The 72,089-nt window shown below is 36.8% G+C and overlaps 1 protein-coding gene across 1 annotated transcript; it reads right to left on the bottom strand.

The window, feature by feature from the left end:
- Positions 1–23,935: 23,935 nt before the first annotated feature.
- Positions 23,936–50,529, bottom strand: EDNRB (endothelin receptor type B). Its single transcript, XM_027844566.1, has 8 exons — positions 50,299–50,529; positions 48,803–49,325; positions 31,786–31,898; positions 31,442–31,646; positions 29,750–29,899; positions 28,535–28,668; positions 27,936–28,044; positions 23,936–26,754 (listed from the first exon to the last, which is right to left on the bottom strand). The coding sequence occupies exons 1-8, from the start codon at positions 50,400–50,402 to the stop codon at positions 26,620–26,622; spliced, it is 1,473 nt and encodes a 490-aa protein (XP_027700367.1). The 5' UTR covers positions 50,403–50,529; the 3' UTR covers positions 23,936–26,619.
- Between the last annotated feature and the right edge of the window lie 21,560 nt (positions 50,530–72,089).

The following is a 72,089-nucleotide window of genomic DNA, read 5'->3' as shown; positions in this document are numbered from 1 at the left end:
ATAAATGCTAAGAACATTGAAAAGGGGATTTTTAAAAACTATGTTGGGGACTACAGAAAGGTGGAAGACAGAATAAGATCATTGCTTAGGACTGAATACAAGGAGGATAAAAGATGACACTGAATAGGTTTAAACTACTCAATTCTTATTTGGCTTCTGTTTTCTTATCCAAGAAGAAGAAGAACCTATGGACTGGATGGCATAGAACAAAACTAGCAGGGATTAGACTCTAAAAACACATCAAGAATCAGTCATGTAGCATCTAGCTGCCCCCAATAACCAGGTGCAGAAAAAAAAAATGCATCCTATACCGTCCAATGGTCTTCAAATTTTTTGCTAATATCTTCCATCAACAATATTTTGAGCATGTACTTCTTATCTATCTATCTACCTATCTATCTACAAATATACATATACATACATATGTATATATTTTAGATATTTGATATTTTTCTACTGACATTTACCATTCATTTTCTTTTTTAAAAATCATTATTTTTAGCATTTAAAAAATTGAGTTCCAAATTTTTCCTTTTCTCTCATCCCTTCCACACCTACTGAGAAAGCAAGCCATATATCAGTTATACATGTGAAATCATGCAAAACATTTTGATATTAACCATGTTGTGCCAAAAAAGCAAGAAAAATAAATAAAGTGAGAAAACTATGTTTCAGTTTGCACTTAGAGTTCATCAGTTCTTTCTCTGGAGGTGGATAGCATTTTTTTTTTAATCATGATTCCTTTGGAATTTTATTAGAAAGCTGAATTGATCAGAGTAGCTAAGTCTTTCACAGTTGATCATCATTACAACATTGCTGTTACTGTGTACAGTGATCTGGTTCTGCTCACTTCACTTTGCATCAGTTCATATAGGGCTTCTAACGTATTTCTGAAACCCTCCCCCCCTCATCATTTCTTGAAACACAATAATTCTCCATCAAGATTATATGCCACAACTTGTTTGGCTATTCCCCAATTGATGAGCATTCCCTCGATTTTCAATTCTTTGCCACCGCAAAAAGAGCTGCTATAAATATATTTGCCCACATAGGTGTGTTTTCCTTTTCTTTTGATTTCTTTGGGATACAGACCTAGTAGTGGTATTGCTGGGTCAAAGGGTATGCACAATTTTATAGTCCTTTGGGCATAATTCCAAATGGTGCTCCAAAATGGTTGGACCAGTTCACTACTCCACTAACAGTTCATTAGTGTACCTATTTGCCTCATCCCTTCCAGCATTTGTCATTTCTTTCAGGTATGAGGTGGTACGTCAGAGTTGTTTTAATTTGCATTTCTTTAATCAACAGTGATTTAGAGAATTTTTATATGACTAAAGATAGCTTTGATATCTTCTGAAAATTGCCTATTGATATCTCTTGACAATTTATCAAGAGGGGAATGACATTTTTTTTTATAAATTTGACTCAGTTCCCTATATTTTTGAGAAAAGAAGGCTTTATAAAATAAAATTGCTATATGATTTTTTAATATTACTTCTTTGTCTATGGTACCTTTTATCAAAATGTAGTTTTCTTCATTATCTCTTTTTATTAGGTCTATTTTTGCTTTTGCTTTGTCTAAGGTCATGACAAAGAATTTTGGTACTGCTACAATAATTATAGCATATATAACACTTATAATGTGCTAAGCACTGTGCTTGACAAATATCATCTCATTTGATCCTCACAACAATCAAGAGAGGTAGGTACTATTATTATACCCATTTTACAGATGAGGAAACTGAGGCAAACAGAGGTTAAGTGATTTACCCAGGATCACACTGCTAGTAAGTATCTGAAGCCAGATTTGATCTCGGGTCTTCCTGGTTCCAGGCCTGGTGGTACTTTTTATTTCAGCTGAAACATAATAGATTCTGCTCCATGTCCTCATTTTGACTTTCTGAACGTGCTTTTCTCAGCCTTGGAACTATAACCAGGGTCTCTATCACAACCAATCACAAGCAGTCCTCTCCATTCTGGAGGTAAGACTCAGAACTGTGGATTGACAATTGAGTTGCCAATCAGGGTTAGTTGTATCCAGGGCCAGCAAAGGGGATCCTCTGTGATTCTTTCTTTCTAGTTGTCTGAGTCTCTGGGCGAAGAGTTCCGGAACCTGCTGCTCCTTTTCCTGCTGCGGTTGCTAATGCTTCTACAGCGGTCAGGGCTGCGGCTGCCACCCTGGGTGCTTCGGCCTTGTATGCTTTGGGCTAGCTCCCATTCTGGTGTTACAGACCTTTCTTCTTGACTTCTTAAGTTGTCTTAGACTGGAAAAAAAAAAAAAAAACATCACCCTGACCTTCTGTTGTTTCTGCCACTCCACAATTTGATTTGACATGTTTGGAGTTGTTTGGAGGAGAATATTGGGAGAGTTTGCCTAGATTGCTGCCTCTAATCTGCCATCTGGACTCTGCTTTTCCATATTTATTTTTTTAAAATAAATTATATCCCTTCACTAGTGTGCTAATATGTGATATGCAATATAATTTATACATGAAATTATAATTAAAGGAAGATGAGCTAAAGATGAAATAAATCAGTAGATAGAGCACTAGACCTAGAACCAGGAAGACCTGAGTTTAAATCTGGCCTCAGATACTTGTTAGCTATGTGACCCTGGGTAAATCACTTAACCGCTGTTTGCCTCAGTTTTCCCACCTGTAAAATGGGTATAATAATTGTACCTACCTCTCAGGGTTGTTGTGAGAATCAAATGAGATAATATTCATAAAGCATGGTGCTTAGCACATAGTAATGGCTATATATATTATTATTATTGTAGTACCAAAATCCTCTTTTGCTCTCACTAAAATATTAATAATAATAGTTTTAGCTATATCAATGTGGTTTATTATACTTTATTTTTAAAAAAAATCCCTATTTATGTCCTGGGGGATAGGGTAGAAGTCTAAACAACAATTATTTGTTAGTAATTTTTTTACTTAATTTGATCAATATGAATAGCGAAGCAAGTAAATTTCTTTTTTAAATGTACTTTTCAGTCTAAAGATATAATGCAATAATCAAACATAGCAGTCAGTGAATATCATAGCATTTTAGCTGTAGGTAATAGATATTCACAATACCCAATGTGAAAACAACTGGCAAAAGTGAATTGTCTCTGACTTAAACTCAGTAGAAAGTTTTCAATATAAATTCATTTCTTTCTGTTTTCATGGTTCTGCTTAATTCCTAACTTGTTACACCTAAATTTCCTGTTCATGTTTAAATATTACAGTGGTATTTTTGTCCGAGTGTGAGGAGTCACAAAATAGCCCTCTTGGTTAGGCCATAGAATGTGGATGAGAATTGTATTAAGGCTCTAAAAATGAGTTAGGGCCAGGTTATGAGGAGCTTTCAATGCCAACAAGAAGAGTTTTTATTTGGTCCTAGAGCCAATAAGGGATCACTGAAGTTTATTGAATAGGGAGTAGAGAGGTGACATAAGTAAGACTCGTGATTTAGGAAAATCACCATGGTGCCTACGTGCAGAGTGATATGGCATGGAGAGAGATTTGATGCAAGGAAGACAAATTAAGAGGCCATTTCAATAACCAGGCAAGAGGTGGTGAGGGCCTGAACCAAGGTGGTGGCTCTGGTTAAGTGGAGAGAAGAGCTCAGATGGGAGAGATGCTGTGGAAATAAAATTACAGTATTTTGCTATTGTTTATGGAAGTGGGGTGAGTAAAAATGAGGAGTCAGAGATGACACCGAGGTTTAGAACCTGGGTCTAGAAAGTTGATGGTGCCTTCGCCTTCTCTAGGGAAGTTTGAAAGAGAAGGTGAGTTTTGGGAAAAGATAATGTAATTAAATCTGCATTGCATCTTTTGTGACTCACTCAGTCCCAACCAAAATAAAAAGGAAGAAGGGGAGTGGAGTTCTTGCATACTGGTCACAGCCCTGGAGTGGCATAGCCCATGAAATGACCTTGGGGACTGCGTGCAGGTAGAGGCAGGATTTTCCTAAGAAAGATCTCTTTCTCAAGTAGTTATACAAGTGTTTGTTTGGTAAAACCCTGAAGTTCCAGGTCACGTAGCATGGAAATAACAGGGGTAGGAATGCACTGACCTCTGAAGGTTTCTTCCAGCTTTATGAGTAGGACTTTGGACTGTTTAGCTGCCTTGGGACATGCTATGCAAAAAGAAAAAAAAAGAATGATTACTTAAAGGTTACATCCCCATACCCCATCCCCCTTTCTTCTTAACAGGAAAAATAATTCTGTAGAAAAAATGCCTTAAGGGAAGGGATTTTCATGGAAAAGAAATAGATACAAAAACACAGTTAAAACTATCACATTGTTTTTAAGCTAGGTTGGAAGGAAATAAAAATACACAGAAAAGGACTACACAGAAAGATTCTGACTTTTGTTGTGTTTATCCAGATTGTTTTGTTCATCCAGAAGCAGTCCATCAATTTTTGTTGTTCAATCATGTCAGTTGTTTCTGACTCTTCATGACTCCATTTGGGGTTTTCTTCGCAGGATACTGTCGAGTGGTTTGCCATTTCCTTCCCCAGCCCATTTTACAGATGAAGAAACTGAGGCAAATAGGGTTAGGTGACTTGCCCAGGGTCACACAACTAGTGATTGTCTGAGGCCAGATTTGAACTCAGGAAGATGAGTCTTCCTGAATTCAGGCCCAGCCCTCTATCCACTGCACCACCTAGTTACCAGCCCATGGCTGTCCATAAAAACTGCACTGCAGTAAATATCTGATATGAAAAAGGTGTATAATTTGGGTCCAAACTAGACTTTTAACTGGCAAAAATGAGTTTAAAGAGGGGCCTTTTAATAGGAGAAATGGATTAGAGTACCTGGGCAAACACCAAAATATTGTCAAGTGTGAGAGAAAAAGACAACATAGGTTTGTCCATAGAAAATTCTGTAAAGCAGACATTGTATCCCCAAGACCTATCATGGTACCTGGCACAGAGTAGGCATTAAATCAATACTTGTTAATTCATTGATTGAAAGTAAGCTAGAGTTAGATTTTCCTGTAGATAACAGATATTCACAATACTCAATGTGAAAACAACCAGTAAAAGTGAATTGTCTCTGATTTAAACTCAACAGAAAGTTTTCGACATAAATTCATTTCTTTCTATTTTCATAGTTCTGCTTAATTCCTAAATTATCATACCTAAATTTCCTATTCCTCATTCCTATTCCCAGTTTTTGCCATATTTTCAACAAAATTGCCCTCATCTCTTTTAGGAAGACATTTTCCATACTTCATCTTGATATTACTCATACTGTGATCCCTTCTAGGTTTATAAAATATAAAGATTAATCTCAGGCTGATGCTATGGAAAAAAATACTAGATGTAGAGTCAAAGAATGGGGATTTAAATCTACATACTTCCTAGTTTGGGCAAGTCACTTTCCCTTTCTAGGTCTCTGGCAAAACAAGGGAATAGGACTAAGTGACTTCTAAATTTATTCTAAATTGCTTGTTGCAAATCAAAACTTCCTAACAAAGCTATTCAGAATGAAATAAGTAGCTTCTGGAAGTAGTGGGGCTCCCCTCTAGTGAAAGTTTTCAGGCAGAGACTGGATGACCAATAATTACTTACGTTGTGAAAGGGATTCTTGTTCAGGTATGTTTTGGAACAGATAACTTTGCACATACCTTCTTCCCACTCTGAGACTTGGCACTTTCCCCCCTTTATTTTGACCAATTGAAGATGTTGAGTCTCTACTATCAGTTAGTAGCTAAGAGAGATATAAATAACCTGGGTAGGTGGAAGGGGGAATGTTTTTCAGTGTAATTGAACCATGAAGAAGGATACTACCCCTCTGCTTTGCTGCCATCTGGTACTTCCCTTCCCCCACTTCAACTCTTTCTAAGGGTAGCCCAGTGAGCCTAGACTACAAAGGTCCTGTTCCCTCCTACCCAACTGATTCATCCTGTGACTTATGCTCCCACCCCCTGGCCCCAGCAAACCTATCTTCTTTTTGCCTCTCCATCAAGTCCTGGGGAATTGCCCAGTTTGGCTGCAGGCCCGGAGATACCTGTGCTTTGCAACCTTACCTTCCCTTCCCTTTCCTTTTAACCTCCTCTCAAGGGCTGTCCTGTGACACTACGCTGTAAACTCTATGACTCTATGCCATGCTCCTTCTCATGCATATCCTAGCCAAACGTTTGCTACCTAATGTATTTTATCTCACTCCTTGCAGATAACTTGCTAATGATGCTATAGCTCATCCAAGTCCACTAAGCATAGTGAGTCTTTGTGACAATGTAGGATCTTGGAGAAGGAAGATGGCACTCATCTGAGGGCAATTTTTTTCCATGATTGTCTGTGAGTTCTGCTACTGCCACTCTCCTTTTTGATATTTTTATTATGTGTAATAAATTTGATTTATATTCCATGCCAGGCAATATCCTCTCAATCCCCCCCGCTTTGCCCACCCATCAACTTTGCCACAGGTGCCAGAATTCTGAGGGACAGTTCTGAATTGAAAGTGGGAAAGATAAGACTTTGAATTGGGAGAGTTCAGAGGCCGGATAATGGAGGGTCAGGGACTGATCATTGATAAGTGGAGAACTTCGAGCAAATGAAGGAAATGTGACCTATACTAAATTCAGGGAGTGTACTAGAGAAGTATATAGCATGTTTGGTTTTATATCATTCTTAAGGATCTAATTGTAGCTAGATGACATAAATTTGAAGTGGGGCTGAGAAACACCATTTCAACTCTTTTTCCGCAATACCATAGGCTCAAAGAAAGAATGGAAGGAGTTTCCTCAGCTTTGTTGACCTATGAATGACAAGCATTTGAACCTTACAACAGCCTTTAAGGTAGATACTGCATATGTGGAGCAGTGCATAAATCTCAGGACTTGAAAGTCAGGACATGCCTCAGGCACTTACAAGCTTTATGACGCTGGACAGGTCACTTAACTGCTTCAGTTTCCTTATCTATAAATTTGAGAATAGCCCCTTCCTCTCAGAATTGTGTTGAAATCCAAATCAGTCAAGTACGTAAATCTTTTTGCAAACTTCAAAACATTATGTAAATGCTAGCTATTATTATAGTATTTTATAGTATGTTATAGTTTTTAGTATTATAGTATAGTATAGTATAGTACATTTATTATATTATAGCGTAGTATATTATAGTGTTATTATAGTATTCTTATTTTACAGATATGGAAACTAAGGCTGAGAAAAATTAAGTGACTTGCCCATGATCACACAACTAACAAATATCAGAGGTGGCATTCAAACCTGTGTCCTCCGGACTTCGGGTCTAGACCTCTGTTTACTATACCACTTGAAGGTATATTTGAAGCGGTAAGCATGAATACCAAAGAGGTTTTTGTTTTTGTTTTGTCACGAGACATTTCCTTCATCATTTTCTACCTTTGTCATTTTTTTGGGAAAAAATAGAATTTGTGTTCTTTATGATTTAGAAATACGTAATTAGTTGATAGAAGAACTGACCTGTTTGGATTTGGAAGGAAAGTAGCTATTGAAAGTTCAAAGAAGACTGGAAAAAAACCTCAGAATCATGCTGGATGAAGTCTCTACAGATTCTTATCTCATTTCAACTGGGCCCTCACTGCTGTTATGTCATCTCTTTACTCAGTACCAATATGCATCTTTGGGAGTTAATCTGAAATATTATGAAGATGAGTCTGGAGGCAGCTAAGAGAAACTCCAAATCGATCCATAGAGATTGGAAAGAAAGATTGATGGAGGGTGGGACAACTTTCTTCAGATAGGTATCTTTTCCCCTACGTGGTTTGTCTGTTTAATCTCCTGCAACTGTGGAGTCTGATGAACCAATTTTCTGAAAGGAGAGAATGATGTTATCTTCTGGGTAAACTTGAAAAGAGAATAAACACTGCATTCCTTTTCCATTAGAGTACGTCACCCTGCTGAATCTTGCATGTAAAAGTTTACCAGAGACAATCTGGAAGCACTAAATGCTACTTACTCAACTAGTACCTTATAACCACAACATGCGGCCCTTTAGAGGGAAAACATGCAGCAAAGCCAGGACTCTTGAAATTACACAAAGTACCTTTAGACAGCAAACACAGCAAGTCAACAAGACAGGAAGCCATCAAAACGATATAAAGTCTCCCATTCTGGCCATATGCTCAGCCCTGAAAAGTGTGAATAGTGAAACTCATTGTGAGGCTGCCTCACCTGCTGGGTTTGAGATGAGGCAAACTGCCTGTCTGTCAATTTTAGTGAGCCTACATGCAGTCCCACTGAGTCCCAGCAAATGCTGGAAAGATTTGGAAGAGAAGTGAGTGCACACAGAATCAGATGCAAACCTCTGAGACCTCCTGCCCCCGCCACTCGAATGCAATTTTGGGATTTCCTGTCCCCTTGTTTTCAAAGTACATAGAGCTTTAGTGAAATCTGTTGGATATATCAACAATGGGATTTTCCTAGTGGAACTCTGAGGTGATTAGTATCGTCAGGCTCCCGAGGGGCTTTGACTTAACTGGTTTCATTAAGGGGATACTAGGAAGCAAAAAGCCTCGGTAAAATGTGCTCTGAAGACGTGCTTTGCTACTGAGTCCCAATGAATGGCTTCAGAAAATTCCTTTCAAGATCTAGGATGAAAATCAGTCAATCAATCAACAAATATTTGTTGAACTTCTCCCTTGGTCCTTGCATTGTGTTAGGTTCAGCGGGTCAAACAAAAGGAATCTAAGAAGTAGCCTCTATGCTTAAGGAACTTAGAAAAGGGGGAAATATCAGCCCTTCTACCTTATTTTCTTAAACTGTTATGCATGTGGAATGTTTAACAAGAAAGTATCTATGAAACTATTTCTAACACTCTCAAAAACATGATTCACAGAGTCTGTGTTAGTAAAGGGCAGGGCAGCATGTGGGGATTTTGCACTAACTGTGACTCAGAAATAGTTGTAGTGAATGTCTCTAAAAACACACATATACATGTGTATATGAGAGAATATATATGTAGATATGCATGTGTGTATATATGGACATGCACATGTATACATATACACATATGTGTATATATACACATCTATACACTCATGTATGTATGTATGTATGTATGTATATATGTATGTATGTGGTGAAATGGTCCTTGCAATTGGGCTGGGGGGTCCCCAGATGGGATGATACAGCCAGATCCTGATTAATGTAAGCAATGAATTCTCTGAAGTAGTCATATTTTAATGAATTAGTACTATATATTTCCCTTGGTCTGAAACCATTGACCATGTGCACATATATACAAATACACAATACATATACGTATATATATACATGTCTTTACACACATGTTTGTATGTATGTAATGTATGTATGTATGTGGTGAAATGGTCCTTGCAGCTGGGCTAGGGGGTCCCTAGGTGGGATGATACAGCCAGATCCTGATTAATGTGAATAATGAATTCTCTGAAGTGGTCACATTTTAATGAATTAGTACTATATATTTCCCTTGGTCTGGAACCGTTGACCATATTTTACATAACTATAACTTTGAATAGTGTGAATTTGAATGCGTGTGACCACTTCCCAAGATTCATTATTTGCATTAATCAGGCAAGTTTTACTCACAAATGTTTCAGTATGGTTGTAGCCCTGGGACTTGGCTGGTTCTTGGCCCTTCAAGCATATGCCACCCTGCCTCAAAGGTCATTTCAGTCTGACCTAGACCATCTATGGGTATATGATAGTATGGTTCAGTGTAAAGAACACAAACTTGAATCAGAGAAAACTGGGTCAGGTCCTGCCTCTGACACTTATTGCCTTTGTGACCTTGAGAAAGTCACTTAACTATTCTCTGCCTCAGTTTCCTCATCTTTATATATTCCTTATAGACTCTGGGGGCTCCTCATCCCATCTTCTGATTGTATTGCACTGGGTCCTCTTGAACCAGACTAGGGACATCTCTTCCTGAGAATTCTAAGGGTGCTAGTGAGAGCTTATGAAGTTTTATCAATCGCAATCAACTCAAGCCCTTATTTCAGGGTATTTGTCATGTGTTCTTTCCACTGTACCAAGTTGCTTAGACAAGGCTAAGAGGTGGTTCACTATTTTACCTTCATACTTTCAGAGAAGAATTCAGTTATCAGAATTAGCAACCCCCTGAACCATAGTGTTTTTTTTTTTCTCTCATAAATGCTCCCAAGAGGGTCTACTGCATGTGCTGGGGTGGGAAGGATTCTTCTTATTCCTTAATATCTTTAGTATCTTGAAGGGTTAATGCATCATTTGAGTTATTGATCTGTTTTGTCTCATTGCATAACCAGACCACCACCTTTTTCTGATCATACATTCTTTCCCTTTTGGGCCAGACCTTTAATTTCATAGATTCAGATCGGGAAGAGGTCATCAGAGGCCATCTAATTCAGCCCCCTCATTTTACATATGAGTAAATTAAGTAAAATAACACTCAGGAAGGATAAGCATTTTGCCCAAGTTCACATAGCTGTGTCAGAGATAGGACTTGAATTCCTCTAACTCCAGGCCCCATGCTTGTCCCACTGCACCACCCCATCCAGTGTAGGAACTTCCAAGGAGGCAGTTCCTCCAATGTGCCCCAGCAACTCTTAGGTAAGGAGGCATCTTAGAGAAACCAAGCTGTTAATTGACTTGCCCAGGTTCACACAATCAGAATATGTTAGAAGTAGGATTTGAAACCTGATCAGGGCCTGAGTTGAATGCCATGCTGCCTGTAATACATGTCCTAATCATATATGTGTGTGTGTATTTATACGTACACACATATATTTTTTCTCAAAAATATATTTTATGCCATGTCTTGTAGGTTATTATAATATAATATAATATTATAGATTATAGATTATAGATATTATAATAAGTTATTATTGATGCAATGGCCCATGTGATTCCAAGCACTGTAGGTGCCTGAGGAAGGAAAGTGGGATTCACCAGGAAAAAAGAATTCTTGACTATCTGTACAGTCTGGTACTGACTCTCTTCCTTTTTTGTATTCTTTACTGTGCGTAATAATCTTCTTCTACATTTATACTTTTGTTGCTGGCAAGGTAAATAAAGACACCTAGATGAAAGCTAGAAATATTCCAAAATAAGCCATTTCCAGAGGAACTCTGAGTAAGGATACCAATAATAAAATAGTCATTAATGATGACTGCTGGATTGAACCAGGTCACCTTTCCTTCATTAATATATGGATTATTCAGTAGTTCTCTATTTGTTTCCTTTTATCTTCCTTGAAGGTTCAGCTCAGGTTTCACAGTCCTTAGGAAGCCTTACCTGATTTCCCAACTTGCTAAAGCTCTTTCCTCTATTTATTTTGTGTCATATTTATCTACCTATGGTATCCCTCCAACTGAACATAAGGTCCATAAAAGCAGAGATTTATTTTCCATTTCATCTTGTTATCCCCAAGACCTAGCACAGTGCTTTACATATAGTAGGTGCTTGATAAAAGTTTGAAAATGAAATTGAATTGAATTTTATTCTATCATGCTCTGTGAACTTGGACAGTCTTTTTTTTTTTTTTTACCTACCTGAGGAACAATTTTCTCATGTGCAAATGAGGACCCTCTATTTCACAAAATTGTTGTAAAGGTCAGATGAAATAATGTGTATAAAATGTTTCATAGCTGTAAAATACTTCTATGGTGTTGATTATTGTTATTTGTTACGTGCAGTATTTCTCATTCTCTAGTGCCCACGACACTGCCAGGTATGTGATGGAAGCAGTAAATGATGAGAATGGGAAAGAAATTAAAACAATGTTTGATAGGTTAGAAAATATCTACCATGTGCCTTTACTTTCCCCCTTGGGGTATTAACTTTTCAGAATAACAATATTGCAGGACAGTTAGGTGGCAAAATAGAATATTTTTCTTAGAATCAGGAAGACATCTTCGTGAGTTCAAATCCACCCTAAGACACCAACTAGCTGTGTGACCCTGGACAGTCACTTTGTCCTGTTTGCCTCAGTTCCTCTTCTATAAAATGAGCTGGAGAAAGAAATGAAAAACCACTCCACAGTATCAGTTCAGACACAACTGAAATGACTGAACAACAGTAACAACAACAATAGTAGTACTGGGAGGATTCTTTCTCCAATGTTTGTCTTTTCGTGGAGCTCCTAATAGAAAGCATTATTTAAATATAATATGTTGTTACTGTTAGTATTAAACAATGTTGTTCACAAATTAAATAACTCACTTTGTGAATCAAAAGTAAGTGGCTCAGAATAGTAACAGTAGGATATATTGTTTTCAATAGACAACATTTGAAAGTTGAGATTAGGTAATGCTCAGGAGGCACATACACATGTGTTTACTTGCTCAACCTGAACATATTGCCAGGAAGAAAAATAACTTGTTTCCTGTTTCTGAGTCCCTGTTATGTCATACCTTTTAAAGGGCCCAAGTCAAATAAGTTATTAACTCAATAGTTGGATGTCCAGATCTATTGGGATCAAGGTGCCAAGAACAAGAAATTTTGTTTGGTACTTTGGTTTGAATTGGATCTGTTTTAAAGCATACAATATTTTCTTGAACTGTTCTGTGATCTTCTGTTTTTTTAAGTTCATAGTGTCCAAAATAAAAAAAAAAACAAAATTCACAGCATCTTGAGCTGACCAATATTGTCCAGGCACCATTCTGGCTTATCCCAAAGGAGATATTAGTAACTTGCTATAGAGTTGGTGACAAAATGCCATGATGACTGTCAGGGTGATATGACCCAATGGTTTAGGGTGTTCCTTTTTAAAGGCCTATCATCTTAACATGAGAGGCAGCAGAGTAGTAGGGAGGATAGAGAGCTAGCAAAACTTGAGTTCAAGTCAACTAGATATAACCATTCCCGCTTGATTTAGGTCCTTTTTCTTTAGGTCCTTTTCTCCTGCCTTCCAGCTACTAATGTATTGCTGGTGACGGGTGACTGGAAATTCCAGTTATTCCCACACATTGTTTTGCACACCTCTGGCTGTGTGGGTAAACAGCAAAATGGTTGTATTTGACTGTACTTCTCTGAAGTCACTATACACACATATCCAGTGTGCCTGTCAGGCAAATAGATGAAACTGAGGCAAGATGATTTGGAGAGCTATTGGTCCTTTTCAAGCTTAGTTTCGCCTTTGAACCTGAATATACCACCTGGATGTTGAGTTGTACTATTTCATGCTTGTCTGGTGTATAGTAGGGGCTTAATAATTTTTATTTCAAAATTGAATTTTACACCTTCTCCTTGTCTCAGAATCATCCCCCTTACATTTAATAGTTGAGTTCAGGTAAGAAAAATGATGTAAAACAGCACAGATCTGAGTGACATATCTGTGTAAATGTGGATTTGGGAAAATAGAATTCAACTATCTGAGAAATTATCTGGAAGTACTGCATAGTTCAGATAAACATGGTTGGGAAAGTTGGCTACTTATCATAGAAAAAGAAATTTATAGGACCTTTAAGAGACAAGGCCTTTGCCTGAAGGGAAGAAGATATTTTTTAAAGGTAGTATCTCATTCTGGACAACTTAGCTTTATTTCATATGATGGAACCTATTAGTAAAAGGGGAACTGAGACTATGGGAAAATTATTTCATTTTCTTTCTCAACATTTTGATTTGGAGCTGAAGATACAGCAATGTGTTAGCAAACCCTCTCCATTGTATGTCCCACACACAGTAAGCTTATAAAATGCCAAACATATATAGCTCCTAGCTCTGTGAAGGGTCACTATAGATGCAAAATAATGTACAATGTTCTAGCATGTACTCACATCCCTCTTCCTAAATGTACCTCTCTGTGAAGTCAGCAGCAATATCTGAGAACATGAAGGACAAAAATGCTTTGATTCATTTTCCCTCTTTTCATTTTCTTATATACCATGTGATGCTTTCTTCTGTTCCTGCTCATTGCCAAGTCTGTCCCTTAGGGAACACGAGATCTGGAGAATGATCTACCAGACATTCCATAGGATGGACCACACCCCATCTCCTATGGAGTAAAGAGAGTTAGTATGTCAGCTGGAAGTACAATGGACAGAATTTCTAGTTTTGACTGTAGTTTTAGGTAAACAACTGGGTTGAGCAAGAGCAGACTGTTCCACTGATTCCCTTCCTCTGGGTAAGAAACTGGATTCATAATGGTTGGTGAGTGTTAAAAGGGAATCAATTGCATTTTTCTAACCTTGTCCTGATAATGATCTGCACCTTCCTTAGATTTACATAGTACTGATATATTAGTTCCCTATTACTCCCATGAGTGGAGTCACCTGTGATTTGTTGTGGTTATGTCAGGGTTTATCAGAATATATAGTCCTGCTTGATTTTATTCATATCATACATCAAAAAATACTAATTAACATGAAAGATAACACTACCTTTCAAGTATAGAAGATCATTGCCCCTTTGGATCCCAAAGTGTCTATTTTTTTCCTCTTAAGTAGGTATTTCGATATTCCTTTTTAAAATTAAATTAAATAAACCTCTATTGAGTTGCCTTTATCAGGCACTGGACAAGGCAGAATGAAGGAAAGCAAAGGTAAATATCTATTCCATTTTAAACATGATATAGCTACATATGAAATCAATAAATAAGGATCTGGTAGTGGGGAGACAAGTGAAAAGAGAGAGAAATTTAATTTGACTCTAATCATCCTACTGTTAATTGCTGATATTTATTCATGGTTTCCCAAAAGTCCAAGTGTGGTGTTAAACTACTTAATAGCAACTTTTTGAGATATCCCATACAACACTTTAAAGTTTTGCAAAGTATTCAGCATATATTATCTTATTTGAGTCTCAATAGCAACCCTGTGAAATAGGTACCACAGGTATTATTTAAAGATGAAGAAACTAGGACTCAAGGGTTCATAGTTCAACAGCCAGCAAGTATCAGAGGCAAGACTTCGACTCAAATATTTCTGACTAAGTCTGGCACTGTCTCCATTATGCCGTGGGATTTCTTTCTGATATTTGCAACCCATTTTCATTCAAGTGAATATGTCTAATTCCTTGAAGCAAGTTCAATGTAATTCAATTCAGCTCAAATCAACAAACTTTTATTAGGTATATACTACATGCTGAGTACCTAACATACTACTGGTACTATGCCTGGTGCTATCTTAGGCAATGGGTATACATATTCAAAAAATAAAATTCAATGAATACCTTATATTTTATACTCAGCATTAGTGTTTTATAAACTACTGAATCCAGTGTTGGACTCCATAATTGGAGAATCACACAGTAACAGATTGTCGGAGTTGGAGTGGATTTCGGTGGTTATTACTTATATCCAAAAAGGAATTCTTTGAGACACTTGAGAATTAGTCATCAAGTTCCTCCTTAAAGACCTACTGAGTCAGCCCTTTTGACTTTTGGATAACTTTTTTGTCTGGAAGGTTTTACTAACATCCAGGTCCAATTTGCCTTTTTGAGATTTCTAGGCATTGCTACTGGTTTTGCCCTCTGGGGCAAAATAGAACAAATCTGACCCCTCTTCCATGTGACATCCTTTCAAATACTTGAAGTATGTGAAGAAAGGAAAGGGTTTAGGGGAGAATTACAAAAATGAAATACTTGCTTAGGGGAAAAATAGCTTTGAGTCTGTCCTTGTTTAGCTTGAATAATGTAAGCCTGAAGGATGATTAAATAAAAATTTTCAAATATTTGATGGGTTGTTTTTATAAAGGAATGATGAGCACCTGTTCTGCAGGTCTACTGAAGACAGACCACATTATACAGCATTAAGGTTTTAAATGAGTTCTAAAGAAAGTTTTCAGGACAGTAAAGGAAACTTTCATGCCCACCCAAGGGAGATTAAGGAAGTCTATCCTAAGAATCTTCTAAAAGCATGATAGAGCTCAATATACCTAGACCTCAATTCAATTCACAAGCATTTATCAAGCAATGGTTTGACACTGTGCCAGGCCCTGGGGATATAAAGACAAAATAAAACAAACAAAACAAAACAAAACAAAGCTTCTGAAGGAGCTTATATCCTACCAGCTAGTCACCATCAACAAATGAAAATGTTCTCTAACTTATTTTGAGATTTTCATTAGTGAATTATAATTGAGGAGATCAAGAAGATGATATATCTGTATGAGATTCTCGTGGTAGAACTTGTATGACACTAAATAAATGGTGTAGTTGTTACAAATTCTTGTAACAGTATATTTTTTAGCCAGTGAAATATAGAAGAATGTTATGAAAATGTCAGTTATTTTAAAGTCTATGAAGCATTTGCATCAACATTTTTGTAGTCATAGAAGAGATACTGTAGAATGAATCTTGGAAGATTTTATAAATATGGCTTTTATTTTATTGAGTATTTATACATTTAATTAGACCATCATCTGAAAGTAATCATGAAACCCCTGGAGACACACCATCATAATTCTCCATGTGATTTCCCTTTGGAAAGAGGACAGGCTCTTGGTTCCACATCTCATCCTTGTTATTTTAAGGAGATCATAGATTTTTAACTGGAAAGTGGCAATCTAGTCTGACATTCATATTTTATAGATGAGGAAGTTGAGGCCCAAAATCATATAGGTATTAAGTGGAAGAGTCAGGTTTCAAATCCAGATCTTTAGCCTCCAAGTCTTTCTTCTTTACCATGCCAAATTGATGAACACTTGAGGACTGTTTTAATCTCTTGGATATCACAGGTATGAAGCTCATGAAAAAGGTCTTACTTGGATGGCTCTCAGAGGAAATAACTTTGCAACAACTCTTTTTTTCCACAGTAAGTTTTTAATAAATAAATAACAAATGATTTACTCATTAAGCCTGTTCTCCTTTATCTCATCATTTTCAAAGATAGGCAATAGAAAATATTGACATTTGAATACTTTCGGTACTAGCAATAGACAGGAAAGATAGTCATCTAGGCGGTTTCTGCCATATAACATCTGTATGGAATATTATGTTACTCTTTAAAATTAAGTAGAAGGCTAGCATTCAACATTTGGGACTAGGACCAGGAAATTATGGCTAAAGGAAATTGATGTGGATATTCAAGCAAGACCTCCTAAAAGTTCAACAACTCAAGAATAGGGGAAGATATAAAGTGTTTAGTAGACCAAAGCTGTGATGAGAGACAAGCAAAAATTTAGAATCGCAGAATATTAGAAGGAAATTCTACAAGTTCCCTCACTAAATTTCCCTTTTCAATATATGAACCTCCGCTACACCCTGACTCCTATTTTTGGCTTTGTTTTATAGGACATTAGAGCCAAAAGGGGCTTTAGAAATCACCTAGTCCAAGAGTTCTTAGCCTTTTTTTGTTTTGTGAACCCCTTTGGCAACCAGATGAAGTCTATAGTCCTTTCTTCAGAATAATGTTTTTAAATGCATAAAATAAATACATAGGATTACAATGGAAAACAATTATATTAAAATAAAGTAAAAGTATATTAAGACTAAGTTCACTATATATATGCATACATATCCACCCGCAGAACTGTTTGCATGTTATCTCCCTTGCTAGAACGTAAGCTCCTTGAGGAAAAGGACTATGGTTTTGCATATATATGTGTGTGTGTGTGTGTGTGTATGTGTGTATACATACACACACACATATAAATGTATATATATAATATATAATGATAATTAGTGTAATAATAACACATATATTATAACAATTATATATATAATAATATATAAGTAGTAGTCCTAAATCCAATGCCTCACACATAGTAAGTGAATAATAAATGACCTTCATTCTAATCCTAATTCTGTTACTAACTGGCTCTGTTACCTTAACCAAGTCACTGAATCTCTGTGCTAATTAAGGTTTCAGGAATTAGAAATAGAAGGGATTTCTAGTCCAATCTCTTAAACTTCCTCATCTGTAAAATGGGCATCTTTAAAACACAGCTGGAAAGCTGAAAGGGATCTCAAAGGCCATCTAATCCAGTCCCATCATTTCATAGATGAGGAAACTGAACTCCAGGGGGCAGGGGTTCATTGCTTACATAAAATCACATCAAGAATAAATGATAGAGCAAGGATTCAAACTGAGGTGTGTTGACTCCAAGTTCAACATTCCAAATCCATTGTTCTTCTGCCTCTGGGAGGAACAGTAGTCTTATCCTACCAACTAATAAAGGTGTTGTGCCCTTACTAAATGAGATAGCAGATGTAAGAGTACTATGAAAAAAATAGAATTGTTAGAATATTAAATGTAAGGCATCATCATCATTACTATTGCTATTATCTTCATCCTTAACAAATTACTGACTCTTATCCCTCAAGGGTGACTCCTTGGTGGTTGTCATAGTGATTGCAACTTTTGTTATTATAGTCCCAAGGCTCTAAGAATTAGTTAAATCACAACTTAAGATGATTGAAAACTATGTCTTCCTAGTCAGTCTATGAGAAGTCTGTATCTACAGTTACCTCTCTCTATATACTATACTGATGCTTCACGTGTGTTGGTGTTTGTGTGTGGGTGTGGGTGTGGGGGAAGGGTGGCCCTGAGTTCTTGAGGCTTTACCAGTGGAGTATACATCCTGGCGGATCTACCTATCAAGCTGGAAATTCTCTTTTATTTTACAGACAGCATGGTCACATAGCTGATTAGTGACATAGCTGACATTATAACTCACATCTCCCAACTCACAGCCAAATACTCCTTGTACTGCCCTTGGCAGAGAAGCCTAGTTTCGTACAGTGGATTTGTTCTGAGGAAAGGTGAAGTGAATCCAAATTTTTCAGATTTTAAAAGCAATGTATAGGATTTCAAGTTATCAGTTTGTGAGCAGCAGTATGCTTTTTTAAAAGGCTTCTTGGGCTCAGATTCTTAAAATCTAGCCGAAAGAGGGTCACAAATGTTCAGATTCCTTAAGACTCTGGCCAACATGGCAAATCTTTAATAAACTTTGTCTTTGGCTGAAAAAACAAAACAAAACAAAACAAAACAAGGCATCATTCCATCTATTTCTTATCACTAGACAACCAAGCTTGGGGCATGGGTGGAGGATGGGAGTGGTACTGAATAAGAGACTTTAGGTAGGGTTCTTGAGAGGGTTGTCGTAAGTGTTGTTCAGTCATTTCAGTCATGTCCAACTCTTCAAGACCCCATTTGGGGTTTTCTTGGCAAAGATACTATGGAATGGTTTGCCATTTCCTTTTCCAGTCCATTTTATAGGTGAAAAAACTGAGGCAAACAGGGTTAAGTGACTTGCCCAGGGTCACACAGCCAGTAAGTATCTGAGGCATGATTTGAACTCATGAAGATGAGTCTTCCTGACTCCAGGCCTGGGACTTTACCCACTTAGATACCTAGCTGCCCCTTAAGAGGGTAGTGAGTATACAAATCCCTTTCTACTTCACAATTTCGCCTAATCTGACAGGGGATTTTGTCTTTTGCATATCCCTAGGTACCTAGTTTATCATGGATATTGATATAAATAAATTTTAGTCACAAATGAGAAATATACTATCAAAATATATTTTATTTGAAAAAGAGAAAGATAACAGAAAACTAGAGTTATGATATTTGGGGGGTTGTAACCACAGTGTAATTAATAGAAATATTGTGGCATAATGGAAAAAGCATTAGAAAATGAGTTGGGAAAACTTGGATTTTAGTTACAGGAAAGACATTAACTCTAGCTGCATGGGTGAGTCACAACCTCAGTGAATCTTGATTTTCTCAACTCACAATTGGGGAGTTGGATTAAATACTCTTTAATCAACCTTCTGCTGTGGGTCTGAGAATGAAAAATCTAGGGTTTTTAAAAATTGATTCTGTTCCTCATTCTAATGGGGTTCTGGGGATCTATATCTATCTATCTATCTATCTATCTATCTATCTATCTATCTATCTATCTATCTATCTATCTATCTATCTATCTATCTATCCAAAGAGAGGAACAGATGGACAAACAGATTTACAACTTGGTGATTCCTGATTCCATGGTATAAATTATGTACTACACTGGGAAACTTGGGAATAATACATGCTATATAGCTCATATTGTGTCCATATTAATCTTTCCTTTATGGTCAATATAAAGTCAGATTAATTACTCTGCAAGTTATACAAACCAGCAGAAATAGCCCAGGAAAAGTAATCTGGCAAAAAGATCAACCAGGAATTTAGCTTCCACAAAACTGAACTGGTCAAGTTGAATTGGCAATTGAACTTGGAAAAACTCAAATTCTATTAAAAACTACTCAAAACTCCTCAATATATTGATAGAGTAGCTGCCTAATCCTATTAATAAAATGCTTTTCTTTGAGTCAGTTAATAGCCTGTGGACATACCCATTGTGATTTCTGCTTACTTTAATCCTGTTGGTGTTGATATGAATTCAGAATCAATTTTCTCTATCCACCCCAGCTTAGGATTTGCATTTTCCCAATACCATTTTTTCACATGCACTTGTACCATGGATTTAAAAAAATGCTAAAATATCGAGAAACAAATTCAGGATGTTTAGAAGTAACTGAATCTCCACTCCTCCCCTCCCCTTGACTATAATCTTAATTGTTTATAATTATATGTGGGTGATTCTCATTCATCTTGGGCTGACCAAACTCCTACTGTAATCCTGTTGGCCAAAAAAAAATGCTTCATTTTTGACCACAATGTTTGGGAGGAATGAAGCTGACCCTAAACTCCCCTCCGGTGTTTTTACAATTTCCTCTGACTAGGTAGAAAAGTTTACACTTTCAGTAATTAATTTAACAAGGCATTCTAATTTGACTTTTCAGATGAAATGAATATGTTGACTTTTACATAGTTTCACCTCCCCTACCTAGAGTTCTATTTAGCTATCCTTTGCTGCAAAAAACCTTTTGTTAGAATAAGCCTTCATGATAATAAATCCCTAGACAGTTTTCAAAACTGTGCCTATTGAGTTATTCCCTTAGTTTAAAACAAAACAAAACAAAACAAAAAAACCCCAAAACCAGCAACTCTTTATTCTACAGCCAGTACAAATGGCTCTAGTCATTCCCTAATATGATGAAAGTTAAAACCTAGCATGCAGTTTAAGAAATACAGGCAGAATGTCTTCAGGACTGATCTGGGAAGAGCTTTCCACATTCAACACTCCTCTTCTGCCTCAAGACACACCCATCACCCTCCTTTGAAACACATATTTCTCCCTACTTTGGCTCCTATAATACTTCTCTCTTGGACACATATAATTCTTAGGTGGTAAGTTTATTAAATTTCCAGGTGAAACTTGTAGCTTGGAGGGATAGCTAATGCATTGGCTAACAGAATCTGGGTCCCCCAAAGTCTCAAAGAACTATGGTAGTATTGAATCTTATGAGATGAAATTTAGGAATAAGTGTGAAGTATGGAATATGCGTTTAAATCAGGCAATTTTGCAAGTAAAAGATAGAGTAGATATGTCTAGAGAGTGGTTTGTGTGAAAAAGAGCTAAGGATTTTATTGGACTACAAGTGCAATATCAGGGGCAGCTAAGTGAGTACAGTGGATAGAGTGCTCAACTGGAGTCAGGAACTCATCTTCCTGAGTTCAAATCTGGCCTCAGACACTTACTAGCTATGTGACCCTGGGCAAATCACTTAACCCTGTTTGCCTCAGTTCTTTATCTGTAAAATGATCTGGAGAAGGAAATGGGAAACCACTCCAGCATCTTTGGCAAGAAAACTCCAAATGGGATCTCAAAGAGCCAGATGCAATTGAAATAACTGAACAACAACAACAAAAGTATTTTTCTACTGTGTCCAACTCTTCATGACCCCTTTTGGGGTTTTCTTGGCAGAGATACTGGAGTGGTTTGCCATTTCCTTCTCTAGATCATTTTACAGATGAGGAAACTGAGGAAAGCAAGGTTAAGTGACTTGCCCAGGGTCACCCAGCTAATGTCTTGGAGGCTGAATTTAAACTCATGAAAATGAATCTTCCTGACTCCAGGCCTGGAGCTCTATCCACTGCACCACCTAACTGCCACATATACATGTACTACTGTATTAATAATTATGTACATTAGAAAATTTACACAAACCGGCCAGTGAGTGGTGTTTACTTTCCATAATATTTTCAAAATGGTGGGCTGTTAAGGATGTAGTGGATGACATAGTGAATAGGGTGTTGGTCTTTGAGTCAGGAAGACCTGTGTTCAAATATAGCCTTATACTTAGTAGTTGTGTGACTCTGGACAAGCCATTTAACCTCTGTCTGCCTCAGTTCTTTCATGTGCAAAATGTAGATAATAATACCTAATCCCCCAGTGTTGTAAGAATAAAAGGAGATATTTGCAAAGCTCTTAGCAGTGCTATATAGATCCTAGCTATTAAAAAAAAAGAAATTTTTAAAAGGATGAGATAAAGATGAAATACTATTTGATTCTAGAATCAATAGGGGGTTGATTGAGTAGGTCAGGGATAAGGTCAGACGGATGCTTTAGGAAACTCATTTGGGCAGCTATGTAAAGTGTGCATTAGGGAAAGGAGAAACTTGAAGCAGAGAGGTCAATTAGGAGGTTATTATAATAATCAAGTAAAACGATCTGTACCTGAGCTATGTCCTCTAATCCTTACTTTGGAGCCCACTGTCCTAGATAAATTCATCTATGAAGATGGATTTTTACAAATGACATATGATATTTTCCAGGTATTTAATGTTACTAGACTACTTCTCCTAGGTAACATTGTTATTCAGAGACAGTGGTAGACTGTTAGTAAACCTGGATCACGTGATTTTGGTCACTAAGCCTCTCTGGTCCTCCATTTTTTCCGTTTGTAGAGTGAGAGGGGAGCTCTATGGTTCCTTCCAGTTTTGAACTTCTCTGTTTCTCCTTTTGAATAGGGGTGTCTGGGTCTACTATTTGACTTTACAAAAGCTAACATTGATGCCCGATCTCTAGAACTTATTTGTTACTTAATTTGCATAACACTTACTCTGTCAATATTTGTTACAATGCAATAGTATAAGTATGTTTATGACACTTACCCAGGTGGTTCATTCTTGGTGACTACCTACAGGTGGTCACTTCTTGCTTGTTCACCTATCTTCTCACTGTGACTCATAACTCCTGTGTATGCCCAGAGTGTTAAACAGAAAGATGGCAATGGAAATCTAAGTACCATTAAGGAGGGATATTGGCTTCCAAAAAATTCTGCTGGATCCTTAACAGCCCCTTCCCCCATTTTGAGAATGCTGTAGAAAGTAAAAACCAACTCACTGGCCATTGATGAATGAGATCATATAGAGTACAATCCAGCCCTCCAAGTCCTTGGAATCAGGAAAGACCTAGGTTGGAATCCTGTCTCTGACACTTACTTTGTGACCTCATGTAAATTACTTAATTTCTATTGTCCTGTTACCTCATTGGTAAAATGAGGAGTTTTGATTTGATGAACTTTAAGGTCCCTTCCAACTCTAAATCTATAATTCTATGATATAGATAATATTATTATTGGATAATACACATTGGCAGAAAAACTAAAACTCTCATTTTAGTCCATTAATTCCAAACATCAAATTCTGTCCCTCCCTATCCTTTGGTGGAGGAGCTGATAAACACTGATATAACCAAAAGACAGGGAACAAAATGGAGGAAGACTCAAGAGATATAACTACATCAATTTCCTCACCTGCAAAATGAAGGAGTTAAACTAGATGATTTTTAAGGGCTTTTCCAACTCTAACACACTATGATTCTCTAATTTACAATCTGAATGATCAGCCAGGGAATAAATAATCAAGAGTGTTTTCATCTGGTTCCTCACAGTAAAATAAATATTATAATAAGAATAAAGTCCATAATGTATGTAATGGGATGTCAGAAAACTTGGCAGTGCATCCTAAATAATTTTCATCTCTAGTAAAATGATTTGGAGGAAGTTAATATTAACAATTCAGTTCAGTTCAGGACATATTTACTAAGTGCCTATTATATGCAAAGGTCTTCTGGTAGCAACTCTCTTTCCTTGGAACCACATTTTAAAAAATCAGTATATAATGAATGAAAAGCATTTACAGTGGGGGAAAAAATACAACATGTCCTTTTAAACAATTAAAATAATTTTATTGATAATTTCACTTTGTTTACCTAGCAAATAGGCATTCAGCAACTACAATAGTTGCCACTTTAAGTGACTACAGAAAGCAAAACATATATTGTTATATATATATATATTGTTATTTTACATGGTTCTATACAGCTTTATAAAGAAAATGTTTATTTTCAGTTAGCTAGAGTCCCCTTACTAAGCCATGGGTTGCATGCCTTCAGACACATGCAATCTGGCAACACTCATCGGGGTGTAAGTCTCAAATTAAGTAATACTGACATATTAGCAGGACATGACAAAGATTAGAAATATTTAAAATCTGTAAGCTACAATATAAATGCAACTCTTTGGGGCCACTACTACATTACATAGCTCTTGATGCTGGGGAATGAAGTTTTTTAGCTTAAACATGATTTGGTCATTATTACATGGTTCAAGTAGCACCTTTCTGAGCTTGGCTTCAGTGATACCAAGAAATCAGCGATTTTTTCCCCCCAGCCTTTATTATTACTTTAAAAATATCAAACTGGCATTTTCAGAAATTATTGGATATGGTTACATTTTTAAAACAGTGCATATGCTCTTTGTGTGTGCAATTTCCAGGTTTGGCAAAATTCTTGTGCAATGGAGTTTAAGTCACGGGCAAGCCATGTCCAAGGTTGCTTGACTTAGCAAGGAATTAGTGCAGAGAAATGAAAATGGGTTACAGAGCAGTAAAACACTATTACTGCAACTTGAATAGAAACAAAAAACATATAATGAAACTTGGAAAATAATACTGACCAAAGGCTAGTTTAGAATTCACTGTTTCCTCCTTTTAAGGCACTGAATGTATTTTTATGATGATGGTAGTTCAAGGCAGTGGCTGTGAAAAGTAATGGACAGGACCCATTGTGTGATTTATAAATAGTACGCACATGGCATGTAAATTACCCACACAGAGTTATTGTCATTTCTTCTTGGCCACAATGTCAGTTTTTGGTTTAGTTTATCATCAGCTTAGAAGCTGGCAGGAAACTACATTAGTAGTTTATTTCCTACATGTGGTCCTGGTTACAAAAAAAAAAATCGATATTTTAGGAGTGAAAGGCAAAACTCTTGGGTTCAATTTGTTCCTGCATGAGCTCTGAGAATATTACAGTTTTTGCTATGCTGGAACTGAATTAGAATCTTCTGTAACTGCATCCACAGGACAATAACAACTTCAAACTATGAGTGGGAAGCTGTACCTTTCAGTTTTCCTCCCATCCCATCTAATTTCCTTACTTTTTCTTTCCTTCTCTCCTTTCCTCTTTCTCCTGTGGATTGTCTAAACTTGTTCATAACTAAGGCACTTTGCAGAGAAGATGAAAAATTTGAGAAGGATAAAAACAGTTGAGACTATAGTTTTTAGAAGTATTTTTATCTGTAGTGATAGTAAACCTATCTATCTATCTATCTATATATATATACATATATATATATATATATTTCTGATAGCTGAATTTTGAGGAAAAATGGGAAAATGTATGAAGATCACTAATTGCCCCACGGGGAGAAAATTAATAATTGACTGATTAGAGTTTCAAAGCCATTTTAGAATAATCTTAGTATTTTAATTATATGTTATATACCTAGGAACTACTTAATTAGAGTACTCAAGGGACTGTGTGAAGCACAGGGCCTTCTCATTTGCCATATGTACACTTCTCCAGGCAAACCACCTTATGGTTGCTACTAGCATCTCTCTCATTTAAGGGTATGAAGACTGGGACCTGCCCTTAATTAAGTAGTCAACATGTAGTTATACACCATCTAAATATTTACAGAAGCCCAAACTAATCAAGTGTAGCCTTAAACCACAGCTATGAAAGTGTGAGAATCTTCTAAAGACAATCATAATCATCCTGGCAAGAATCTTAGGTAGTTTCTTTTCTTTTTTCTTTAAAGAGAATACTAAGCATATAAGAGTCCTCAAAGAATTAAGTTCAAACAGTAGTCCAAATCTTCCCTCTTTCTCTTTGCTACATTTGATTCCATCTGCTCTTTTTAAGGGTTTTGAATATATTTTGGGCCTATCACTTAGATGGCATTTTCTAAGCTTCCCTTGGGATTATTCAAGTATGCTTTTAATCTTGAACAAAAGAAACCAGCTAAACTTACTTTCACATACTTTCACCTTCTGTATCTAGTAATAATGTGTCTACCCAGTAGTGTAACACTTGTGATAAAAAAAAAAAACACCCTTTTTCTTCTTCTAAGGATTTTTTTTAAAGCTCTAATTTGAATCACTTCATACATCTGCCCTATTTGGATAAGTCTGTTCTTTTGTATCCTATATTGGCTTCACACCAATTAGAAAACAACCTCTTCACTGAAAACTCTGCGTGAATTCGTGATGAATAGCAATGGCATATTAATCTACAGGAAGTTATTTAGAGCTACACTGAAGTGCTAACTTCAAAGATTTTAAGTGCTATGACAATGAGGTGCTCTTTCTTTTCTCCCTACTTTCCTTCATGTACTGTAAACAACTAAGAATACCATGAAGAATTATTAGTGTTAAGAAAACAATCACTTTCTCACCAATTTTTTTGTGCAAACACAAAACTACTCCAAATGACCCATTGTCTTAATCATAACAATTCTGTCCAAAATGAAGGAACTGCAGTTCAGTGACTCCCCATTCTTCTTTCATGATGAACTGTATTTATTACTGGAGCGGAAGTTGTCATATCCATGATCATTTGCTTTGAACTTTAAGCAGGATTGCTTTTCCTCCAGGGATTGTTTTTCCTCAAAAGATTGGCACCAGCAACACAAGCATGACTGTCCAAAACAAAAATAAATTATTATCATACGCTTATGCTAGTCAAATGTCAGAAAATCTGTGTATACTGTGGGACTTGGATTTCTATCCATGACAGAAAATCCATGGACTGCTTGAATTTTTTTTTTTTTATAGCCAGGAGTTTGTGGCAAACCTTGTAAAGGAATCACAGGTGACATTCATCATGCCACACCCCCTCATTTTTTATTTTTTGGTTTTATCTCCAAAGTGTTATTTTTCCTCTAAACACATTTTAAATAAAACTGTGGAGGGACAAGAAAGGCAGAGTTGGGAGGGAAGCGGCAACCTTCATAATTTCTCTGAGTCTCAGTTTTCTCACAAGTAAAGAAAAGGTGGTTGACTATGAGATCTCTTCCAATACTATCTTTTTATGATTATGAAAAGAAGACATGACCTCATAAATTGACTTTGACTTTATACAAGTAGAATATTTCATAAATAGGATGATGTAGATGTAAAGTACATAAGCAAACAGTCATCCTATGTATGCAAAGATGGGATTTTTCTTATCATTTATGTTGTTTTAGCCCAGAAACTCTTGATTTGGAGAATAAATAATAATAATGAATATCACAGACAAGATAGGACATTTATCTCTATCAAATTTCTTTTGGATGCCTTGCCTGAGGTTATTCAAATGTTATGAATCTATTCAAGAATGGTAAAATTTAATTGAGCTGAAATACTTGCCCTAATCTAATTAGCTAAAGATCATCTATTTGGCTAGAGCATGTGATAGGAATCTGGAAATACTAGTTTTTGACACTTGGTATTGTTAAGATGGCCCAGCAGAAAAAGTAGCTGTTGTTATTATATAGTTGTGATTATATAGAAAGAACCAGGGCCTTAGTAGAAACAGGACAATATGTAACTGCTTCCTGGTCCTGGTTCATTGGGTCCTAATTTCAGTCTGCTAACTCTGTCAGAGTTACATATCCACATGTGAAATCCTTGTTGATGTTAATGGCACTTCTATATAGATAAAGACATTAGTTGGGTTGGAGGGAATGGAAGACAGCATGATTAGCTGATTTTGTAAATAAAAGCCCTGACTGTGTTTTCATAACAAAAATCCAGTAAAATTAAGGGCTCTCTGTTAAAAAAAAATATATGAATTTGGAGGACCTATATTTTAGGACAGTACAAATAGTCCCCTTACCTTAAAGCAGTTTTTGAATCTTTTGCTCACCAAATATAGAGCTATTGGATTAATACAGGAATTCAGAGAAGCCATGTTGATACCGATGTAATCCAGGACCAACAGAAAGCTGCAAACACACCCCCAAAGCATGTCAGTGATAATTCCATTGCTAACCCACCTATTCAATAAAGAGATGATGAATATTTTTAGGAAGAAAAGTTTTCCACAGAAACAGTGGTTTCACTTTCTATTGACCTTTATTCTTCCTCACAGTTCTTATTTCTTACAGTGCTTTCCTTTGAAAGTGCTATGACCTCTCTAAGCTAAAAGGATTTGTGGGAGATGAAGGAGAATCAGATCTGGTAGATTTAATCTTGCCATTCTTTTAGCTTTATCGATCTCCTGTAGCCCTCCATTCTGGGCATTCCTCCCACTCTCTCTCCTCTCCTTTCAAATGGAACAGAAGTTGAAAATTGGGATTTTTTTTTAAAGGCTCCTTCCCTCAGTCAGGAATGCAGGAAGGCACCCTCCCTCTCTACCAAAGCAACTACTCAGCAAACAATGCTCCCATGTAGCATTTACTCATGCAGGCTCTTTCTATATAATAGCATTTTTACCTCAGAAGTTCACATCTATTGGGATCACTTTGATCATAGATAGTAAGCTTCAGAATCCTGCTGAGGTGAAGGGGAAGCCAGCACAAAGCAAACACCAGCACCAGGCAAAAGACTGTTTTGGCTACTTCGCGTCTCTAAAAGGAAAGGAGAGCCAATCTTTAGATGGGGCCTAGTAGCATCACCATAAATGCTTTCCTAAAATAAAATAGTTGAGATAAGATACATGCAAAATGAACAAACTCTGGAAGACATTCAGAATGATGAGCTTTAAATCAATCAATCGGCTATTCCAAATTAAAGTTAAAGGAATAGAATATCAGTTTGGAAACTCAATATTGGTTCTACCCAAGTCCTTTGAGGGTAGGAATTCTATACCTGGGGCCTAGGCATTCCTAAGGATTCTGTAGCTAGACTCGGGGATTCCAGGAACTTTGATGGGAAAAAGCAGATATTTATTTTCACTAACCTCTCACTAAAATTTAGCATTTGCTTTAATTATTTAAAAACATTATTGAATGAAGGTTTATAACCTTTTTTAGAGTAAAAAACACCCTTCAAGATCAGGTGTTCTTAGTCTGGAATCACAGACTAGTTTTGGATAGATTTAATGGGTTCCATGAACTTGGATGGGGGAAAGAAAAGCCACACAGTTATTTTCACTAACATTTGGTTTCCTTTGTAATCTTATATATTTTGAGCATTTTAAAACATTAGTCAGAATAGTAGCCAATAATACAAAAAGAGATTAATAACCTTTGTGCTAGATTCAGTTTATTTTCAGTCATGTCTGACTCTTTGTGTCCCACTCCAAAGATACTGGAGTAGTTTGTTATTTTCTTCTCCAGCTCATTTTCAAGATGAGGAAACTGAGGCAAACAGGGTTGAATGATTTTCCCAGGGTCACGCAGCTAGTAAAAGTCTGAGGCTGGATTTGAACTCAGGTGTTCCTGATTCCAAGCCCAGTGTTCTAGCTACTGTGCCACTTAGCTGTCCTTGTACTAGCTCAAAACCTGAAGTTTATAGTGCACAGATTCATAGATTATAAAGACAAAAGCTAAAGTGCTAGGCATATGGCGTATAGTATTTGAGCCACTAGCAATCAGCAATATCATTTTTTTCCTTTGTCATATTTGCCTACTTACAATATGAAAAGTAATTTAGACAAAAATGAGAATAAGAATTTTCCATCCAGCAGTCAGTTTTTTGCTTTCTTACCTGCTTTAAATGGTCGTTTAAAGCAATTTGCATACCGCTTTTCTTCCTCAACATTTCACAGGTCATCAGAGTATAGAAAAATGCAGTGATGGCCAAAGGCAAGCAGAAATAGAAGCTAAACAGCCACCAATCTTTAATTGTCTTATAAAACTAGAGGGAGAAAAGAAACAACATTAGCAGCAATATCAAGTCCTCTTTTTAAGAAATTCTGTTATACAAAAATTTGAAGTTATGAAATCAATAAATTCATTCAATGAGTTCTGAGACTGTGTTTATCAAACAGGATCCTGAGACTTAGAGCTGGAAGGGACTTTGACATAATTTAGTTCAACCCTTTCCTTTTACCGTTGAGGAAACAGACTCAGAAAGATGAAGGAACTTGCTTATGGTCATGCTGTATCAAGTTTGGGGACTTGGTATCAGCAGAGATCTGAATTTGTATTCTACACTCACTGTGTGACCAAGGAAATCACTTAACCTCTTAGCCTCAGTTTCTTCATCAGTAAAATGGGGCCAATGATATTTGCCACACTTATCACAGATTGTGGTAAGGGAAACACATTTTAACCTCAATCAACTCTGCAATCTGTAGATTCAAGCCCCTCACAAAAAAGTCATTCCATTTTATGACTTCTTCCTCTTGTTCCTTTCTTGAACCATGTTCAAAAGAGATTTTTTTTTTCCTTTAACTAATGCTACACAAATATGTGTAGGGGGAGAATTTAAAATAAAAAAAACATGCATTGAGTACTTTTTGCAATGAGAAAAGGAAATAAAGTACCATTTCTTTCTCTATTTATCCATACTTTTACCCTCCGCCAAAGACTAATAATTTCTTTCCTTCAAAGAAATAACCAAAGCTGAATGGTATTTTGTTGTGATAGTCATTATATGTCATGTCATTACATGTCATTATATCATGATAGTTCCTCATTGAGGGTCAGAGTACTGGGGACTTGGTGCCTGGCTTCTGGAGGTCAGAGTTGCATCTCCTACCAAAATGTTCTTTTAATAAAGAAAAAAAGGTAAATAATTCTATTTCAGTTTAGCTTTTACTTTAGCTTTGGGGACAAAAAAAGAGAAGCTAGGCATATTACCATTCAGAAACCTTCATTATTAAGGCTAGGTTCAGTACTAAAATGTTCTCTTCATCTACTTTCTCAGAACCTGCTTTAATGCTGGGCACACATCACTTCCTTTTCGCAGTCATTTGTCTGAATAGACAAGCTAAGTTCAACCTTAAATTTCAGTTTCACAAGCTTTAGAAGTGGTCAGAGATATGACCTATGCTCTGTTAGTCTCTGGAATTCTCTTGAAAAATAGATTTATAGTTTAAGGACTTGGCTTCCAAACTTCTTACTATCTCTGCAACTTGGGTCAAGCCTTTGTGTACCATGGTTTCCCTTTCTGTAACATGAGTTTGGATTTATTAATCTCTACTATCCTGTCCTGCTCAAAATTCTATGAACTACGGATGTGCTGGGTCACTGGGTGACACATTTTGCTGCAATTCTGAGTTCCAGGGGCCCCAGGCTTTTTTTGGATCTTAATTCTAACTCAAGCCACAGTCTGTTATGAAACAGTAATCTTCCATTGCAAATAAGGGGGTCGGGGAAGGGAGATTGGGAAAGAAAATAGCTAAACCTCCATGGAAGAAGAACAGTTTTATAAGGTGGACAACAGCTTATTGACCTGCATAAAGGAAGTTTTCTGAGTAGGATGAAGCAAGCAGATTCGAAGGTACTTTCCTTTGTAGTCCATAGCAATCATATCAAAACCAATAGCTTCGGGGATAGCCAGAACAACCGAAACAACCCAAATTAAAACAATTTCCACTGCAGTCCATTTCGGCACTCCAATTCCTTTAATTCGACTCCAGGAAGCAACAGCTCGATACCTTAGGATCAACACATGGAACACATTAAAGCTAAGAGAGTCTGATCATATTCAGCCATACAGTCTTTTTAAACCTCTATCTCCATTTCAGTCAGTAATTGAGCATTTACAGCATTGTTAGCTTAGATATAAGATCTCACCTGTCAATACTTAGAGCGCATAAGCTGAGTACTGTAATGCCCACGGAGGCCTTCTGAATGAAAGGGACCAGCTTGCACATTTCAACTCCAAAGGGCCAGTCTTCTGCAAGCAGCTGCATTGAGAAAACATAAATCTAGGTTATGTATAATTTCATAAGGTGCCTTTTGAACTGAATTTGCTTCAATATGTAGCAAAGCCTCTTTTCGCAATGTATTTAACATGCAAGTGGACATCAGAAACCCAGGTACTTATTTATTCTTGTCATGGAATAGCCTTTGAAAATCACTGTGGCTCAATATATGGAAAACAGAGAGTGTAGAGAGAAGAATGAAAATTCAGCTTGGTTCCCACTTTTGGGAATTAGTGATGAATACACTCAGTTCATTTTCAAGATCTGTACAATTGAGTATACCTTCTTAAAAGTGGCAAAAATTGTCACTGTGCTCACAAGTAATGAAGGTTAAGACAAAATGATTAAGATAAATATGTGTCAAAATCTGTGTGTGTGTGTGTGTGTGTGTGTGTGTGTGTATGTACATATATAGAGGTAGCTAGATGGCTCAGTAGATAGATCCCTGGGCCTGGAGTCAGGAAGACCACAGTTCAAATCCTGCCTCAGACACTTACTAGCTGTATGATCCTAGGCAAGTTACTTAGTCTCTGTTTGCCTTACACTGGAGAAGAAAATGACAAACCAAGCCAGTATCTTTGCCAAGAAAACTCCATGGACAGTGTGGACCATACTATTCGTGGCGTCATGAAGAGTCAGACACAACTGAATGACTAAATAACTAAAACAAGCAGAGAAAGAGAAAGATGGAGGGAAAGAGAGAGAGAGAGAGAGAGAGAGAGAGAGAGAGAGAGAGAGAGAGAGACAGAGAGAGAGAGAGAGAATGGGGGAAAGGTGTAGAGGAGAGAGGGAGGACATTAGAATAACAGGAAACCAGGAAAACCTGAGATGAAGTCTGACTTTTCACACATTTGGCCATAGGCAAGCAATTTTACTTCTTAGTGACCCTATACTGTAAGTTGTAGAGCAGGTACTAATGTGTACTGACAGATAACAGGTTTCCTCACTGAGAGTTAGATCCCTAAGGACAAATATATTTTTGACCTAAATATCATCATCATCATCATCATCATTATCATCACCATCATAATCATCATCACCATCATCATCTTCTCCTCGTTCTCCTCCTCCTCTTTTTCCTCCTCCTTCTTCTTCTCTCTCCCTCTCTGCCTTTTTCCTCACTCTTTCTTCTTCTTTCTCTCTTTGTTTCTGTCTCTTTCTCCCTTTCCCTTCCATCTCTCAATTACAAGTAGAAGAAAAATTTAAAATACATGGATTTATCATTTTGAAGACAAACAATAGAGTTTTCTTTGGGACAATTGGGTATCAGACACTGGTAATTAATCATTTGAGGTGAACATCTGGATAAAATATTCGTGGAGTTTTGAATACAAAGGGAAATATGTCTAGGCTCTGTTTTTTTAAAGGTTTTCAAAAATAACTACTCCTTCACCCCCACCAAAGAAAGAAAGGAAAGAAAGAAAATTTTCTTTGGAAATGCTGTGCTTAGGTCTTACTGTCTTTTCACCAATGTACCATTTTCTTTTGTGGTTGTTTTAATTTAATTTAATCTTTTTTTTTTTTCAATTTACAAAAATCTACCTCCCCCCACACATGGAAAAAGCTAGAAAAAGAGAAACCTTGTAACAAATATAAGTAGTTAAATAAAATAAATTTCCACAAACCATTCACCAAATTCCCTGAATTTTTCAAGCTGGGTAAATGACACTTTGTTCAATACTTAGCCCAATGCTAGTAAATGAGGCATTTTAATAATAGTTAAGTGAAAAAAACTGAGCTAGTTGTACTTCTGGGAAAGGGAGGGAAAAAAAGAAGGAAGCATTTATTACATGCTTATTAGGTGCCAGTAACTATATGAAGGTGCTTTACAAATATGATCTCATTTGATCCTTACAACAAGCTGGGAGGTAGGTGATATTATTCCCATTTTACAGTTGAGGAAACTGAGGCAGACAGAGGTTAAATAACTTGCCTAGAATCATAAACCTATTAAGTATTTTAGGTTGGATTTGAACTGGGGTATCTGTAACTCTAGTCCTAGCACTCAATCCACCATCTACCTGCCCCTAGTTGTACATCTAGGTTGGATGGAACTGGTTTGTTGCTATTAAGATTTGATGTGAGGCAAATACAACTTCCTTTTCATCTGCTTGTTAAGAGACAACTTAATCAAATATCCCTTGTTTTACTTAGAGTAAATAAAGTTCAAATCACTAGTACAGGATCTGTTAGACCCAATATCTCTTAATCACCACCCCTCCACCCTCCACCCCCCCAAAAAAGTAGCCCCTTCAGGGTTTGGATTGTTTGTTTTGTTCATTTCTATTTCCAGCACCTAGCACAATGTCTTGAACATTTTTTTTTCTGCAGGTGTAGGGTAGCTAGGGTAGTGCAGTGGATAGAATGCTGGGCCTGGAGTCTGGAAGATTCATCTGGCCTCAGATACTTATTAGCTGTGTGAGCCTGGGCAATTCACTTAACCCTGTTTGCTTCAGTTTCCTCACCTGTAAAATCAACTGGAGAAGGAAAATGGCAAACCATTCCAATGTCTTTGCCAAATGGGATCATGAAGAGTCAGACACAACTGAACAACAAGAATAAGGAGATGTAAGGAAAAGAAACCCCTTGTACCAATTAATGCAGGTTAGCAATTGTTCTGCAATTTAGAATCTGAGTGAATCATCTGGGGACACTGAGAGCTTTGGAGACTTGCCCTGGGTCAAACAACTAACATGGGGACGGGATTTGAACCTGGGCCACTCTGAACCTCCGTGAACTCTCTCCACATGCCCACTCAACTTATACTACATATATGTTTGATGCATTTATTGAATTACATTGGAGTACACCTAAGAAAGATAGGCTCTTCCTTGAAGGAGCAGATACTGTTTTTTAACAAAGTTCACTAACACAAAAGGTAGGATTAGAGAAAGCTTTAGAAACAAACAAGCTTGTGTCTAGAGAATGCTGAATTCTCCAGATGAAAGTTAGTGTGTATATGTATATATTCAGTCAATCATCTGAATATTTATCTACATGACACCAAAACATTTGGATGTCTCCAAAAATTTTATTCCCTCTCACAACAATCTCCAATAAATATGAATATTGTGGTGATGTGTAAGAGAATACAGTCACTAGAGGATTCAGATCCAAGAGAGATACTGGGTGGGAACAATCCAGTCTCATGAAAAAGGGCCCACTAGTTGAATTGAGATCTTATTTCAAGGTTGAACTGGGCTGGGTTGGTATTCTTTCAGGGATGCTATTTTCTTTGGCTCAGCGAGAAGTCGGATTATTGCTCTTTGTACCAGCTGGAGGTCTGCACCACAACCTCTGACCTGAAGCTATCTTAATGAAACTGTAAAAGCAAACTGAAAGTTTTAACAACCTCACTACGGCTCAACTTAGTAACAATAGGTAACCTACATTACAAGTCTCTGGTGTCCTCTTCCTATGGGAAAAGGCCTAAAACCTTCCTAGCTGGTAAACTCTGATCCTGCTGAATTTCAACAGCATCCTCATTTCAAAGTTCAAAGGCCCTTTTTGTACCCATCCACTTTACCTTCAAACTTATATATTAAGTAATGCTAGAAGATAAGAATTGAGTGAATACTACCCCTGACTCCAGTGCCAGCAGTCTATCCACTGCAATATCTACATACCCCCTTCCATTTAGGAAGAATTTATTTAATTATGCTGAGACACAGCATGGCCTAGTTGATAGAAAACTTGTCTCAAAGCTGGGAAGGCCTGGGTTCAAGTCCCTAGACCCTAGGAAAAGCACAATCTTTCAGGGTTCCAGACAACTTCTAAGAATGTGAGTCTGGGAGAAGATGTCAACCTTCATTTGTACAGAGAGTTCCTTTACTTGTGAATTCCCTAAATCACATATCTAGTATCTATCTTTATTCCTATCCATCAGTGACAGTCCAGTCTTTGATAGGCAGCTGTTTGAACTCTCTGAAAAATTCAATCCATGCTTTTGCTTTATGTTGGCTTTGGACTACCCTTGCCAAATCTGGCAGCATATGATATGACCAGCACTCTCTGTAAGTCCTCATGTCTCTCTCTCTCTCTTTGTTGGTGAGGCAATTGCAGTTAAGTGATTTGCCCAGGGTCACACAGCTAGTAAGTTACAAATGTCTGAGGTGAAATTTGCACCCAGGTCCTTCTGACTCCAAGGCCGGAGCTCTAGCCACCTAGCTGCTCCCCCTCCCCCCATCTCTTGGTCTAAAGGGCTGGGGCAGCAGAACCTTTGGGCTATCTCAGTGCTAAGAACAGGGTTAGGATGCAGATACCTCCTATACTGAGCCAAACATCCTTGCAGGGAAAAGGACTGGATTATCTAGCAAGATATCACACATGCAACCAAGAAGAGCTCTCTAAAATTTAACAAGAAATGGCATTAACCTCCTAGGTTATATTGATGAACAGAAACAACTTCTTTTACCTTCCATTGACCAGAATGTGGTGATTCCTAGTACCTGGTGACCTCACCTAGCTATATTCTGAGGACTCAAGAGAGGTGAGCAATACTTCCCACCACCCCCACTCCCCACTTTTTTTTTTTTAGGCAATTAGGGTTAAGTGACTTGCCCAGGGCCACATAGCTAGTAAGTGTCAAGTGTTTGGTCTGAGGCTGGATTTGAACTTAGGTCCTCCTGACTTCAGGACTGGTGCTCTATCCACTGCACCACCTAGCTGCCCCTTCCCACTTTTATTTTCAAAACATCCTGGAACAGCTAGATGGTGCAGTGGATAGAGCACTGGCCCTGGAGTCAGAAAGACTTGCGTTCAAATCCAGCCTCAGACACATAATACTTACTAACTGTGTGACCCTGGACAAGTCACTTAACCCCAATTGCCTCACCCCCCCCAAAAAAGATCCTGAAAATATCCCATTCCCTTTTTTCTCAACCCCAGGAACAGACCACTCTGTTTCCTTATTTCTCAAGTGGAAACGATAGTTATTTTCACTGTTCATTTTTCTCTCTCACTGTATACTGGCAACCAACAATTAGAGTCAAAATTCTGCTTATAGAACTTTCTGAAGCAGTCAGCTAACCTTAAAGTTATGTTAGTGTAATGTGGGGAAAGTTTGGTTTAAATCACACAAAAAACAAAATAATAATAGCTCACATTTATATAATCCTTTTAAGATTTATAAAAAAAAAACAAAACAACTTTTTTTGAGAACAATCCTGTGAAGTAGGTAATTTAAGTAGGAATACTGTCCCCATTTTGAAAATGAAGAAACTGAGACTCAGAGAAATTAAACAACTCACCCATGTTAATAAGTTAGTAAGTATTACAGCTGAGATTTGAACTCAGATCTCCTGATTAAATGTTTTACACTTTCCAGAAAAGGTTCGTACAATCACAGGTTTAGAGTTGGAAAGGATCTTTGTGGTCTTCTGGTTTATTTCTCATTTTGTAGATGAGGAACCTGAGACCCAGAGAAGCTAAGTGTCTTGACATACAGACATTAAGTAGAAAATCCAGGATTTATTCCCCAGGTCCTCTGATTCCCAACCCAGAATTCTTTCCACTGCAAAACAGTGCCTTGACTACCTGAAGAGTTTCCAAATAGTGTTAAGTACTAGTACATTTCTATGTCTAGTCATGTGAAGCAAATCTTTGGATTCTCTCCAAATCTGAGATTGAATAGATATTAGAACTAGGATCCTTCACTGGTAAGATCCATATACTGACACTTCTGTTTTCAACCCAATGAGCTCTTTAGTCAATAGCTTTTGTATTTAAATGGTCTAGGAGTGAGGCAACAGGTATTAACTGAACTTGACATGTCCCATGCCAGTGTTGATAGAACACCACAGACTTGTTTTTCCCTAAGGTTAATGTCATTTCTTAACACTTTTTTTATGTGCTAAGATCCCCAAATAAGAGCAAATAAATAGCAACAAATTAGGCATAATCTATTAATTTGTGGTTGCTAAATCTTTATAGCTTTGAGATTGGAAACGCTGCAGTTCTGCTCCAGGCAGGAAGAATGCTCACATAATTTTTTAAAGACCTGCATGATATTATTAAAACTATTAATTTTTTAATGATACTTAACATAAATATTGTATAATTTTCTATTCTTCTTCAAAGGATGCCGCCACATCAGCCCAACAATGTCTTGCAGGCTGAGGATTTTACTTGAGCTATTGTTTTCTTTTTTTTTCTTTTCTTTTTTTCTACCTCTTTTCTTTTCTCCCCTTTCTCTTTTTAATTAAAAAACACATTCACAGAGAAATTAAATAGGGGGAAAACACCATTAACAGATTGTTAATGTCGAAAAGAGTCAAGCCCCATAAAGTCAGGAAATGCCAAAGTTAACAAGCTTTCACTAATGAATGTCACTGTTTTCATGGCCCATACATACTACTTTCCCTTCCTGTTTTTCTTATTCAGTGTATACAGTGATATGGAGCCATTTGTGGTTTTCAAAACATTCCATCAAATGTACACTATGTGCACCATTAACAAGACAGTCTATAGGCAGACATCTCAAATGCTATCATTTCCACTCATTACCAATCTTTTGCTTCTCCTATTCCCTCTGAGTCAGTTTTTATAATGATTTGAGGATAGCATAGATCTAGCTTTGCGTTTTTTATGAAATACAGACTTAACCTTGAAAATGACACACATACTTAGTGACTCTGAACAGAGGGCTGGGGCTCTGAGATAGAGTTTTATAAGGGTTTAGACCTTGCAGGCAGATTGGAAGAGGTGAAACTCATAGCTATTAATTATCAATTCTCTCTCACTGTCCTATACTCTCCCCTAACCTAAAACCTGTCAGAGAAACTGCTGATGTACTCCAGAACCTACTATTTCATCACTATCTAATGGAATTCCACAGGGAATGTTAATTGCTTGAGGGATTCTGTCCAGGGTGAAGATGGATATAATGAGTATGAGGAGGAGAATATTGTTAAGAGGTGATTTGTTAAGTAAAAGTTTGCTCTTATAAGCATATGGATGAGAGATATATTTATAAGTGAATCATAAACATTTATTGAGGTTTAAGAGTGTTTATTGTTGCTGATGAGGTATGAACTCTACTTTTAAAATAGCTAGTATTGTTTAAATATATGGGTAGACAAAGGTGGGGAGAATGAAAATGTTGCCTTTCAGTAATTTTTGGAAAGGGTATTTCCTTGCTTTTTTTTTTAATCTTGGCTTCCTGCAGGAGATAAATAATTTTACTAAATTATTGCTATTTTTCTAAGTAGTATACATTCATTCTAGCACATTAGTATTCCATTTATTTCTTTTTTAATCATATCCACAGTTATTGGAAATGAATAAGCTTCAAGTCAAATGGAGCAATTTTTTTTTTCCTGAACCTTATCAAAGCTATGAATGCCTGGAAAAAGAAGTGGGATGGTAACATAATGAGACAATAGGTAGGTGACTTTTTCCCTCAACTGGTAATAATGCAATGTCAGGAGATCTAGAAGGTTCCCAGTTCATTTGGTAGACCTCCTTGGAAAACTTACAAGAAGATACAGAATAAGTGCTCAGACCAGAAGTCCAGAGACCCTGAACCACCACATAATTGATCCCAGAACATGTTTCCTCCCATCCAGTCATTCAATGAGAAAACTCCAGGTTTGGTCAATTTGTTAACATCTTGACATCTACACTGCCATTGAATATCCATTCGCCAACCCATGCCATTACATACCTTGCCCAAAGAATGATGATCCAGTCAAGATTACCACCAACATTACCACTACTGCTAGTGAGAGTATGATAATCTATTGTCTTATGATTCTACTCACAAATCCTCTAAATGCCTGTGCCAAAATTCTCTTCCTTGGCCACTAATCCTTAATAGAGACTATAAAATGATTATTTTTAGATGAATTTTAATTTCACTTTTAATTTACGCACTTATTTTTAAGGTAAAATTTAACAACTATAATTATTGATTTTTGTCAGTGGGAACTCCCTCCACTTACATAACAACCTATCTAGGAGTCTAAATGAGGAGTTCTTAAACTTTTTTTGTGTGTCATGGACCCTCATGGGCAGTCTGGCAAAGTCTATGGATCCCTACTGAGAATAGTTATTTCAAATTAATAAAATAAAATACAGTTTGAAATACAGTAATCAAAATATTAAAACAAGTTCACAAACCCCGAATTAAGAACCCTTGGTGTAAAGAACCTCCAAGAGGTTAAGTAATTTGCCCATGGGTAATTGGAGAAGGAAACAGCAAACCATTTTAATATCTTTGCCAAGAAAACCCCAAATGGGATCACAAGAGTCAGACATGACTGAAAAAAGACCAAACACACAGCTAGTACTATAAGTATCAGAGGTTCCCCCTTAACTATACCTAGAAAATAAAAACCAGTCCATACCTATACTTTCTCAAAACAGCCATCATAGTGCTGTTTATGTTTGTGAAATAGAGGGAACAATGATATTCTCCTTACCATATATATAGATCATAACATGCCCTTCCATTGTTCATATTGGAAAGAAGGCACCATATGTCTTATTTAAATACCTCAAGGATTATTGGTTTAACTGCATGGGTACTTCCTCTACAAATTCTCTAGATTTCTATGAGTGTCTGTGGTTCAATCTAGTGGCCTCTTAACCACATAATTAAGCTAATCTTCTGAGGAGAAACTAAAGAGCTCTTCCCTGACTCCATATTCAGTTTCCTAATATTTTTAAAATTCCAACAATGTCTATGGCACAAGATTATGACAAAAGCCTCTTAATCATATTGGCTCCCCTAACAAGAACTGTGGTTGATTTGTCCACTAAGATACCTGCACAGGTGAATCCTAGTACTTTACTAAAGGCATTTTCAAATGTTTTAGGGGCAGCTAGATGGCACAGTGGATAGAGCACCGGCCCTGAAGTCAGGAGGACCTGAGTTCAAATCCGGTCTCAGACCAAACACTTGATACTTACTAGCTGTGTGACCCTGGGCAAGTCACTTAACCCCAACTGCCTAAGCAAAAAAAAAAGAACAAACAAAAAAAACTTTTTAAAGCCAAGGAGTCTTCATATTAATGATGATAATAATGGAGAAGACAAAAGGCAGAAATTTTATCGAGCTGTTGTAAAGTACAATGTTTGCTTTCTGGCCCAGTCCTTGATTGTGCTTGGAAACATATATTGCACTAAAATGGATGAAAATGAAAATGTCATTTCCAGACAGAAAAATAAAAAGGAAACTAGGCTCCAGTCTATGTGTGTGAATGATGTAACCCTCTTTCCTGTCCTCTTTTCCCCTATGGAAGCTCCTGGAAGGTAGGGATTGTTTGTTTTTTAATCTTTGTCTTCCTAGCAGCTAGCACAGTGCTTTGACATAGTAGGTGATTAATAAATAATTATTTAATTGAATTAAATGGGTTGTTATGTGTATAAATATTAATGTATATAACTGAAGAGGAGGGATTGCTTTAACATAGTAACAACATTAACATATTGGCCTAGATTTCTTTATTAAGTTAATAAAGTGATACTGAATAGAAATAAAGGTCCTAAGTAAGTGGGATATGGATAGGAAAGCTAAGTTGTCTTTTTTTTCTTTTTGGGAGAACCAGTGGTGATCCAGAGCATTATGGCATGCTGTTGGGAAGACAGGCTTGGGTGGGGTAGGAGGCCAAAGACAATGTTCAAGGGGCACCTGTCCATGGCAAAATGACACAGTGTTGATGGGTATATCATTTCCTAAAAGATATTTTCAAATTGAAATGGCTAAGGTAAAATTTTACATGGTAGGGGAGGTCATAAAAACACTATATCAGAAATACGTTCCCTATGAGAAGCATATGTATTCAAGGAAACACTACTCTAACTGGAATTGGAAAACCTGGGTTTGCAATCTTGAATCTGCCTCTCTCTAGTTGTATGTGAACTACATAATTCCCTCTGCCTCTTTAGCTTCAGTGTCCTCAGCTATAGATCAAATGGATTTGACTAGATCAGGTATTCTTAGCTTTGTAGAGTTTGTAAACATATATACACACATGTGTACATATATATATGAACTTTTTATATCAACTTTTATATCTAGAATATAATAAATATATGACATGATATATAATAAAAGTTTATATTAGAAGTTGATATAGCTATATAAAAGTTTATATATAATTATACATACATATATACATACATATATCTTGATTTTACTCTCATTGACATCCTTTGTAATCCAAACTATTCTATTGTTTGCATTTAAAAACATTCTGATGTGATTCATAGGCTTCATCAGACTGTTAAAGAGTTCCATGATAGGAAAAACATTAAAAACTTGACTAAAAGGTCTCTAAGGCTCTTTATACCTTTAAAACTCAGTAGGTATAAGCTCATAAACTGATAGTATCCTACACTTTCTCAAGCCTATTACCCATATCTTGACTATTTTGCTACCTCCACAGGTGTGTTCACAGGTGAAAAGAACGGAACAGTGACTCAGTTCCACATATTATGAGAAAGCAGAATTAAAAAACCAGAGAGTTCTTCAGTTAAAGTAGTACTATTCATTGTATATAACATTCTCATAAATATAACTGGTCTCTTCTCAGTATTTCAAAGCTAGGAAAGAAAATGTTACACATTATAAATTATTTCTTGAATCTTATTTCAACCCACATTTGATCCTGTCAGCACCACTTAAAAATACTTAATCATTTATTCGTTTGTGACATGTTCTTCTAAATAAAATCAACTATAGCATAATGAGCATACACACACATGACCATATATGGTCATTTATTTGCCTTTTGGAAAAGTGAGATGCCTGGATCAGAGACACAATGCAAACTGAGTTACCCAGTCCTCCATCTACCAACTTTGAAAATATTATTCAATATTGTTTGGATAACTCAGAGTAAGTAGGGAAAGGACAGTTTAAAAGACTGAAATCACTTAATTTGACATATAAGAAATCTCATATATTGCTTAATAGTTTGATCACACTTAGGGACTTTAAGTCTATGATTTAGTGAAATCTCTAAATTCTTTGTCTTCTGTACTTAGGACAAATATCCCTAATTTTATTTTTCCAAAGTAATTATGTTTGTTATTTTGGTCACTTTTATCCTTTATCATTCTGAATATGTTACTGAGCAAATTTCCTGAGTGTGAAAAACCTTCATGAGAAATACATAAATTTGGGCTTTCCAGCCTTCATCTCTACTATATAAACACTTACTGACCACCTGTAGGTCTCAACTGGCAACAGCCCTATTCCTCTGTCTCTTTTCAAAAACACTTTCTCCAAAGGAATGGTATCACTGGGACTTACTCTAGCCAGAGAATAAAAGTCAGCTACACTACAGCCTGATGAAATGGGATATAGACACTAGGAAACCTGAGTTCTCTACTATTAAATAGCTGTGGTACCTTTGACAAGTAATTTTATCTCTCTGGGCTTTATCAGTTTTATCATCTGTAAAATAAGAAAGCTAGACTATATTAATCTCTAAGGTCCTCTAGAATCAGTCTATCTCTCATGTACAGAAATGACCTCAAAGGTCCATTCTAGTTCTCTGTTACCATGTTAAGCTGCCTATGGCAGCACCCAGCCCATTTTCCTTCCTTCCCTTCTTTTGGGAGGAACTAGTTAAATAGTATAAAGATAAACTTCTCCTAAGGAAGTAAGAGAAAGGAAGTGGATAAATAGAGATACCATTCAGTAAAACTTAAGAGACAAACGTAAGAAAAAGGAAGACAGAAATGGAGAAAGTTGAGAGTGGGAGAATGGAAAAGTGATTGGAGAAGGTTAATAATACATACAACATCTGTGGTATACCTAACTGATCTGTATGATGAAAGATAGAGTTTTCATTTCTGCTGAAAGGGGATGCTCTAAGAGGAAGAAAACCTAATAAAGACTAGCAGAACATAGAAAAGAAAATGAGAGAAAGGAAGACAAAAGCAACAGGGAAGAATAGAATGAGAAAGACAATATAGCATATAACACACATACACACACATGCACGCACACACACACACACACATACACACACACGCACATCATTTACCTTATCCCCACTTCCAAGACTTTCAGGCAAGTCATTATTACCTCACACTGACAATTGATTTTTCCAGTAACAAAGTAAGATATTTTAACATTGAACGGTAGAAATAATTTTTGTTGGTTTTTTAAAATATTTTTTCCTTTTTCTTTCTTTTCTTTTTTTCTTTTTTACAAAAAGATGATTTTGATGGTTTTCTGTGCAGTAGAGTCTTGGTGTCATAGAAGGGCATTTCAAAATCATATATAGTTAAATGTGGATATAATCAAGCAATTCCCTATCCTGACATGCCAATGTTTACCAGTTAGGCCGTAAAAGGAGGACATACCTTCCTAGATGCCGCCTTCTGTTCTGTAACCCAGACCCTTGCCTCAGTGCCTTCATAGGTAGGCTCTAGAAGTCAGATCTATATTGCCCTGAAGTCCAGTGTGGGTGCCTTAACTGCATCTCTGAAAACTGTGGACCCTATGCAGACCCATGAACTGAGAATTAAAAGTGTCATATAAGAAAGTGACCATATGATACTGTCTTGCTGTATAGTTCTGAACAAGTTGTTCTTAGATTTGAGGAAATAAATATCGATGGAAATATGTGCCATATACCAATATTCCACATACCAATATTCCACATACGAATATTCCACATACCAATATTCCATATACCAATATTCCACATACCAATATGTCTTGGGGCAATTGTAATGCACTTTGTTCAGGCCTTATTTGTAGCAGATTATTTGTAATCTTTAATTAACTCCCAGTATGTTGCAGAGGATAGAGAATTTGCCTCAGAATCAAGAAGTCTTGCTTCTGGTACACACAGGCTTTGTGACCACAGTGGGGAAGTCACTAAATGTCTCCTGGCCCAACACTCTTCTTCCAGAGTATAAGCTGTGAAACAGTTGTCAAACTTTATTTATAGAGGGAATTCCCTCATCAGAAAGTTCTCTTGACCCATTAAGTAAATCAAAGGTCTTAATAAAATAATAATAGTAATAATAATAATAATAATAATAATAACAATAATTCCCACTCATCAAAAGCTAGCCCTTAACTTGATCTTAGCCTTGGGTTCTCCTAACTCTTAATAACAACTTTCTTAAAATGTTTAAAGTTGGAGTTGTCACTGCCACTCAAAAATTCTTTGCTTTTGCAGCTTCCTACATTAACTTAATACAGTCAAAGTTCCAATGATATACAACAAAAAGGAAGCCTCTTTCCCCACTCCTAAATTCTAGTGTCTAGGAATAGGAGTAAACTTCATTTAACTAGTTCAAAAGCTAAAGATTTAGAAGTTTAAAAGTTAAACCTTTAACGTTTAACCTTTGAAGTAGTAAATTAACTAGATCCTCTTTACTCAATTCACAAATATTTGACTACCTACCACATGAAAGGCAGTAATTACTTGGTTAAAAGGTGAAGAGTTGAAGATCAGTAATTCTACCACTTTGTTAGGACGTCAGGACCCTTCACGTCCCGGACAGTGCCCTAACAACTCTCATTCCTGCAAATAATCCTGAATATCATCTTTGACCCCTCACTCCTATCAGGGAGCTTTACCATTTTTGTACTTATTAAGGAGTTAATTTCTATCCATCTTACTTCAGATGTCAGGCAAGTTAGTTATTAGAATGTCCTCTACCATAGGTCAAAAGGAGTGTGTAGGAGTTGTTTACCACTCTTCATTGTCTGTTTTAATGCAGGGCAGGAAAAGAAAAGTTGAGTAAGATCTATGGGTCCCACCCCCTCCCCCAACTCATTTTAGTCAAGAGACAACCTCTTTCTGTTCTAACCTGTTAGTACTGCTGCCTCCAGCTGCAAGACTTAGTAGAAAAGCATCATGGACTCTGGAAGCTTTGACCTTAGCAACAATATCACTTATAACCTGGATAGGAACCAACCAATGTGTAGATATGTTGGCCAAGCTCTCCTTCAGGTGAGAGCATTGAGGAAAGTTACAACTGACTTTGGAAAAGGAGATTTGTGATTTATATCAAATAGAGGAATAGAGAGGAAGGGTATTGAATTTGAATTCAAAAGACTCTGGGTTTGAGTTCCTGGGTAGCTATTGACTAGCTATATGATACTAGACAAGTCATTTAACCTCTGTATGTCTTAATTTCTCCATCTATAACATGGGAATAATAATTTGCATCCTACAGACCCACTCAGATTATTGTGAGGATGGAATGAAATAAAATATGTAAAAGAATTTCAGGTCTTACATAAATGTAAGCTATTTCTTTCTTCTCTTCCCAGATATATTAATCATACTAAATTTTTTTTAGTACTTTCTCTTATAAAGCACTTTCTCTACTAGAAAGTTCCGTGGGTTAGGTAATGTTGATTTCCTCACCACAGATGTGGACTACAAACTATATTCTTCATGTGTTGCTGTGGCTGAAAAACATCAGTTATCTCAACCTTCTTCTGAGGAACCTCATAGACCTTAGCTAGGCTGGTCCTCAGCCAACAAACATCCTTTCTGTCAACAAGTCTGCATTCCAAGCCTTTTCAGATAAATAAATCCTAACAGACCTTTTGATTCATTTGTATAGTCTTTAAGATCCCAGAATCCCCTCCACTTTTGGTACCCTTCCTGACCCATGCTACAATGAGGCTGGTGTGGAATCTCCATGGCGGTAGGGAAATTAGCAAGTGTCGTTTTCATTTTACAAATGAGGAAACTGAGGCTTAGGTCAAGTTACTTTCTGAGGATAATAGTATAGCTTACAAAGAATGTAAGCTCCTTGAAGACAAGGACTAGTTCACTTTTGTCTTTGTATCCCCAGAACCTAGCCCAATATCTGGCATGTAATAAATATTTCTTGATTGAATGCTTATTGACTCAGTCTTCTGGCTCCAAGTTCAGTACTCTCTACACTATTTCCTCTCCTATATGGGATTTGGAATGGGGGGGTAGAAAATAACATTGTCACCCACTGACTATAGCAAAACCAACTGAAATGTTAGGGCAGCTGGAATGGTTTAAAATCTCCTTTTTTCTCTTTTATATGAATATTCAAAGTGTTTCTGTAGCTGCAATCTTCATTCTGTATCAACAGAACACCCAGTGGGGACAGGACTCTGAGTGAGCACAGGAATTTTATCTAGAGAAGGTATAATTTGTCCTTGCTGTTACACAGGTGATCTAGAGTATAGGTTGGCTGTATTTGGAAGTGTCCTGAAGTCCAACTCTTAAGGACACAGCCTAAACACAGCACATACTTAGTCCCCATAATGGATTAGCAGCCAGACTCTGAACAATCTCTGTGTGAGGTCCTCATTCAGCCCATCTCTTAGAGAATCAGGAACTCTGGCTTCCAGCCAGACTTGGGGAATTTTGAGTCTTTTCAACTTCAGTGAACTAACTTATCAGGTGTCTAGTTTTAGATACTGAGCAATGTACTAGTCTCACATTAAGGATAGCCTGAGGCTAGAATCCAGAATACATAATTAAATTACAAAGTGAAAAAGCAATTCTAGTTTAGTGCTTAGGCCTACTTTCAGTGAATCCCATAACCCTGAAAGCTTTTTCCTTTACAGTTATGAGTCCTAAAATGTGGGCCAAAAATTTCCGTTTGCATAAAAAGTGCTACATTCAAATAATGTGAAATATGACCAATCAAATTTGAAATGTGGCCCCTAAAACATTTTTGGGAGGATGTGTGTGTGTGTGTGTGTAGAAACTCTCCATCATTCAGGACAAGTGTCAGAGAATTGCCTGGGGCACTGACTGTAAATGATTTGCCCATAATCACAAACTGGTATATATGAGAGACAGGACTTGCAACCAGGTCTTCCTGACTTCAAGGCCAGCTCCCCAACCACTATCCCATGGTGCTTCTCTCTAAATACACTAAAAAAAAAAACTTTAAAAAAAAATGTTCCTTAAGCATTATATACTGCATCAGGGCAGTATCCATCCTACCTAGTAAAACACTCCAAAACAGAGCTATGGGTCAGTGCAGTTCATTGTTGGCTGTCCTAAGGACTGAGCCAAAGTACTTTCAGACTGTCTGCATAGTATGCTCCCCAACTCCCAGCCCTGTGTTCTGCACAGAGTAGGTACTCAATAATTGCTTGCTAAAATCAACTTAGGTGGAGGCCCAAGTCCCAAAGGGAGATATGATTCTGTAGAGGGGTTCCAGTATTGTTCAATAGGAATGCTTTACTTACTGCCTCCATATTCCCATCTCCCAATGTTTAGAGATATTCAGAACCCACTGGTCTTTCCAAATCAAGAGGACTATTAGTTTGCTGGGTTGGATCACCACTCTCAGGGGCTCAATAAAAGTTTTCACTTGAATGTGGCTTCATCCATGGGCTGTCTCAATCCTAACCCACAGCCCTGAGCCGGTTGGTTCTAAGACCCTGTAAATGTGGAGACTGAGTTAGAAAGTTCCAAGGTCTTTTGGCATCAGCTTATTAACAAATACAGCAATACCTATGGCTTTACTACCAAGGGACTTCTGGGATTCTGCTCTTTTTGTCATTCTTAATGATTCCTAGGATTAAAACTTGGCAAAACCTTGAGGTAAATGAAGTCCCCAAAGGTAGTCTTTTGCATCTACCCCAAACAGTGCCCTTCTGTATTAGAATTAGCCAATCCTGTGCTTCATTCTGCAGGCTTGCAATGTCCTCTAAAGTACTAAATTTTAAAATTTTCAGAGGGATCACATTTTAAAGACCAAAATCCCTAGGAAACTCAAGGATGTAAAATCAGAGCTGGGAAGGAGAAGGAGTTGGGGAACAGAAACTGAAAATTATTTGATCCTTCTTTCTCTTCTCCCAACCTCCAACTACTTATCCTGCCCCAGTCCCAGCCCCTACCCCAAACCCAGTCATAAACTTTCATACAGTTGTTTAGAACCACTTTGGTTAAGATGCCATTTACCTTGTAGACATTAATGGGGATGTCAGTGATGATATGGAGGAGGTCGCCCAAGGCTAAGCTGGCAATGAGGATATTGGGACCATTCCTCATACACTTGTTCTTGTAGATGATTCTTAACAAGGTGGAATTCCCGATGATGCCAAGCACGAACACCAGGCAGGACACCACGGTATTAATGTATTTGAAAGTCTCCTTGATCTCTGTCTGGCCCGAGCACATGGTGGGAGAGAGGCCTCGAGACCGCCCCTGCGGTACCGATGGGAGAGACTGGCTATCGTTGGCTGCCTTGGGCCAGGAGACTCTGGCAGTGGGGGTCATCACCTCCCCTGTCTCCAGCGGTGGCAGAGTGTCTCGGGCGGACAGAAGCTCGTTCTCCTCCCCCCAGACCCCAGAGGTGCAGCAGACGAGAAAAAGCAGCAACAGGGAGATACTGCAGGGGCTGCGATGCGGCGGCATGATGCGGCTCTGTCTGAAATAAGAGTAGAAATCCCAGGGGACTGCTCTCTGGCTTGGCGTCGGGAGCCTGGAAAGGAAAGGTGGGGAATCGGGATTGGAGAGAGGGATAGTGGAGAGGAAGAGAAGACACTAGATCAGCTGCCTAATAGTTACTCCTGCCAACAGCCCCATCGCCCCTTTTTCTCTACCCTAGAGCTGGGTGCTGAAGCTGCTCCTGTCTGTGCAACTGGGGAAACTCGGGAATTCCCGCGCACAAGAAGTTCTGCGTAATTCCATCCCAAGAGAGAAAGAAGGGGAGCGGGGGAAGGGAGAGGAGGAGTGGTGGTGGAGTGTTGCATTTTCTGACTCTACAAAAGGGTTCACTCCTAGCTGTGGGTATGGGCGTCATGAAGTGTTTCGGGGCGGGGAGAGGGCAGAAAAATGAAGAAGGGGTGCCGAGACAAACTCGGCCCAGTTACTCTCTTGTCTTCATAACTGCAGGCTATCATCATCTATTAGAGAAGGAGAGGTTTAAACAGCAGGAGGGTATAAAGAGCCCATCACATACTGGCATGCACAAGCTTCTCCCTGTTTCTTGGGGCTGACAACCAGTCAACCAAGCAAACAAGCATTTATTAAGTGTCTACTGTTTGCCAATCTTTGTACCAGGAGTGCAGTGATTGCCCATGTCTTCTCACCGGGGATAAGGGGAGGAAGAGAAGATGTGAAGTTCACAACTTTGCTAGAGCAAAGATTTAAGAGTCGCCGAGTATACGGTGGAGGCTTTCACAGCTCAAAGGAAACAGCTTCAGTTCGGGTTCCCCCCCCCCCACAGTCAAACTAGAAATATTTTCTTCTCCTGTATATAGCCTCAAACAAATGAAAACAATAACTAAAACATTCCCCTAGCACACACGTTAATGTGTCACATCTATATTTTTAAATTACTTTTTATTTTATTTTATTTTCTAACTACAAAAACTAAACGGGTTTCACTAAGGCAGAATCCCATAGGTTGTACTAATTCAATGGTACTTTTAAAACCAAAGCAAGCTATTTACCTTGCAGCTGGTCCAGGAACAAAATACTGGGTTCTTGTCCCAGCGGGCGGGGGCTGGTGCTTGTGCCTGTGGATAGATGATGATCCCAGCTCTGAAAAGCACATTCAGCTCTCAGCTCGGCTCCTGGCGGCACATGGGGTTAAGCACGCCCCTCTGGAGTTGCAGGCGGGTCTGGCTCTGACGAAATGACTCAGATGATGCCAGACAGGCAGCATCCACAACTTGCTCGGGTTCGTGCTCGCCATCCACAAGTACTTTTATTCATTCGTATCTTTCCCATCAATCACTGCCAAACCCCTCCCGCGTCTTCCTACGGAGCCGAAATCTTTTCCCCTCTGGCTGGTGCTGCCTGGATAGCATCAGCACAAAGTTTCCCTCATTTCATAGACAGGTTAGAGGGTCGCCTTGGATGAGTCTGCTAGCCAAAGACGATTTTAAAGTGACACATTATACTTTAATATAATTACGGTCAGTCTATGATTGTGTCTGATTTTTCTCCTATTTTCTTAAGTTAAGGAGATACGATTTTTCTTTATTTCTAAAATACTTGCTACTGCATCTAATTCCCATTGGTTGTTTCTTTTCTTTCCAATTAAATGTTCCATGGTATCTAGACTTGGAGAATCAGCACCCGTCACATTTTTAGGCAACTAGTGTACACCATTTTGGTTTTCTTTTCCAAAGTACCAGATATACTTTGGCTCCCAAACTGAAAGAATTAAAAGCCATTTTTTTTTCACATCTACTGACCCTTCCCAAGGGAGCTAAAAGCCCTCTGTTATTTTCCCTAACAGAAGCTTCTCAGGGCCACCTCACCCCTCTTCCGGTCTAATTCTATAATGCAGTATTGTGCTGGGGCCACTCTGGTCCTCAGGGATTATATATCGCAGTGATGAGTGACATGATTGCTCTACAGAATTGTTTGTCATTGGTGAGAGCTGCTATATAAATTTAGGATGTTATTCATTTAATTGGCATAACTATAATTTAAATTCTTTATGCCTTCATCTGAATGAAAGACAGCTGGAGCTTTGGAAAGAGAACAAGCCTTGAAATTAGGAAGATCTGAGTTCAAGTCCCATCTCTGGAACATACTGGTTTTTGCAACTCTGGGCAAGTCCTTTAACCTCAAAGCACATTTTTGCACAACATAACTTAGTACTTCATTATAAAATAGAGTTAGGCACCATGTATTCACTCATTCAGTAAAAATTCATTTGAGCATGGAAGGTATTGTACTAATCACTATAAGGAATATAAAAATGTATAAAAGGATTCCTAGTCTTAAGCAGCTTACACTAGCAGAAAATAGCATATACACAAATTGTTATAATATAAGGCATTGGGTGATGAATGCATTAAGAGAGGTTCAGTCTGAGTGCTTATAAAGGTTCAAAAGAAGGAGAACTAGTTTCTGGCTGAGGTTGAGTTAAAACTCAATTAAATTAAATAAATTAATAATAAAATATATAAATAATAATAAATAATAAAATAATAAATTAAATAAAATTTGAAAGGACAGGTAGATTTCAATAGATGGGCATGATGAGGAAGGTGCTCTGGGAGAAGGGAATGTCATGAGAAAAGAGGATTGCTTTTTATTTTTTTTGAAACATTCAGAATCATTTGGAGTCAAGTCTAGTGAATAAAGTGAGAACAATCAATCTATGAAATATAGTACTCTGCTGAAAAATTAGGAATGACTATAAAATTCTAAGGGACAAGTAGGCATCACAGTGGATAGAGCACTTCTTCCTGAGTTCAAATCTTGTCTCAGACACTTACTAGTTGTGTGACCCTGGGCAAGTCACTTAACCCCATTTGCCTCTGTTTCTTCATTTATAAAATGATCTGAAGAAGGAAATGGCAAATCACTTCAGAATCTTTGCCAAGAAAACCCCAAATGGGGTTTATAAAGAGTGAGACATGACTGAAAAATGACTGAACTACAGCAACAAAAATTCTAAAATGATTGTGTCTCACACAGCTTTTATTTCATTGATAAGAATTGTAATTTTGATGCAAAGGACATTGAAAAAATATTGTGTATTCCATTTAAATAAGATATATAATAGCCCTGAGAATGACTCGCATAGGAAGAGTGGTACCAAACTCATTATCAAGGATGTATGTGACTAGAAAATTAAGTGAATTGGTCGTAATAGATACCTAATAGGTAATATTTATATAGTGATTTAAGGTTTACAAAACATTCTATAAATATTATTTTATTAGATCCTCACAACCCTGTGAAGAAGGAGTTATTAGCCTTATTCTACAAATGAGTAAAGTGAGGTTGTATAGTTAAATGATTTGCCTGCCATCATATAGCTAGTGTCTGAGGTGAGATTCAAACTCAGGTCTTTCTTTCTTCAAAATGATAATAATAGTTCACATTTATATAGCACTTTCCATGTGCCAGAGCAGCCAAGTAGCACATTATCCAAGTAGTGGACATTGGCAAAGCATTCCAGTATCTTTGTCAAGGAGTTTATAATTTAGCAATAGGAGTATACAAAATAATCTCTAATAATGGAGGTTATACAAAAACTATAGTATATAATAGAATATATTAAGCACCACAGGACAGGGAAGAACAAAATGCTGTGGGAAATGAGAGAAAGATTACATTAATCAGGAAGGGGAATGACTGAATGAATGAAATAAAAAGTATTTATTAAATACATACTGTGTGCTCCAGGAAAGCTTCATAGAGGAAACATTGGAGTGGGATTTAAAGAATGAAAATACGAGGTTGATACAGTGACCACAGGTAGAGAAAACAGCGTGAAGAAAATGTAGGTGGGAAGTATTTTCTCTTTTTGGTTAACTAGCAAAATAATGTTTTAGCTGCCTGTGATAATGAAGCCAAACTCTATATTAACTAAGTTAAGATTTAGAGATGAAAATTATTTTGGATGTGTTCTTTAGTTTCTTTTACTGACATGCCCTAGATAAACATTTTCCAGGTGTGAAAGTGCTGGACAAAATTTACTGAGAAAAAAATATCATGGAAAAAAAGTGTCATTTAATGGAACTTAGTCAGGAAAATATTTCTAAAGTTATAGTCTTTATAACTAAAGTGTGTGCTTTCCAAAGCTGCAGTGTGACAAGTCCTGAAAATTTATGGTTTTGATTTTAGTTATTTTAATCTAACTTCCTTCCCTTTTCACACTAATCCTTTCACAAGACCCTCTAGGCTTCAATTTCATAAGTTTTGCATTTATGAAGCATCCCCTTTTCCCTTCTTTTTTACATTTTTTTGTTTTTTGATTGTTTTTATTTTATTGATTTCTCAATTACATGTAAAAACAATTGTTAACTCACTTTTTATAATCTGTGTTTCAATTTCCCTCTGTCCATCTGTTTCACCTCCCCCATCCTTGAGAAGGCAAGCACTTTACTATAGATTATACACAGCCATGCAAACTATTTCTATATTAGCCATGTTGCAAAACAGAACACAGACCAAAAAGAAAAATAAAGTTTAAAGAAGTGTGCTTTATTTGCATTCAGATTCCATCAGTCCTTTCTCTGGAGGTGGATAATGTTTTTCATCCTAACTCCTTTAGAATAGTCTTATATCGTATTGCTGAGAATAGTTGTCATTTACAGTTGATCATTGTACAATATTGCTGTTATTGTGTACAATAATCTCCTAGCTCTTCTCACTTCACCTTGCATCAGTTCATACAAGTCTTTCCAGGTTTTTCCTGTAACCATGCTTCTTGTCATTTCTTATAGAACTATAGTATTCCATCATAATCATATACCACAACTTGTCCAGCCATTCCTCAATTGATGGGCATCCCTTCAATTTCCAAATTACTGCTATAAATCTTTTGTACATATAGGATCTTTTCCATTTTTTTTTGATCTCTTTGGAATACAGACCTAGTAGTGGTATTGATAGATTAAAGGGTGTGCACGGTTTTATAACCCTTTGCACACAGTTCCAAATTGCTCTCCAAAATGGTTGAATCAGTTCACAATTCTACCAAGAATGCATTAGTGACCCAATTTTTCCATAGCCTCTCCAATATTTGTTATTTTCCTTTTCTGTAATTCTGAGTCCAATAATCTTTGCATTTCAACATTCCTTGCTTATGCTCCATTTTTCTTTTTAGTTTGAGAAAGGCACATACTTTCTCAGATTACAAAGGATCTGTACTGCTCTATAATTAACTGTACCTTTGGAACTCCTGTTACATATTGATATCAATATCATGAAAAATGAACAATTTCAGGGACTTTTATAAAGTAAGGAAGACTGAAAGGGGCAGGACCAGAACAACTTCCATAATAGTAACAACTTTGGAAACTGTAAGACCTACGATTGATACAATGACTATTCACGATCCCAAAGGACCAATGATGAAACATAATTGGGACAGAATTGTCCCAGAAATGGGACAGATTTATGTGTAGATTTATCTGTTTTTTATATAATCACTCAGGGAATTTTTTTTTGCACTTGACTATGCATATTTGTTGCAATAAATTTGTTTTTTTTTCCTAATGGCATTAGGATAGGGGAGAGAAAAATGCTTTTGGTTCACTTTTTAAAATAGAGAGATGGGAGGGCTGCTACAAACTTAAAATGTGGTATCCAGTTTCGGATGAAGTTACTGTATTATTAGTTTTACTGATTGTATTTTTTTTATGAGTAGAGATAATTTGTGAATATATGTAATATAAAAGCAAGATGTCAATAAAACTACTAAAATGAATTTAAATGGGTACACAAATGTGAAGCAAGTTCTTTTTGGAATTTGTAAGAAAGTTTCTATTTCTCTTTATTAAAGTTCTCATCCAGAATAGAGCATCTCAAACAAGTTGCATTGAACACAATTAAAGCTCTTGTTAAGACATTTTTATTTTTGTTGATTATTCTTATTTTTTTTGCTATTGGGTTACTATATAGACTAACAAGTTATGGTCAATCAACAGAGTATGTTAGAGAGAGGCATTCTTTGGAATAAATCATCCAAGATTAAAACTCAAGTCAATGATAACTTGATGACACCAAGTACTAAACGATTTGACTTAAACTCAATTCAATTATCACTTGATGACACCAAGTGCTAAAACTCTTGATTGTGACTAATCTCTGCAGCAGTGTAAAGCCTGAGGACCTAGTACAACTCATTGAAATAGAAATGGATTTGGCAGTTTTTTAAAGAATGGGATTTGGAAATAATTATTTTCTCCATGTGGAGAAAATTGAAAAAAATAATTAAGTTGACATTTTCCTTATTCTGTTTGAGAACAATTTAGCTACATTATGTTTCAGTCCACTTTAAGACCACTCACTACTAGAGTATGAATTCATTTTTTACTTCCATTTTGATTATTATGAATATTTCTCTTTGCCTATAAAATTTTTTATTGTCTTCTTAATACAGTATAGACATCATTCCTTTAAAACTTCATATAAGAACTTCCTGTACAATAATATTAACCCACTGAAAAGCCTACTCAAGGACAGTTGTGCTATATACTATAGTAGCAAGTACATTAAGTTTGGAGTCAGAATATTTATGTTTAATTCTAGCTCTGCTACTTATTTACCTGTCTGACCTTGGAAAATATCTTTCATTTGGTCTCAGTTTCCTCATTCCTTCCTTCCTTCCCTGGCTAAGGCTTTTTAGAAGCCATCCAGATTGCTTAACTGCTCACAGGGCTTGGATGGAATGAGAATCAACTCTGTTCCTACTGGAGAGATGGAGGACTACCAAGCCTTACCATATATCCTGCCTCAATAGACCTGCTCTGTAGACCTCTAGTACTGTCATTGACCCTGCTGATACAACCTAAGAATATATGGGTCTTGTCATCTACCCTATTACTGACCCTTAGGACTTTAGGGCTTTTTCTTCTTCCCTGAAATTGAATTTTCTTTTGTATGTTGTGTCCCCCAATTAGAGTATGATCTTTTTGAGAGCAGGGACTCTCCCTTTTTCTATTTGTATCCCTAGTGCTTAACAAAATGTTTTTGGTTTTTTGTTCAGTCTCTTCTTAGTCATGTCCAACTCTTCATGATCCCATTTAAGGTTTTCTTGGCAAAAATAATGGAGGGGTTTGCCATTTCCTTTTCCAGCTCACTTTACAGATGAGGAAATTGAGTAAGCAAATAAGTGACTAGCCCAGGATCATGTAACTACTAAGTATCTGAGGCTGAGGTCTTCAGGTCCAGTTTCTATCTACTGCAACACCTAGTAGCCTCATTCATTAAGCAACATAGTGAGGAGGAGGATGGAAGTAATAATACCTCCATCATGGAGGTTTTAAATGGAGATAATAGTACTACTATCTTTTGTGCTAGTTATACCACAGCTAGAGTGTTGTATTTGATTCAACATTAAATTTTAGGAAGGATATTGGAGGACATCTAGAGGAGTTGTGAATATCCTTATGTTCATGTCATGAGATTTGGCCCAAGGAATTAGAGCCATTTAGCCTAGAGAAGAAAGGACTTGGGGGGGGGGGGGGGGGGGGGAGAGGTGTGAGATAATAGTATTTGAAGGGTTGTAATATGGGGGGAGGATTAGACTTGCTCTGGTTGGCCCCAGAGGGCAAATATAGGAATAATGGGTGGATTTTTAAAAGAGGCAAATTTAGGTCAATCTTATCCCACCTATGTGCTCACTTGCCAAATCTTGTTTCTACATCCAACACACAACCTCTACTCTTACTCAGGTCCTTATCACCATCCTCTAGGCTGTTTACAAAAAAACCTTTGAATTTTTCTCCTTGCTACTAGTGTCTCTCCTCTTTAGTCCATCCTCCTTATAGCCACTAAAGTGATTTTTTTGTGGCACAGATCTGGCCATATTCACTACTCAAAAAATTCCAGTGACTCCATATTGATTCTAGATTAAAATATTATTTTATCTTCATGTCAGCCTTTTTTAATTTGTAAGTTTTACAATGTACTAATTTATAATATATTCTAATACTAATTAATATGGTAGTATAATCATAAAATTTATAAATAAGTCATTATATACATTTTAGTAGTTTATATTTAATTATTTTTGATAGGTTTGCATGATCAAAATCAATTTGCCATTACTTACCTAGAGTGACCCGATAAGAGTAATAGATGTAGCAGGAAAGAGAAGTAGGAGGCCTAGATAATCTTATCTGTGAATAATGGAGATTTTACCACTTCCATGATATAGAATTCTAAGATTCAGGGCCTAAAGAGACTTTAGAAATTATTTATTTCAAACTCTTTATTGTAAATATGAAGAAACTGAGGCCTAGACAATTGAAATGAATCAGAATTCAAACCTAAGTTTTTCAGACTACAAATCCAATTTTCTTTAGTTCCTCTGTTCAAAATGACTCTTTTATGAAATGAGAAAAGATAATTTTGGAGAAGAAAGTAAGCAAAAAATATTAATGAAAAAGGAGACTTCCACAGCAGGGTTCAGAAACAACTGGATTTATTTCAGCCTGTGCAGCTTTTCTTAATTTTCTGCTTATAATCGACCCTTGCTTTTGTTTGGAAATATTTTAAATTAAAACTTCCTGACACCTTAGGGGGGGAAAGTTTCTCATCATGTGAGACTCAGCTGCTGGAACCTGGAACCATGTAACCAAAATATAATAGGAAACATTGATTTTCCTGGAAGTTCACTTACTGTGACTATAGATGGATAACTTGACCTCTTCCAGTCCAAACTTAATGAAATAGTTTTTAAGGGATGTTGTGTTCACCATCAAGGTGATACTTGCCCATGGTGTGTGTGAATCAAAGAATCTTCTCAAAACTATGGTCAATTGTCCGAAGAAACTTCTGGCAAGCCCCCTTTTCTTTGGACTTACTGGAAATCAACCCTTGTCTTTCAGGCCTCTGGTAGAGACCAGTTAGCACTAGCCATGATGACAAAGATTCCAAAATGTCTCTCATTAAGCTATGGATGGACTCTAGAGAGAACATTACTCAGGTAATGACATGGGAAATACAGTACTTGAAGTGTGCTAGATACTTTGAAGTAGACTCTTTCAGCAAATTACAGTCTTGGAATGTCTTAGGTAAACCTGAATTTCATATATTTTCTCTTTATGCTTCAGTTTGATTCAATGTAAAAAGCGTTTCTAAAGCACCTATTATGTGTCAGCTTCAGTGCTAGGCATTGTAGCTACAAACCATTCAGCAAAACTATTTCCAACTGACATAACGATGTGATAATGTAAGTAGATCCTGCACCCGCTGGGCCTCTCACCTTTCTAGTGAAAAGAGGGAGATGTATTCATTATTTCATTGCTTTTGCTATGAGATTTTACTACTTCCTGATCTTCAGACATGATTTAAGATGCCTGTAAACAAAAAAGGTAAAACCGAGAAATTAAATTTGGTTAAAAAAAACCCAAATTATATATAATTTTCAAAGTGTATGTTTTAAGCCCAAACTATCCAGACAAATTCAACCGTCAGCTTGACTTTGAGCATATTACATATGTATAACTTTGGACAATTTCTTAGTGACCTGAGTTTCTAATGATGCCTATCCATGATCAAAGAATATTTTATCTACTGATAATCCAGGGCAATTATATTAAATGCAAATAGAAAGGGGGATTGGGAGCTGGTGGGGGAGTGGCATTAAATCCTACATAAGGATCCTTGCAGGCCGTATATTGACTTAGAAAACTACATAATAACACCATCAATGTTTTATTGTATTTTTATTAATTTTGTTAGATATTTCTCAGTCCTGTTTTAATCTGGTTTGGGTTTCATTAGAGTGCTATATGTTTGACACCTCTAATCAAAAGGAACAAATATTAACTCATGAAGATACTACTGATATTAAATTCATATCTATGTGTACTAGAGAGCCAGTGTGGCCTAATGGATTGAAAGACAGTCTTAACGTCAGGAAAACTTAGATGGAAGTCCTCTCTGACTGACACATACTGGTTGCATGATTATGTTGTTCAGTCATGTCTGACTCTTCATGACCCCATATGGGGCTATCTTGGTAAAGATACTGGAATGATTTGCTCTTTCCTTCTCCAGATCATTTTACAGGTGAGGAAACTGAGGAAAGCAAGGTTAAGTGACTTGCCCAGGGTCACACAGCTAGTAAGTGTCTGTGGACAGATTTTAACTCAGGAAGATGAGTCTCCCTGACTCCAAGCCCAGCAATTTATTCACTGCACCACCTTGTTGTCCATGTGTGATTACGAACAATTCATAAAAAAAAAAAAATTTGAGTTCCAAATCTTCGTTGTTGGAGAATGTTTCCATACTAGAAATTCCTCCCTGAATAAAAACATAGTACCTGATCAAAATTTTATGTGTATATATGCATATCTATGTAGTATAATATATATTAATTATTCCATAGTTTTTAGCAGACACATTAGGTCTCCTTATCTAAGAGATATCAATCTTTGGCTATTATGAATTCTCTATTAAATTTTATTTGATTTCATCTGAATTTGGGAATGGTAGATGAAAATTTACAATCTGTAGCAGGAACTGTTTTCATATATAGAATTTTTTGGAGACTTGATCTTTTGGTGGTCACAATCCATTACAATGAATTAACTATATAAAAATATTTTACTCATCCTGTTCACCACAGGATTTTTTCTAGCATTGTTAACAGATATTACATTATTTTTTCCACCATGGTGTTTTTTAGTTTAAACTTAGTTAGAAAACATGATATTTTAAGGAGTTTTGTTGTTGTAAAGAAGTCCTTATCCTGAAAATGTTAACCATGGAAGCATTAACAATTTGTCTATTTAAAATTAGACTATGAAAACAACTTATTTAAATAATTCCATCTGAAATATGCAAATACAAATGGATTCACTTTAAAAACAAAATTGACCCTGTTTACTTTGGGATTCCAGGCTTATAAAGGCTTTTTGGAAGCCAGGGGTAGATTATTTATGTCTAAGTTTGTACTTTTCCACTTTCTCTCCAAGGAAAAGCTGATTTTGTTCTAGGGATGAGAAGAGTAAGTCGAATGTGAGCAGACTTTTATCGTATTTCTTTAAATCATTCAAAGAGAGCCACTTAAAAAGGTTATAAATGATGCTGTCTGAATTTCAACTCCATATTCTATGATTCAATTTTGAAATTACAAAATGCTTCTTAGGGTCTAGGAATGTGATTGGATTTAGGGCCAAATGTTGAAGAAATGTTTGGTTTGTTACTAGGGTCTGTTATTTGAAGAGCTACGTGGGATTCATTATGTATCATCTTCAAAATTTAAGATGGTAGTAGTACAGTGATGATGATGAAGTGATCAATGAGTCATATCCTCAATGACTTCTAAGCTCTTTCCAAGTCATCATGCTTATAAAAGCACGGTACCCAGGGAGGCTGACAATGATATGATTCATACAAAGGCTCAGACAAAATGGCAGTCAATTGAGATGATTCACTCGCCCCCTTCATAGCATAGGAAAATAAAAACCCAATATTTCAGAATCTCTTTTATGTATGATGGTAAAATAAAGGATCAAAGTATTTAAAATTTGAAAATACCTTAAAGATCATTGAGTCCATCCTGAGGGAGACTTACTTGCCTATGGTTGTACAGGTAGAAAACGCCAGTAAGTTAGAGCTGGGATTTGAACCCAGTTATTCAGACTCCAAATCTTTTCCCAATATACCATGATGCTTGGGGTTCATAGATATGCAAAATATTATACTTCTGACTAATGTATTTGCTTCCAAAGTGGATCTCTAATCTCATTGATAATAATAGCTAATAGTTATATAGCATATGGAGCAAAGCACTTAATATACATCATCATATAGTTAAGCCTATAGACAGCTAGGTGGTGGAGTAAATACAGCACTGGTGTTTGAATAAAAACCTGAGTTTAAGTTCAACCTCAGATACTTCCTAGCTACGTGTCCCCAAACAAGTCATTTAATCTCTTCCTGCTTCAGTTTCCTCGACTGTAAAATGGGAGCCATGATAGTGCTTACTTCATAGGGTTATTGAAAGGATCACATGAGATGATATTTGTAAAGTGCTTAGCATAATACCTGGTACGTAGTAGGTGCTTAAGAAATTCTTACTCTCATTCAAAGCAGTTAAATTTTAAAATCTTTCTTGATGTTTAGAGGTGGTAAATTGGCTTTCTTTTGGTTTTATAACATTGTCATAGAATAATTTTTTTTCCCTCCTCCATGGGACTTGTTTCACTAAGAAGGCTTCAGAACAGATTTTCCTTTTTGTGTTCTGCCATAATCCTTAGGTTTTGCTTTGGCTATGGTATATCTCACTTTTTTTCTGGATTCACAACAATTTGTTTCACTGTTGATATTTTCAAGAAATGGAAGTTGTCATCCAAATTAGCTTCAAAGTAGATTGAATTCTGTGATCCTCCAATGGTTAACAATGCACTTACTGTATACGCTATGTTTTGTCTGTGTACTCTTATGATCACCAAGATCAACTGTTAGCCAGCCTCCTGAAAATGATCTTTATTTTTGAGGACCTTAGCCTAGAGAGAAGACATTTTATGCAAAGAACCATGTCTCCTAAGTCTACAATTTCAAGGATAAAGTGAAAGACTTCTGTTAATCAGGCCTAGTATACATGGGAGAATTAGCAACTTCAATGGCAGAACTTTGACTTCAAAAGAATAAATAAGCCTGTGTTAATATGGGAAGAAAAAAAAAACACTGAAAATATGGCAAAAAGAAACCAAGGCAAATATATGCTGTAGTTAGTGTCTTACTTACTATGACTTATTAGGTATTTCATCAAATTCTTTCTTTGTTTTATTACTTTTATGTTCAAAAGAGTTTTTCAGTTTCTTTTTAGATTAGATGGCAACCCATTAAATTCACTCTGCCTTGTATTTCAAATCCTCTCTAAAACTAGGTAATACAATATTATGGAAGGAAAAAATAGTTTATATGTAACAATAGCAGCATCACATTAGGACTATTTTCACTTGGGGAAAAAAAAGCAGTTTTGGAGGAATGAAGCATGATGAGGGGTGAATTGTGGATGCTATTGCCTTAGGAAAGGGGTCAGATTGCCACTTGACCCCATTGTGATTGCAAGAGGAGTTCTCAGGCAATGGAAATCTGAGGAAAGTGTTTTGGAAGCAGCACAGGTAGATGGAGTTATCATAGTCAACTCTGGGTGGGCTTCACCCGAGGAGGAAGCATGCCTTCCCATGTTGGCACACTGGGGCAAAGCTACACTAGCTCTGTGTTAGTTAAAGATTTGTCTTTTATAGAGTAGTGCTGTTTTTGTTTATTTATCTTGATGGTCAAGTTGAATTTGACAAAGAGGGACTGTGTGCATCTGAATAAAGAACAATGAATTTGAAGGATGAGGACCTGCATGTGAATTCAGTTCTATTTAAGAGCTCTGGAGTTCTTGGCAAGTCACTTTTGGCCTCAGTTTCCTCATCTACACAATTGAGTACTGTTGACTAGAAAGGCTCTCTAAGATCTCTCTGAATCCTATTTTTTATATATTTCTGGATAGACTTTGGGTAATGACCTGGTAATGTCCATTATCCAGGTACCAACCTGACTGGGCTTATAGATTTTTGGCCATGGGAACTTTCAAAAACCACCTAACAAGTCATAGAAGGGTTGCGATTTGTCCCAGTGGAGGGCATACCCTCTCTGATGAAACCCCAGAATCCTGAAGTATTGAAGAAATAAAAGCAGACATTTAAACAACACTCTAAGGTTGATGAAGTATGTAAGAAGGATGCAGCCGGGTTTTTTGTTGGAAGCATTTTTGTGGCAGCATAGACTCACATGCTTTGTTAATTCTAGCAAGTCCTCAAAATATATTTATATTCATGAAATGTGCTCTCAATAAGTTGGTTTCAGACAGATAAATACATATATAAATAACTGGTCTGTAATGGTAATTTGTTCAATTTGCTTCCCAAACCACAGCTGTTTTGTTATTTGGGAGCTCAGGCACAACAAGCTATCACATGTGATTCGATTCATTTTTTTTTTTGGAAGGATGTAGTATTATTTGGCCCAAAGATGTGGTGCAAAAGCTCCTACAAGCCAATCATGCAATCAACAAATATTTTTAAGCATCTTCTAGGAGCCAGGCACTGTGCTAGATGCTATGGATATAAATACAAAAAATAAAACACTCTCAAGGAGATTTCATCACCAGTGAAGACATGAAAGCAAAATAAGGTCAATCAAGACAAATTTATTAAGTACCTACTCTGTGCCAGATACTCTGCTAAGTGCTGAGGATACAAATGTGATACCCTCAAGAAGTTTATAATCTAATAGGGGACAACAACAACACACACACACACCAAAGGGAAGCAGAATAAGGATAGTGATGGGAAACAAAGGTACCCAGCATGGAAGCATGATGGACAAATCCAAAGGAGTGTAGCCAAGGAGGAAAAGAAGAGATGGATGTCTGGATGTCCTTCTTAAATGGAAGTTTGGGGGGGAGTTTTTCACTGTGCTCTCCAGAGGGGCATCGAATACTAATCAAATGTGAAGAAGTCATTAAAAAAAATATCGTAATGAAGCTGTCTTAGCATTTTGCCATTTGTGATCACCATTTTTTAGTCCATGTTAGAAGTGACTTAAAATAACCCATGTTTATTGATGTATTCATAAGTTACTCAAGTCAGACTTTTCAACATCTTTGAGGCAATATTTCTATATACCAACTGCATGCATTATTTAAGTTTCTTTCGGGTGATAAAGCTACGTTGCTGAACTTTGTGGTTAGTATCAGTTGTGTGTGAAGCACTGTTTTATGGTGGTCTCATACCTCCTTTCAAACTTATAATAGGAAGAGCAAAACTCCAAATGTGCATTATATATGTACCTATATTTAGTAGCAAAGAAATGAACTTTGTAAAAGTAAAGAAGCCAAAGAAAAACAGGTATTTAGTCTCCAGATGCTGTTTTTTTTTTTTTTGAGGGGTTGGAGTGGGGAATAATAACAAGTCACCATCTGAGTAGTTGCTACTCTATATCACAAATGTGCTATTGACCAAAATAATTCTTTCTTGTTTTCTGAAAAGTAGAGTCAGATTCTTTATCTATAAAATATGTAAAATCTCTACATAATTGAGAATGAAAACATATTTGTGATTTCAAATGTTCACTATCATATTGACTTAGAATGATAGAAGTTGACTTTAAGTTGTGTGTTAGAGTTTGTTATAGATCATTCCCTAACATTTTTACTCTCTTGACTCTGAAAAAAATCTCTCATTTGTACCTTCATGAGCACCGACCCTAGGAAAAATCTATAACTTTATGACTAAAAGTATTGGACAATTTTCATGAAAGACCACCTGCAGACAAAAACAGTACCAATTAACTTAATTAGTAAAAAATAGGTATTAGATCTACTGGGGAAGTGGATAGAATGCCAGGCCTGGAGTAAGGATGATCTGAATTAAAATCTGGCCTCAGACATTTCCTAGCTCTGTGACCCTGGGCAGGTCACTTAACCCTGTTTGCCTCAGTTTCCTCATCTGTAAAATGAGCTGAAGAAGGAAATGGCAAACCACTCCATTATCTTTGCCAGAAAACCCCGAAATGGGATCACAAAGAGTTGAGCATTACTGAACAACAGCAATGAATCTATGATTTCATTGGTATTGAGAACAAGCAGGCATAGAAGTTCCCTTTACCATGAGATCTGCCTAGAGTATTGAGAGTTCAAGTGGTTTTTCCAGGGTTATACAGGCAAAGAACAATGAGTGATGATCTCCACCCAGGAGAATCTTATGCAAATGCTCAGGCTTGATTACCAGGTTACAAATATAAAAGGCAGGAATTAAATATAGGTTACCATGTCTCCAGGGCCAGTTTTCTATATACTAAACCACACTGATGCATTACAAATAATTAACATTGGAACAAACAAAAACTACTACTCTGTTGTTAAATCAAAACATGTCTTATCCCTTACCCTTTCCCCTGGAAAGGTTGAAGAATGGGCCTTTAGTGAACTGTGTGTATATTGCTGAAAGACCTGCCTTGCTCTATTTGGAAAGCCTTACTACCAAAACATTCTACTCTGCAGTTATATTTTTTGGTCCCAGTAACTCTTAAAGGCTGTCTTCTTCCTTCTTTATTGGCTAAACAAATGTCCACCCCTCTTAAGTAACAAAACATAGCATCAAGCTCAGTGCCTGGAAAATTAGTAGGTGCTCAGTAAATGCTTGTTGATAAACTGGTAATGTTTTTTTTATTACAGAATCATGGAATTTCAGAGTTTGATTTATGGGCCAGTTAGTGCAACCCACTCTTAAAAAAATAAGATTCCTTACAAGCCATTCCCCAATTGATAAATGGTCAAAGAATATGAACAGACAGTTCTCAGATGAAGAAATTAAAGCCATCTATAGTCATATGAAAAAATGCTCTAAATCACTATTGATTAGAGAAATACAAATCAAAACAACTCTGAGGTACCACATCACACCTATTGGATTGACCAACATGACAAAACAGGAAAATGATGAATGTTGGAGAAGATGTGGGAAAATTGGAATACTAATGCATTGTTGGTGGAGTTGTGAAATGATCCAACCATTTTGGAGAGCAATTTGGAACTATGCCCAAAGGGCTATAAAAATGTGCATATCCTTTGACCCAGCAATACCCTTCTAGGGCTATATCCCAAAGAGATCACACAAATGGGAAAAGGATCTATATATACAAAAGTATTCATACCAGCTCTTTTTGTGGTGGCAAAGAATTGGAAATTGAGAGAATGCCCATCAATTGGGGAATGGCTGAGCAAGTTGTGGTATATGAATGTGATGGAATAATATTGTGCTATAAGAAATGATGAACAGGCTGACTTTAGAAAAACCTGGAAAGACTTGTATGGTCTGATGCTGAGTGAAGTGAGCAAAACCAAGAGAACTTTGTATGCAGTAACAGCCACGTTGTGTGATGACTAATATTGATAAACTTAACCCTTCCTGGCAATACAAGGATCTAAGACATCTCCAGAGGCCTTGTGATGGAAAATGCTATCCACACCCAAAGAAAGAACTATGGAAACCGAATTCTTCTGTTGAGTTTTGTTTCTTCTTTCTGATGGTTCCTCCTATTGATTTTAATTTCTACTTACAACATCACTAATGTGAAAATATGTTTAATATGAATGTAAATGTATAGCCTATATCAGATTGTATGCCGTCTTGGGGAGGGTGGTGGGGAGGAAGGGGGAGAAAAATTGTAAACTCAAAAGCATATGGAAGTCATTATTGATAAATCCAAATAAATTAATAAAAAAATAAGATTCCTCTCTACAGTATACTTACCAAGTGGTCATTCTCCTGCAATGAGAAGGAATCCACTACTTTAAGGCAGTCTATCTCATTTTGCCTTTAAAGCCATATTTGCTTCTTTGCAGAGTCCTAGTTTCTATCCACTGGAGCTGATTAAACAGGTCTAATTTCTCTTCTTTCTTCAAGTATTCAAAAGTGGTAACCATGTCCTTAGTTGTCTTTAGAATAAAAAATCCTTAGTTTCACCTAATTTCATACACCATGAACCCAAACTTTTCCGTATTGACTTATCTCCTTCTCTTCAGTTCATCAATGTCTTTCCTAAAATATAATATGCAGAACTCAACATAATATTTCATGTATTGCCTAGGCATCTGGATGTACCATAGGTCATTTGGTTATTCAATGAACATATATTTATTAAGTGCCAACTAAGTATCAGGCACAGTACTAAGCTTCCCAAACTTGTACGTCCAAAAGAGAACTCTTCTTTCCCATCAAATCCAGCCCTCTTTTGAACTACCAAGTTCTGTCAAGGATGTCATCATACTTCTCATACATCTTCTTGCTCAGGTCCATATCTTTAGAGCCATCCTTGACTCATCACTCATCCATTCTTCTCCATATCTAATCTTTTGCCAGGTTTTGTCAATTTTACTTCCATAACATCTGTCCCAATCATTCACTTTTCTCGACTCACATGGCCATTAGTTCAGACTCTTATTACATCTCTCTTGTCCTATTGTAATAGCCACCTAATTGGTCTCCCTGCCTGAAACCTTTCCCCTATCCAACCAATTTTCCACATAGATGCCAAGCTAACATTCTGTGGCAAAGCTCCAGTGGTTCCTACTTGTTCATTCATTCATTCATTCGTTTGTTTGTTTATTAGGATATAATGCAACCTTCTCTGGCTTTTAAAACTCTTCATAATTTGGCTCTCATCCACTATCACAGCTTTATTGCACATAAATTCCTCCTTTCTTCCCTACTCCCAAATCTGCAGGACAGCCAAACTGACCTTGCTGCTCCCCACCCACCTCTGTGCCTAACTCCAACTTTCTAACTCATCTCTAACTCTTAGAATCCCCAGTTTCCTTCCATACAGATCCCAAGGTATCACCTTCTGCATGTAGCTGTTTCTGATCTCTCTTGTTGTTAATGCCTTCCTTCATTTTGTACATTTATTATATGTTTTTATGTTGTCTAGTTCATCAGCTTCGGGAGGACTGTTTTGCCTTAGTCTTTATTTTGGCAGTGAATAACATGGCTTCTGAACATAGTAGCCACTTCATAACTGCTTATTGTTGGACTGGTTAATTGTTGTGATTTCACCAGGGCAGAGGGGAACAAGACTTCCTGGAAGCTGTATTTCTCTTAATGTGAAAGATTAATGTCTTTTTAACACACACACACACACACACACACACACACACACACACACTCCACTTTTTTTTTGTGGTTGTTGTTCCCAAGGGAAAGGACCTCAGTAGTGCGCATTAAACCCACATTTAGTTTTTCTACAGCCATTGCTAAGGTACAGGAAATTGAAGTGATCACTCTGGGCTCCACACCTGGGGGGGTGGGAGCATCCAAGATTCAACTGGTTGGAGCTTTTGAGCATATAAAGGCATAAGAAAAGCAGGTGTAGTCCTCAGGACAAAAAGTCTGACAACTTCTCTCCCTAAACCATTGTCCACATGCTTCCTGATGACAATTCTCCCTCTTATTTTACCATTAAAGGCTGCCCCTGCTGCTATTAAAACCAGATTTCTATCTACATAAAAATATCACGAGAGGCCACACAATGTGATCTGCCCAGGCCTACCTCCTCTCACCACTACTATCCCTCCCTACCCCATGGTCCTATGAATAAACAAAGACAAAAGGGCTGTGCTACATAGACTTTGCTTTTGAAAACAAAAAAAACAAAGTGATTCTGACTCTGATTCACTAGAGTAAATGTCCTACTTTCAAAAAAAATTTTTCCACCAAAACTGTCAGGCACATTCCTGGGACATGAAAGCAACATTTATTAGAAGATATATAAAAAAAAACTTTGCTTAGTAATTTTAGTTTCTTCATGAACTTTTTCAGACTCCATGATATTTGAATGAGGAAAGTGTATTAGTATACTTGGAAAAGCCACCTATTTTAATTCAATTCTGTTCAATAAAGATTTATTAAGCAGATATTACATGCAAAGCACTGTGCCCTGTTTTGGGTACACAAAGCTATTATACATACATATATACATAATATATACATATATGTATATGTGTGTGTATGTGCACATACACACAAACACACATACACTATTCTTAAAGACCTTATTCTGTAATGAGAGGAAAGGACTTACGTAAATAGCTCTGATACAAAGGGGATGGATGATGATAAGAGAGGAGAGGCTGGGGCAAAGTACTATGAGAAATTTGCAGATATGTGTTCATTATCTACACAGAAAACAAAGGGTCATTTGGGCAGCTCTTTCATTGAAAATTGAATTAGCCTGGTCACTTGGGCAGTGAGGAAATTTACCTGATACAGGGGGTGGGGAGGGGTGGAGATATCCTCCTTGCCTTCTAAGTCTACTCTTTCTGCTCACTTAAGATAACTCCCATTGTGACAAACTGGTTTTATTGTTTGGGGATAAGCACCTACAAAGCCTTATTTGTTATTCAGGAAATGCTTTTCTTGCTGTCCTTATTGATTTAATCCCAAAAGAGCCTCAGAAAGGATTTTTCAAGTCTTCATAGAGCAGGTGCATTGTATTCACCAAGTGTTTTGATAAGAGGCACCCTGACCTTTCAGGTAGGGCTGTATTGAATTTTCTTGTCTCTTCTTCACTGTGCATACTTTTTGGGAGGTGAAGCTGATGTCAGTCAGTCAGTAAACATTCATGAAGTGCTTACTATATGCCAGGCACAGCACCAAGTTCCAGGGATAAAAGAAAGGCAAAAGACACTCCTTGCTTTTAAGGAGCTCACAGCCTAATGGGGGAGGCATCATGAAAATAACTATGTGAAAACAAGAAAGAGATAGGATAAACTGAAGATAATCAATACAGGAAAGGCAAGAGCATTAAGAGAGATCAGGAAAGGTTTTTTTTTTTTTCTAATGCATTCAGAACCAGAAAGAAGACACATTTTTTCCCAAATTCTGTGCCTGCCAAAGTAGTTTTCCCCCACACTCTCTTCTTAGACATCAGCTAAACTTTAACTTTTTAATTATGCAAACCCAGAGTTCAGTTCAAATTACTCCAAGATTAAAATGAATGAATAAATCAAGAGGCATAACTACTTCTGGAGAAGTGCCAATCATAATGAGTCAGTTATGACTAACGGATACAGCACATTAAAGAAGCAAACTTTGATGTTGGTCCAGATATTAAAACTTGCAATGTCAATGTTCCCTAGAAGTAGATTTTGTGTGTTTTAGTAATGCTGATGGCATATGTGATCTTGAATCCTCAAATAGTGAATTGTTAAAGATGTGCTTAGTAACATAAACATACAGAAGATGTCCTCCTAGGATTTTAGGAACTCATATGCAAGTTTCAAAATGGCTATGGTTTATATTAAAGTTTGTAATTCAGTTCCTGGATAAGATTCCCTGGACTTGGCCCTGTTCTTCTTGCCTTCCTGCCTGGATAGTGGGAGAAGGCCAATTATTAAAAAGCAAAAAAACAAAAAAAAACAACAAAAAAACCTTACAGACCCATGTAATGGTTGTGTGCTACATCAATCACTATGCCATCCAACATATTGTATTCAAGGTGATACTGAGCCAAGAAAGGACTGCTTTAGCCAGTCACTTTCCCTTATAGCTAGGTAGACTCCTACATAAGAGAGAGGATTGTGGATTGACTCGGAGCTATTAACAAAGGATCAAATGAGATATTATTTATAAAGCACTTACCATAGTGCCTGTCACATAGTAGGTGCTTAATAAATGCTTCTTCCCTTCCTCTTTCCCTATTTTGTCCCCAGGAAGATGTAAGTCTAGAAGCCATTAAGGCCTAGAGAGAGATTAGAGCTAACCTTGTTGTGCTCTTTTTAATCCATGGAGATTTTGTTTTAAATTTGCTGTCCTTTAACTTGTGTGACATATTAACTGTTCAGAGATACAGAAAGTGCTGACTGGTGTTCTATAGTGAAAAGAATATTGCATTTTTACCGTATTAGAAATTAAAACTTATGTTTTTTAATATATATTTATCAATCTATATAATAATAATGATAATAACAATAATAATAAAAAACCATTATGGGTTAACAAATAATTTTAATGAAACAGTTACATATTCCAAAAATTTGGTGAGGAGAATAGCTTTATTTTTCACATTTTTGCAAAATTCTTTAATATCTGGCTTAATAGGAGGCAGCTGGATTCTCATATATGCCTTTGCATTCAATCAGTTGTAATGTGTTGTTTTAGTTGAAGTACATGAAGAAAGTCTGACCTTACACTGTTAGAAAAAGGGGAATATTTTAACAGTCTTTTTCAATTAATTGTGTATATCCTTTGATTCCAGACCAAAACTTGACAGGTGATAGTTTGTTAAAGGTTGGTTGCAATGTAGACTCTGAGACCAAATCAATGAACTTTTCATACTTTTGTCACATTAAAATCTACTGGTCTATAAAGCACTTTGAATGGATCTTTTACCTATGTGTGATTTTGTAAAAACATTTATTGATCATTTGGAAAATACTGGTTCACTGAGTAATGCATATCTTACAAATGTTGATACATTTTGTTATACAATATTAAAAAAATCAAATTTTTTCATATAACCACAAGTCTCAAAAGAAAAGTTTTAGGTATTGGGAAGCTGTTGGCTCCACAGTGGGAGATTTTAATTTTGCTTGAAAGTTGAAATTTTATCATTGGCAATAAATACTGCCAGTTGTTTTTTCTTGAACTGACACACTCACCTTTATTGATTTTTGAGAAAATGTCTGCCAAATACCCAAGACTGAACAATGATAGTTTACCCATTGGCCATTCTTTTAAGTAAAAATGGTCTTCCAGAGGAAAAAAATGGCTAGTTTAGCTCACACAAATATCCTCAATCATACAGGTACTTTTCCTTGAGACAACCATTGACCTTTGGTTTGCAATAGTAGTGCTTTATGGATGTATCCCATGTTGTCTAAAAAGATGTATACTCATAAAAATGATAATAATTATTGTCTCATCAAAGACATTCTTAAGTGAAATTGGCATTTTGGTTTATTTTACCAGAAGTGTGTGATGATAAAGAATGTAAATCCTAGTACAGTTTAGTGCCACTGTCTTGATTCGTGCTGAGGAATCACTAGTTTTATTCATTATTGCTCTTATACCATCAGCAAAAAATGTTTACACAGTTGTTCCCGGAAAAACCACCAGATTCAAAAACATTATTCAATACTTTGAATATTTTGGTTCCATTTTTGTTTGTTGCTGAGCATTTTCATAAAAGACTTTCCATGAGTAGTTGAGTTCTAATACCAAAAAATACAAGCAAAAAAGAGCAAACCCAGCAA

The sequence above is a fragment of the Vombatus ursinus genome, unplaced genomic scaffold, assembly GCF_900497805.2.
Source record: "Vombatus ursinus unplaced genomic scaffold, bare-nosed wombat genome assembly UNPS02014942.1, whole genome shotgun sequence".
Taxonomy (NCBI): Eukaryota; Metazoa; Chordata; class Mammalia; order Diprotodontia; family Vombatidae; genus Vombatus; species Vombatus ursinus.
This window is presented reverse-complemented; position numbering and strand designations above follow the sequence as displayed.

Bases quoted from the DNA above. Each gene is read 5' to 3' on its own strand.
- EDNRB (XM_027844566.1), bottom strand. From the start codon at position 50,402: ATGTGCTTTTCAGAGCTGGGATCATCATCTATCCACAGGCACAAGCAC. The intron at 49,326-50,298 runs GTAAATAGCTTG...TTTCCTTTCCAG, and splicing joins GTTCCTGGACCAGCTGCAAG to GCTCCCGACGCCAAGCCAGA. The intron at 31,647-31,785 runs GTGAGATCTTAT...GTTGATCCTAAG, and splicing joins TGCGCTCTAAGTATTGACAG to GTATCGAGCTGTTGCTTCCT.